This window comes from Acomys russatus, chromosome 15 (genome assembly GCF_903995435.1).
Source record: "Acomys russatus chromosome 15, mAcoRus1.1, whole genome shotgun sequence".
Lineage (NCBI taxonomy): Eukaryota > Metazoa > Chordata > Mammalia > Rodentia > Muridae > Acomys > Acomys russatus.
Window position 1 is genome coordinate 34379371 of NC_067151.1, and position 72089 is coordinate 34451459.

At 42.6% G+C, this 72089-nt stretch overlaps 2 protein-coding genes across 2 annotated transcripts; both read right to left on the bottom strand.

Annotated features, from left to right (window-relative positions):
• Positions 1-26862: 26862 nt before the first annotated feature.
• On the bottom strand, positions 26863-33317 carry Commd2 (COMM domain containing 2). Its single transcript, XM_051157185.1, has 5 exons — positions 33194-33317; positions 33030-33107; positions 32202-32284; positions 31399-31572; positions 26863-27414 (listed from the first exon to the last, which is right to left on the bottom strand). The coding sequence occupies exons 1-5, from the start codon at positions 33258-33260 to the stop codon at positions 27217-27219; spliced, it is 600 nt and encodes a 199-aa protein (XP_051013142.1). The 5' UTR covers positions 33261-33317; the 3' UTR covers positions 26863-27216.
• A 5509-nt stretch (positions 33318-38826) lies between these two features.
• On the bottom strand, positions 38827-58083 carry Ankub1 (ankyrin repeat and ubiquitin domain containing 1). The gene is made up of 6 exons (XM_051157186.1): positions 57822-58083; positions 56752-56895; positions 50329-50545; positions 46301-46415; positions 42011-42937; positions 38827-38937 (listed from the first exon to the last, which is right to left on the bottom strand). The coding sequence occupies exons 1-6, from the start codon at positions 57909-57911 to the stop codon at positions 38835-38837; spliced, it is 1596 nt and encodes a 531-aa protein (XP_051013143.1). The 5' UTR covers positions 57912-58083; the 3' UTR covers positions 38827-38834.
• Between the last annotated feature and the right edge of the window lie 14006 nt (positions 58084-72089).

Here is a 72089-nt window from a genome sequence, read left to right on the forward strand (position 1 = left end):
AGCTCACAACTGTCTGTAATTCCAAGACCTGACACCCTCATACAGACATACATACATGCAAAACACCAATGCATATAATATGGGGTCCCAAAGGGTCCCTTATTTGAGACCCCTGAGGACTCCTGAAGCCCCAAAAAGGCTTTATCTAGGGGCCAAGTCAACTCTACGATAGGCTTCAGTTTCTTGTTAGCTTAGAAGAGTTCTAAGTCTCCATTTCTCAAATGAGCTCAGCAGTTACTAGAAAATACTGCAGAAAATGGGCAGCCAATCAGAGACAGCCTGGCCACCTGGCCAGAGGAAGATAAGATTGCTTAAGGTTGATTATCTGCTGGTCTGATTGCTTAGAGATGATTTACTGCCAGTCTGGAAATCTCTTATTTTATGATTAACTACTAAGTGCTGACTAAGGCTGCCTAAGCCTTTTCAGTTTGCCCGCACTTTTTTCAGTTTGAATACTCCAATCATGTTAAAGATTACTTAATCCTCCTTGGAATTCCCCTAAATGTCTTTAAAAAGGGCCTGCAAGTTTACCTCAGGGTAGCATTTTGTCTAAGTGGTGACTCCAGCATGCTGGATTTCTTCAGAATAAATGTTCTTTGCAGCTTGCATACTGTTTGAGTCTGGGGTCTTCCCTTCAGTGTGTTTTAGACCCTAACAGTAAAAAAAAAAAAAAGATCAGGCCTCCAAGGGATATCAACTGAACATGGTATAAGAAGTTACAACAAATTTAGGCACAAATCCTCATGTCAAGACTGGATGGACAAAGCAACCTAGTAGGAAGAAAGGGTCCCACGAGTCAGACACAAGAGTCAGGCACAAAAAAGAGTCAGATACCCCACTCCCACTGTTAGGAGTCCCACAAGGTCAACAAGCTGCACAACTATCATGTATCTGCAGAGGATCTAGTTCAGACCCATACAGGCTCTGCTGCTTTGTTGATTCTGTGGGCTCTGTTCCCATGGTGTCCTCAAGCCCTCTGATTCCTGCAATTCTTCTTTTCCCTCTTCAGTGAGATTCTCGGAGCTCCATCTAATGTTTGACTGCTCTGCAGCTGCTTCCATGGTGTCTGGATGAAGCTTCTTGGGATAGGCACTATCCGTAAGTACAGTAGAGTATCCTTAGGAATTATTTCATTAACAACTGCGCGCGCGCACACACACACACACACACACACACACACACACACACACACACACAGTCATGTCTGGTTCTATTCGAGGTCTCTAGGCTATTCATCCTCTGGTTCTTGGCCATCCAGGCAATGCCAAGTGGGCCTCAAGTTGGACCAACTGGTTGGTTGTCCACTCCCTCAAGTTCTGTGCCACTGTCATCTTTCAGGCAGGACAAATTGTAGGTTGAAGGTTCTTCGGCTGGGCTGATGTCCTTGGGAAGGATAAATAAAATACATTTTGTAGGTGGATTGCAGGTGTACAGGAATGGGAACAGGGAGGATCAGGCAAGGGTGACGATGAAGGGAGGGAGTACTGGGAGAGAACTAGAATTGGGGTCCATCTGAGGGAAGATGTGGAAGCCTAGTGCAGTGGAGACTTCTTGGAATCTCTGAGGGTGACCCTAGGAAAATTTAGTAATGCCGGTTATGGAGCCTGAATCAACCATAATCTTGCAACGTTTTGTTGAACCTGGGTTAACATCTATTGCAGGAGAAGAGTGCCACATAGCCTGAGTGAAAGTTGGCCTGGACCAATCAAATTCTCCTTCTTCTGAGAAAGTGTTCTGACAGTTGCAGGCTTAAGCTTCCATTAAACTGTGAACTAGGATTGAAAGATCAAATAGAGTCAGGGTATTACTCACCTGGGGTCATATCCACAAAGGGAAGAAGATGTGTGTGTGTGTGTGTGTGTGTGTGTGTGTGTGTGTGTGTGTGTGTGTGTGTGTTAAGATTTATTTATTTATTTATTATGTATACAATGTTTTCCCTGCATATATGCCTGCACTCCAGACAAGGGCACCAGATCTCATTAAAGATGGTTGTGAGCCACCATGTGGCTGCTGGGAATTGAACTCAGGACCTATGAAAGAGCAGCCAGTGCTCTTAACCTCTGAGCCATCTCTCCAGCCTGAGTGATGTGTTGTTTTTAAAGAAGAAAATGCAAATTGTTCAATTTTACTAATAAAGTCTCAGGAGCCAGATGCTAGGGTGCAAACCTACTAGCTCAGAGACACAGAGAAAGCACCCAGATGATCTTCCTACTCAACCAAAGTCCCAGAAGGAAAAAGGCAAATGCCCTCTTTTCTCCTCCCCATTGTCTTAAATATACTTCAACTCTAAGTCCCTCCTTTCTGTTTAATCCCTGTCAGCTGGTTACTCGCTTTGCCTCTTCACCTAGGGTTAACTTCATTTAATCTTGTTTACAGAAAGCTTTTGGATTAAAGGTGTGTGCTAGGGCTGAGCCACTCCACAACTAGAAATAGGGTTTTGTTTTTGTTTTCTGTTTTTTGAGACAAGGTTTTTTTGTGTAGCCTTGGCTTTCCTGAACTGGCTTTGTAGACCAGGCTGGCCTCGAACTCATGGAGATATGCCTGCCTCTGCCTCCTGAGTGCAGAGAGTACATGCATGCCTGGCTAGAAACAGGTTTTTGTAGTTCACAATCTCAGGGTTCACAATGGGATCAAATATCCTGCAGCAGAGATAGCTCAGTAGGCAAAGACATTTGCTATTAATCCTAACAATCAGAATTTGACCCTTGAGACCCACAAGTTTGGGAGAACTGACTCCCTCTGACTTCCACAGGCACACTTTGGTGCATGAGTGACCACATGTGCACATGTGCACACATATAAATAAAATATAATTAGAAGAAAATCCTGAAGATCCCCTGCTTCCCCAGAGGCCACTTCAGGTGCAAAAACCCCAGGTAGACCACCTGCCCACAGACTGTCCCCACTCTCTGAGTGCCTAGAATTCAATCAAAATGAATGTCCAAGACACTCAAACTTTGCTAAGAGGAAATTTCATAGCACTAAGTGCCTTCATTAAAAAAAAAAAAAACAGAGAGATCTCATATTAGCCACTTCACAGCAAAACTGAAAGCACTAGAACAAAAAGAAGCAAGCACACCCAAATAGAAGAGACAGCTGGAAATAATCAAACTGAGAGCAGAAATCAATAAAATAGAAACAAAGAGAATAATACAGCTGGGCATGGTGGCGCACGCCTTTAATCCAAGCACTCGGGAGGCAGAGGCAAGCAGATCACTGTGAGTTCAAGGTCAGCCTGGTCTATAAAGGGAGTCCAGGATAGCCAAGGCTAAACAGAGAAACCCTGTCTCGAAAAAAGAAAAAAGAAGAAGAAGAAAGAAAGAAAGAAAAGAAAAAAATACAAAGAATTAATGACATAGAGTTGGTTCTTTGAGAATATATTTATATAGACAAACCTTTATACAAAGTAACTCAAAGACCAGGAGAGAATATCTAAATTACCAAAATCAAAAAAGGGGTGTTGTAGGATATTTGATCCCAATGTGAACCCCAAGGTTGTGAACTATAAAAGTCTGTTTCTTGTTTGGTGTGGCTCAGTCCTAAAACACATCTTTAATCCAAGGGCTTTCTGTACACAGGATTAAATAATGTTAACCATAGGTCAAGAGACGGAACAAGTAACCATCTGACCGGGAGTAAAGAGAAAGGAGGGGCATTGAGTTGAAGAGTACTTAAGACAGTGTGTAGAAGCAGAGGGGGTTTTTGGCTTTTTTCTTCTGGGACATTGGCTGAGTAGGAAGGGCAGCTGGGTGTTTTCTCTGTGCCTTTAACCTAGCATGCTTTCACTGCAGCATCTGCCTCCTGTTGATAAAATCAACTGATTGGTATAACAACAGACACCAAGGAAATCCAAAGAATCATCTGGTCATACTTTAAAAATCTATACTCCACAAAATTGGAAAATCTGAAAGAAATAGATAAATTTCTTGAGAGGTACCACTTACCAAAATTAAATCAAGATCAGATAAGCAATCTAAATAAATCTGTAACCCCCTAAGGAAATTGAAGCAGCCATTAAAAGTTCCTCAACCAAAAACCAAAAAACAAACCAAGGCCAGATAGTTTTAGCTCAGAATTCTACCAGACTTTCAAAGAAGAAGTAATGCCAATACTCCTCAAAGTATTCCACAAAATAGAAACAGAAGCAGAAGAAACATTGCCAAGTTTATTTTATGAGATCATAGTCACCCCAAACCACTCAAAGATTCAGTAAGCAACGAGAATTACAGATCAGCTTCCTTTATGAACATAGATGAAAAAAATACTCAACAATATACTTGCAAATTGAATCCAAGAATACATAAAATATATCACCCATCATGATCAAATAGGCTTTATCCCAGAGATGCAGGAATGGTTCAACATATGAAAATCTGTTAATGTAATTCACCATATAAACTAACTGAATTAAAAAAAAAAAACCCACATGATCATCTCATTAGATGTTTAAAAAGCCTTGTAGAGGAATATTAATTCAGAACATGGCTTCTCTGACAAGAGATCACATTAAAAGACCTTCTAGGTCTGTGTGATCTGGCTGGAATACAGACATGCCTTTAATTCCAGGAGGCAGAGGCAAGCAGATCTCTGAGTTCAAGGCCAATCTGGTATAGAGCAAGTATCAGGTAAACAAAAGTTTAGGTTCAGGAATGGTGGTACATGCTGTGTTCTTTCAGATCCTCAGGTCCCAGGTCCAGCAAACAAGATACACATACATAGGTTGCCCAAAAGTCAGCAAAGGAGTGGGTCTGGGGAAGAGAGGAGGTGTGAGTGTGTGTGCAGAGGTGGCATTGGTGACGGTAGAAATGGAAGGAGAGAGGGCATATATTGTGTAAGAGAAGATTACAATTTCAAAAATGCCAAAGTTCCCAGCACTCAGGGAGGCAGAGACAGGTGGATCGTTGTGCGTTCCAGGCCAGCCTGGTCTACAAAGTGAGTCCAGGACAGCCAAGGCTACACAGAGAAACCTTGTCTCAGAAAAACAAAAAATAAAAAAGGAAGGAAGGAAGGAAAGAAAGAAGGAAGGACGAAGAGAAAAAAAGGCTAAAGTTATTCCAACGTGGGGTTTGAATAGTACAGAGCATGATTGTTTACGACAAGCGAGGGCACACCACTGCCGTGCCAAGCACTGGATCATGATTATGATCCAAGTTGCTTAAGTTTTGATTAAACTGTAGTGTCTGATAGTTTAGGAAGGAAATGAGGAGGCAGATCACAGGGTTTTCAATACATGAAAAAATAAGAGAATATACATAATCTGGGTATATTATCCCGGAGGGTATGAAGCCAGTCAAGCGCCTAAGGAACAGTTCTGTGATTCTCACTGGATGGCTTGTCAGAAGTGGTATGAGACAGACCCAGCTCTTAGATCTGTTTTGAGTTGCCTAGTGTCAGCATGTATGTGTCTCCATACAAGGGTGGTGGTAATTTGTACATGTGTTTATATGACAGGAAACAAGGTAAGGAGGCAACTGTGTCCCAATTTCACTTGCCATGTATTACAGTGAATTTATTGGGCACATAGTCTGAAGTTACTTCTTCCTTCTTTCTTCTTGTGGCCTCACACAAAAGGCATTTCTACAAGAAACAAAGGCCTGAAATTAAGAAATAAGGGCGTCCTACCAACTACCAAATATTTTACATCCAAATTATAGCTTTACATACAACAGTTTCTTAGAGTAATGCTCCCCCAAACTGTGGAAATAACTAATGAGTTTCTCCTGCAATTCAGTTTATCACTTGGAGACACTACACAAAAGGACTGAGTCATCCACAGAGATGCAATGATAGGCTGTCAGCTTTCCCATAGAGGAACTAATTGGATAAATGTAGTGCTGTGGGCATTCTGATGACAGTGGCAAGGCTCAAACTAAATTTTTTTGTTTCAAACATTTATGTTTCACAATTGCCTCAATTTGCTGCTGAATTTTTCTTCCATGATCTTGACTTTTTCACCCATATTGCTATTACTACTTCTTCTTCTTCTTCTTCTTCTTCTTCTTCTTCTTCTTCTTCTTCTTCTTCTTCTTCTTCCTCTTCCTCTTCCTCCTCTTCCTCTTCCTCTTCTTCTTCTTCTTCTTCTTCTTGTTTTTCGAGACAGGCTTTCTCTGTGTAGCCTAGACTTGCTTTGTAGACCAGGCTGGCCTCAAACTCACAGAGATCTGCCTGCCTCTGCCTCTCAAGTGCTGGGATTAAAGGCATGCGCCACCACCGCCTGGTGCTATTACTGACTTCTTAAAAAATAAATTTGTATTAATTTATTGTATGTGTATTGGATTCACACGAGGGTGCATATCATGCCACACATGTGCAGGTTTGAGGACAAATTACAGGAGTCATTTCTGTATATCATGTAGGTTTCAGGGACTGGATTCCAGTTGTCAAGTTTGGCAACAAGGACCTGTTTGTTGTTGACTTTCATTTCCAGATTCTGAATTTAATTTGTGTGTTAGCTTTCTGGGTTCTGTTGGGTTTTGTTTATTGTTGTCATGAACCCGACACAAGCCAGGGTTATCTGGGGACAAAAAAACGTAAACTGAAGCCAGGCATGGTGGAGCATGGCTTTAGTCCCAGCGCTCTGGAGGCAGAGGCAAGTGATCACTGTGAGTTCGAGACCAGCCTGGTCTACAGAATGAGGCTAGAACAGCCATAGCTATTACACAGAGAAACCCTGTCTTTAAAAAACAAACAACAAACAAACAAACAAAACCCCAACAAACATAAAGAAACTTCATTTGAGAAAACATCTCCATCAGATTGGCCCGTAGGTCTTTGTGACCTTCCCTTAATAAGTGGTTGTCATGGGAGGGTCTGCCCGCCGTGAGCGGTGCCACTCCAGGTCATGGGTTGTATTAGAAAGAAGGGATAGTGTTTTTTTCCATGATCTCTGTTTCTGTTCCTGCCTCCTGGTTCCTGCCCCACCTTTCCTTCAGTATGGTCTGTAAGTTAAGCCCTTTCCTTCCCTAGGTTGCTTTTTGTCATGGTGCGTATCAGAGCAATAGAAAGAAACTAAATCAATCTGCTTTGAGTTCACTGACCATTTTCTTTCTTTTTTTCTTTTTCTTTTTCTTTTCTTTCTTTCTTTTTATTTATTTTTTTATTATTATTATTTTTTTTTTTTTTTTGGTTTTTCGAGACAGGGTTTCTCTGTGTAGCCTTGGCTGTCCTGGACTCGCTTTGTAGACCAGGCTGGCCTCGAACTCACAGCGATCCGCCTGCCTCTGCCTCCCAAGTGCTGGGATTAAAGGCATGTGCCACCACGCCCGGCCCATTTTCACTAGTAAGATTTGGAAAGCTTTCTTTCAGGGCCCTCACATCCGGGGCTTGAAGTGGTACGCCCTTTGGAAGAGTTGCACAGCGTCATTTTGCGTGCTTTTGTGTTTCTGTGCTGTGATTTGTATACTCTGCTGGAAAGATGCAGCTGTGGGTAGGTATCAAATCTCCTGCAGATGGTCTTGAATGATAGGTGGGTGTGTGAGTGTGTGTGTGAGTCCCTCCCCTCCCCGAAAGTGTATGTGACAATGGCCTAGTCGGGACTGCAACGAGATCTCAGGGCCCATAATTCAGCATTTGAATAAACAGAGCACTAGGCCGACCCCCAACACTCTCTATCATCTGAGAAGTGGCGACACTAAGCTGCCCAGGATGCTAATCAAAACCTGGGAGGTGTTTGTGATTCTTTCCTTTCTTCATGCTCTGTTTCTAACTTCTCATCACGTCACCTGAGCACTTTTTCTACAATCTACCAAAACACCTATTTTCTCCCCCTCTGTGCTGCTACCACTGTGCTCGAGCCATTATTGTCTCTTACCTGGAGTGTTGACACAACTCCCTAAATAGTGCACATGCTTCTGGCTATTCTACCACTACTTGTGTCTCTCCATGTGGCCCGAGGAATTCCTTAAAGCATCAGGCAGGCAGGTAAGCATGTAGATTCCTTTTAAAATTCCAGTAGAAAATTAGGAACTTAACCATGGTCTGTGAGTTGTTAGGCAGGAAGTTGGCTATGGGAAGGGACAGCCAAATAGATCCTCCAAGAGGAGAGCATAAAGCAGTAGCAGCAGCAGCAGCAGCAGCAGCAGCAACAACAACAACAACAACAACAACAACAACAAAACCCGAAACAAAGAAACAAAACAAAAATATATACTTTGGATCAGGTGAGTCTAGCTGGGTTATTTTAAACTGGTTTCAGCTCTTACCTGAAAGTGCCAGATTCCCTTTCCCCTAGAGAAAATTTCAAAATCAGAGATGCTTAAGCCTCTTATTAATATGTGGCTTAAACATATTCATTCTTAGCCGGGCATGGTGGCGCACACCTTTAATCCCAGCACTCTGGAGGCAGAGGCAGGTGGATCATTGTGAGTTCATGGCCAGCCTGGTCTACAAAACAAGTCCAGGACAGCCAAGGCTAACACAGAGAGACCCTGTCTTAAACCAAACCAAACCAAACCATAACAAAACAAAACAAAACACAAAAAACAAACAAACAAACAAAAAACAAACCAAAACCCAACCCAAACCAAAGCCCAACGTATTCATTCTTACACTTTCTATGCATACTTTAACTAAATTCTGGGTAAATGGGCTTCCAAGAACATACCCCTTCCTGGAAGTGGCCACCTTGAGGCAAGACAAAGAGTGCAGTATAAGCGGCTCTTGTTCTAAAGAGTGTGTTCCTGCTTCCTTGTTTGTTAAATTGAAACTCCGGCCGTGTGCTCTATTACTTTATCCTGTTGCACTCTTCTCCTTCAGGGGTACCAGAATATAAGACTGAGGAAACTGGAGACCCACCTGCAACACTTTCTCAAAGTGGCCCTCAACCACTTCTCGATCCTCATCTACCACTGTCCCTGTCACCATATTCCAGCTCTCTTTCGTCCAACAAGATGTGGGCATCTTTACCCTGCTCAGATATTTAAATGGCTCATCACCCAGCGATCAGGCCTTTCTCGGGTAGACATTCTTTGCCTGTCTAATCTCAACTTACTCCCCAGTGTTTCTATGCTGTATTTGTTTTATCTTTCATATAATATTGAGCACTCTCTGAAGTCACCTTAGTTATTGTTGATTATTAGTTCCATGCCAGTGTTAACTTGGAACTCTAAATCCTTATGACAAAATAATTTATTGCAAATGCATCCAGTTCTCTGCTAGAGAGGAAACAAGAACTTGAGTATGATACAGATGACACCTCATTTAGGTCTCAAAATAATTCCCAAAGGTAAATATAGCTATGAGAGTTACAAAGACACGCAGGCAAGCTGGAAATTTTGCTGGGGGCTCAAGACCATGCTGAAAAGAAGCAAGAAGAAAGAAAGATGTCTGGTCCCAAAGCTTGATTATTTCTTCCATACACAAGGCCTCTCAAACAGATCTCACGTACTCGGCTGTCCTTGGCTGTCAACTTGACACACCTGGGAAAAGGGAACTTCAACTGAAGAGCTGCCTTCATTCAGATTGGGTGCTAGGTTTGTCTTGTGGGGCCTTTTCTTTCTTGTTAATTGATGCAGGAGGGCCAGGCCATTGTGGATGGTATTATTAAAGGCAGGTGGGCCTGTGCCACCTAAGAAAGTTACTTGCACAGAAGCCTGTAAGCAAGGCTGTAAGCAATGGTTCTCCTTGGCTTCTGCTTCAGGTTCCTGCCTTAAGCTCTGACCCTGACTTTCCCCAATGATGAGTTGTGATATGAAATCATAAGCCAAATAAACTTTTTCTTCTCCAACTGGCTTATGATCATGGTGTTTATCACAGCAAAAGAAAGCAAATTAGAAAAAGTAGGTATTCTAATTATGTAGTTGGCTAGAGATATTATACCGAGAGATGGGTAGGATTTCCAGGTGGAGTGTAGTTGCAGAGCTGAAGTTCAGCATATAACATGCATCCCATACTCTTTAATATTTTTTAAAAATAAATTCACACATACACTAAAAAGCTAGGGTTGCCTATGCCAATTCCAAACAAAACAAATCACAGACTCTGCATTGTCTCCTAAACTGGTGCATATCTTGTATTTTTAAATCTGTGAAACAAAGTTCTGTGGCAGTTGCACCTTTAATAAAATAAGGAACATGTTACCTCATGTTCCTAACACAGAAACATGAGAAGTGCAAGGTGGTACATATGAGGAACATATTGTACACATGTTAATTTATCTTTCTGTTATTCCAGTAACAGAACCAGCCAAAACAATAACAGAGTGATAGAGATCCCAGAGGCGACTGCAACACTTTTATTTTTTATTTTTTTATTTTTATTTTTGAGACAGGGTCCCTCTGTGTTAGCCTTGGCTGTCCTAGACTTGCTTTGTAGACCAGGCTGTCCTCGAACTCACAGCGATCCGCCTGCCTCCGCCTCCCGAGTGCTGGGATTAAAGGCATGTGCCACCACGCCCGGCTTGACTGCAACACTTTTAATGAGATGTAATTTTGCTTCATTTTGTGTCTGTCCAGCCTGCTCAGTTGTCATGCTTCTATCTCCCAGTGCTGAGGTTACAGGCACGGGCCACCATACCTAGTTCTGATGTAATGCTTCGTTGTGTTTAAATAACTGCGGCATACCATTGTCTTCTATATCCCTGTCCTCCCAGGAAAATCGCTCCCAAGTTTGGTTGTGGAGACACAGTTGACCAAATTCTGAACATAAAAACTCTAAATGTTGAAGATTATTTGTGTCAAATGCAGAAGTTGTCATTCCAATCTTTTGAGGCCTAGTTACTCCCTCAACTAAATTTAGTCACAGTTCTCAAAGAAACAAAAAATAGCACTTACACCAAGCAACTATAGGACAGTGAATTTCAAGACAGCCAGGACTATGTTGAAAGACCCTACCTCAAAAACAAAACCAAACAAACAAACAAAGCCACTCATGTAGAACTCTGTGAGTGAAAGGTCAGTCTGGTCTACATAGCAAGTTCCAGGAGAGCCAAAGTTACAATAGTGAGACCTGTCTCAAAAACACAAAATTAAAACAAAATAAAATATAAGTAGACAGCTCTTGGGAGGCAGAGGCAGGTGGGTCTCTGTGAGTTCGAGGCCAGCAGGTCTACAGAGTGAGTTCTAGGACAGCCAAGGCAACATAGAGAAACCCTGTGTAAAAAAAGCAAACCAAACCAACCTAACAAAAACATTTGTGTCTAGGATGATTGCCAAGGACCCATGAGGCTCTGGGTTTGCCCTTCTGCACTTACTTGGTCATGCGGGTAGAGAATCCTACAAAGTTTGAATCAAAGGAAAATAACAAATGTTGTTGTTGTTGTTGTTATGGATTAGAGAACACACACACACACACACACACACACACACACACACACACTTGATTTTCAAGACAGAGTTTCTCTGTGCAATCGCCCTGGCTGTCCTGGAACCTGCTTTTTATACCAGGCTGGCTTTCAATTTATAGAGATCCACCAGCCTCTGCCTCCTGAGAGCTGGGATTAAAAATGTGTGCCAATAACATCTGCCCCCCCCCCTTTTAACATTGAGTCTCACTATGTAGCTCTGGCTGTCCTGGAACTCATTATGTAGACCAGACTGGCCTTGAACTCACAGAGATCTGCCTCTGCCTCTTAAGTGCTAGGAGTAAAGGCATGTGTGATGCCTGGCTATTTACTTAAAAAAAAAAAATTACATGTGCAGGTACATAGGTATACATGTAGAGACACTGCACATGTAGAGGAAACCAAAGGACAATTTTTTGAGTCATTTTTCTTCTTTTACTATATAGGTTTCTGGATGAACTCAGGTTTTAAGCATTGAAAGCAAGCACCCTCATGGCCGAGCCGCTTGGCCAGCCCTTGATCTATTTTTTAGTTCAATATCTGTATAAGGGAATAATGGCTGCTAAGTTTTTTTTTTTTTTTCCTTCCTGAGACAGGGTTTCTCTGTGTTTCCTTGACTGTCCTGGTCTCACTTTATAGACCAGGCTGTCCTCAAATGCACAATGATCCATCTGCCTGCCTCTGCCTCCCTGAGTGCTGGGATTAAAAGTGTGCCCCATTGTGCCCGGCTCTGCTAAGTGTTTTGAGCATATATTTTAGGATTAGTCCATAAATATTAACAGGTTTAGACAGTAAATGTTTTTATTAGGTATGATCAACATAAAAATATAAGAATAAATGTGAGAGCTTATTCATAATAATAAAACATTAGGGCTGGTGAAATGGCTCAGGGAATAAAGAAGGCATTTGCTAGCAATTCTTAAGTTCCAGTTTGATCCCTGGGACACATATGGTAGAAGGAGAGAACCAACTCCTGCCTGCCAGGTACTCTGTGACCTCTACACACACACACACACACACACACACTGCACACACAAACATATACACACGCATACACAACACACACATGCACACATAAACATATACACATGCACACACATACATACACACAAGCACACACATACACATAATGAACCAATTTTTTTCAGAATAAAAAAGTGCTCTTAGAAACATCCTTTACAGACTACGTCTTCGCTCATTTGGCAAAGGTGTGGGTGTGCTAACATCCCTCACCCCAACCACTTTGTAATCACGTGGCACTCTGCTTCTTGCCTTTCGTAAGCAGCTTCATTTCAGTTCGCCTTGTTAGCTCTGAAGACACTCTTGTCTTTCGCTAAACACAATGAAAATGCAGCAAGAACAGAGGAGGGCCTGATTGCTTACAGTAACTGTTAAGGACAATGCTGTTTAAGTTGATTGATAAGAAGCTGCTTTCTCCTAAGTTACCTTAACTTTCTGTCCCTGGTGTCCCTGAGGTAAGTCTTGGCAGCCACCAGGACCGGCTTTGATTGTTAGCAACGCTCCTAGTCAGTGTTTCTTCAAACTTGGTGCTGGAATAAAACCAGAAGACAAACCCTGGAGTCAAAAGTCAAAAGGATTTGTCTCCCACACAAAGTGACACGTAAAGACGTGCGCCCTCTGGTGCTTAAGAAGTGAAGGACAAGGGTGACAATTTAAAGGCAACACACAGGTGAGTGAGAAAAATATGCTATGAGGCTGTAATTGCGGCCTTAGTATGCAGAAGGGGCAATGAAAATATCCTCAGCTAAGTCACATCTGGCACATCTGGGAAGGCCGCAAAAGGGTCTTAAAGTCAGGTCTGCAACAGCGTGTGAAGTCAGACATTTTCTAAGTCATGTCTGTACGCTCTTCTTTCTGGGTCTTCAAACCACCACGGAGCAAACGTCTTCATTTTTGAAATAAAAGTTGCCAGGCAATTAGGGCCATGCTTACACTGTAGAGTAATTGGGGAGGAGGATTCACATAAAATTATGCTCCCAAACTACCTATAAAGGAAAAATGGTTTTAACAACTGAAATTTCACCCCAACTCTATGAGAAAACAGACCATTCTCATTGCCCTGGTGTGGACACAATAAGGTTAGCAGGCCCTAGGGATGGAAAGATCCGCAGGATACTCAAAATTGAAGAGGCTATGGCAGTGCCCTTTTCGTGGCTGACTAGTGACTTTTTTCTTTTCTCCCTTTTTTGTTCTGTTTTTGTTTTTGGTTTGAGATAGGGCTTCTCTGTGTAGCCTTGGCTGTCCTAGACTCACTTTATAGACTAGGATGGTCTTGAACTCACAGAGATCCTCCTGACTCTGCCTCCGGAGTGCTGGGATTACAGGTGTGAGCTATCACTGCCCAAAAAATACCAATTATTAACGTGTAATAAGAAACATAACCAGCTAGGCGTGGTGGTGCATGCCTTTAATCCCAGCACACGGAAGGCAGAGACGGGTGGATCTCTGTGAGTTCAAGGCCAGCCTGTCTACAAAGAGAGTTCTAGGACAGACAAAGCTACACAGAGAAACCCTGTCTTGAAAAAACAAAACAAACATAACTACAAGCAGGCTTGAGTCCATGATGGCTGGCTAGTACATTTTCTGTTTATGGGAAACTTTTCATGAAAATTATAACGAGGAAGGTATTTGTGGAGAAAAAGGTCTAAAATAGTGAGTCCTTGATGACGGAGCATTGGTGCTCTCTGAAGAAAAGCAACAGAAGGGGAGGTTAGAATTTTTGTGTAAGTTCTAAAATTGTAATTACATTCATTTATGTATGTAGTGTGTGTGGTGCATATGTGCCTGTGTGATGTGTGTGTGTATGTGTGTGCTCGTATGTATGTGTGTGGTGTGTGTGGTATGTGTATGAGTGTGTGTGTGTGTGTGTGTGTGTGTGTGTGTGTGTCGGGGTCAGAGGATGACTTACAGGAGTTGGCATTCTCCTTTCACCATATGGATCCTAGGTGTTTGAATTCAGGTTGCTAAGTTTAAAGGGAAATACCTTTATCCACAAATTATGTGCATGCAAATAGGGAAGGCATGGTCAGTATTATAATTCAATAATTTTTTTGAAAGTCTAAATACTCTTGATTGTATAATTGACATTTTTGAGAAGTAGAGGGCAATACTTTTCTTACAGTTGCTGACAGAGCTCGAAGGATAGGAATCCACAAATCACTCTCCATAGAACTGAAGATTTTTTTTTTCCTGGTTTTAATATTCCTTAATTTATTTTATGTGTATGAGAGTTTTGCTTGCATGTATGTCTGTGCATCATGTGTGTCCTGAACTGGAATTAAGGATGACTGTAAGCTATCATGTGGGTGCTGAAAATTGAACCAGGGTCTTCCTAAAGGAAAACAGTGCTCCTAATAGCTGAGCCATCTCTCTAGCTCTCCTTTTATTTGTGTTTATTATTCTCAACTGTCTTGAATGTCAGTCAGTAAAGAAGTAACAGAAAAGAGGATGTAGAAAAATTGCGTGCTATTTTACTGTGTATCAGTCAGAATCATATGGAGAGATTTTATGGATTTCAGTACAATCAAATCAAAATATATCAAATCAAGAATCCGCTTGCTTATTTTTAATTATTTTTTTGCAACCACTACATAGTTCCAGTAGGTGGATTGGGTTAAAAACCACTTGTCCAAGGGAGAATCTTGCTTTTGCCATTCAATGTCTTTTTACTAAGGGAAAAGAAGGCTGACGTGAGCTTTGAGAGGTTACTACAAGGCACAGCACCCGGCAAACGAGCCAACATGCAGGTTTTGTTCTCCATATTTTATTTTCTTTTTCCTCTCCCATCTTTTTTTTTTTTTTTTTTCAGTAGGAACTAAGCATGTTCAGGGGCCAGTGAGATGACTTGTCCGTGCCCAAGAGCCCTTGCCCCAAGCCTAGTGACTGCAGTTCAATCGCGGGAACCCATGTGGCGGAAACAGACAACGGAGTTCTCCTATGAGTTGTTCTGTAACCTCCATATGTGTACCGTGTGGCATTTCTAGCCACCTTTCTTGTTAAAAGGAAACACAATCCCAATTGCCCCATTTTACCAGTGAAGACTCAGGAGCCAGATGCCGGGTGAAAGCCTGCTAGCGCAGAGAGACGGAGAAAGCGCTCAGCTCACTTTCCTACTCAGCCAGTGTTCTAGGAGGAAAAAAAAGTTTTTTCTATTCACCTCACGTCCCAGAAGAAAAACAGCTTTTCCTCCTTCTCCATGGTGTCTTAAATACCCTTCAACCCAGTGTCCCTCCTTTCTACTTCCTGTGCATCTCTCTATTGGTCCTCCGGACTTCCTCCCACTCTATGGTTCTTTTGCTTGTTCACTTCCTGTCAACCTGGTTGCTTGCTCCACCTAGGGTTAACTTTATTTAATCCTGTTTACAGAAAGCTCTTGGATTAAAGGTGTGTGCTAGGGCTGTGCCACACCACAAGTACTTGTTCACAGTAAACAGAAAGCTCTAGGATCAAAGACTGCACCATACCACAATTAGAAACAGGTTTTTAACAGTTCACAATCTCGGGCTTCACAATGGGAACCGATATCCTGCAACACAGCTTGTTTTGTGCATGTACGCACATTACAGGAAAACTTGAATCTTTTACAAGGCCAGCATGAGGCACTATGGGCATAGTGAAGGGGTTCTGTTTACTTGATAAACAATGAAGGAAGGACCAGAGAGTGTAACGTCATGGTCAAAGTCACAAAATTTAGGAGACTAAAGGATCATAGCAGAGGAAAAAAGAGGTAACATGCATCCTAGTGAGACGAGGTATATTGAGGTCGAAGCCAGATTATAAGACTTTACATGTTAAGAAGTTTAGACTTTATTCCAAAAAGCAATGTGCATTAAATAAAGAGGAAGGATTCCTGTTTTTAAAATTTTATTTATTTATGATGTATACAGTGTTCTGCCTGTACACATGCATATCAGAAAAAAAGACACCAGATCTCATTATAGGTGGTTGGGAGCCACCATGTGGGTTTCTGGGAATTGAACTCAGCACCTTTGGAAGAGCAGCCAGTGCTCTTAACCTCTGAGGCATCTCTCCAGCCCCTGGATTCCTTTGTTTTTGTTTTGTTTGTTTGTTTTTGGTTTTTCGAGACAGGGTTTCTCTGTGTAGCCTTAGCTGTCCTGGACTCACTTTGTAGACCAGGCTGGCCTCGAACTCACAGCAATCTATCTGCCTCTGCCTCCCAAGTGCTGGGATTAAAGGCATGTACCACCACATCCAGCTTGGATTCTTATTTTTGATTGTGCTAAAAATCCCCTAAAAGTAAGATCTACCCTTTCTCCTAAGGTTCCATTGACAAACTGAGACATGATCCCACGAAGGGTCATGCTGGGGGAACCAGTGAGGTTATTAGGGTTGTGTAAAGACCATAGGTGAGAGGTTACTTACGGGGTGAGCATACTTCCTCTCCAAACAGTTTGTACCTTGGAACACCTTTACTCACCAGGGATGAGGGTTTCCTCAGAGTGACCCTCACCCTGCCTATATGCACTCTAACCCCTCCCCCAGGCCACATGCAATTAAGGCCCAGTTGCTTATACCAGGTGGTAGGGGACAACTGGATTCTAAGATGGGAATCTCATGTTCCTCTCTGTCCCTCTGTACAAAGCCCAGCTGGCGTGATCTTTTTCAAGGGGGCACAGCTGATTGCCCCAAGATGGCAGTTGCTTGGCTCAGAGGACTATCATCACCACAAAGATAATTCTGGCTGCTGCGTGAGAAACGCATCTTGAGAAGGGGCATGGAATAAACTTGACACGAGGGAGTCAGATACTAGGGAAAACCCGAATCTGGTCCAGACAAAGGAGCCCAGGCAAGAAACCCAGCAAGAGATGATGCTGCATCAATGGGCCCAGGGTGGTGGGAATAGAGAAAAATGGCATCACCCGAGACAGGCTCAGGAAAAGTACTATCAATACGGCTTGAGTCATGCTATCCAGTGTCAATCTGTGGAGACATGGCTGAGGACAAGGTCCCAGAGAACACTTAAAGAAAGAGGAACAACCAGGAGAGGCTCACGTGGAAGAATAAGAAACAGCACTACAGGATGAAAAATGGAACGACCAATCACACAGAAGGGCGGGAAGAACTGTTTTTTGTGTCATTAGCCACATCCAGTGCTGATGAGAGACAAGAGACGGGAAAGACAGAGAAGTCAGAGGTGCATTTAGCAACCCGGCAAGTCCTGACACTGCTGCCTTGAGTGGCTGGGGAGGGAGACAGACAATGGAAAAGAGTGTGTGGTACCTGGAGAGGGGATGTAGGCCAAAAGATGTGAAGATGAGATAAAGGAAAATCTTCCTTTTCCCTTTAAAATAAATGATGAAAGGCACTAAACAGAAGTTTAGAAAGTGTCAGGACACTGGAAGAGGGACTTGGACACATGAGCAGCAGTTCTGGTGTCAGGGAGGGCGGCAGCCTTGACACCAGCAGTAACTTATAAACCCCAATGACTGGCTACCAGAGTCATCCAAAAACCCATGTCATGGGGGAACCTCTCAGTTTGGCTCCTTAAATCAGTTTAGAAATATGAAATGCCATTCAAGAATGGGACATAGAATGAGGCGATGGTTGCGGCAGCTCCAGCTTCCCATATATGCGTATGTAGGTTACAGACTGTGACCCAGGGAGTCCGACAGTGGTAGAATACTAACAAAAAGTCCAAGAATCTAGTAGCTGTTCACTTCATGAGATTGGATGTCTCAGATGGTCATCGGTAGACACTGGAATCCTGAAGAAGTAGGCTCTAATGCCAGTGAGAGTGAGGGCAAGCATGCAAAGAGAAAGCAAACATCCTTCTTCCATTTTTAAAAAAAAGATTTTAAAAACTTATTATGTACACAGTGTTTTGCCTGCATTACGCCTGCAGGCCAGAAGAGGGCACTAGATCTCATTATAGATGGTTGTGAGCCACCATGTGGTTGCTGGGAATTGAACTCAGGACCTTTGGAAGAGCAGCTAGTGCTCTTTACCTTTGAGCTGTCTCTCCAGGCCCCCGTGTTCTTTATATGGGCTGTCACCAGAAGGTGTGGCCCAGATTAAAGGTAGACCTTCCAACCTCGAGAGATCTGGATTAAAGGTATATCTCCTCACTTCAAAGTATCCTGAGTAAAAGTTGGTCTTTTCACTTCAAACGATTTAATCAAGGGGAAAAAAATGTCTCTCACAGGATTTTAGTTAATTCCAGACAACCAAGAACACCCATCACCCTGAGTTCCAGGCCAGCCTAGACAATAGAGTGAGACCCTATCTTAAAAACTAACAAACAAGCTAAATGCAGTGGTGCACATCTTCCTTCAGTATCAACACTCGGGAGGAAGAGGCAGGAGGATATCTGTGAGTTCAACGCCAGCCTGGTCTACATAAGTAGTTCTATGCTAGCCAGAGCTACATAGTGGGGCCCTGTCTCATTAAAAAAAAAAAAAAAAAAAAAAGACAAAAACTAACAGTTAAGAGCACACTGCTAATCTCAGCACTTAGAAATGCAGAAGCAGGCGCTTCTCTATGAGTGTGAGGATAGCCTGGGCTATGGGCCAGCCAGGAGTACATAATGAGCCCCAGTGTCAACAAACAAAAATGTAACAAATGAAACAAAGCAGAACCTTTCTTTCTTTCTTTTTTTTTTTTCTTTTCTTCTCTTCTTCTCTTCTCTTTCTTTCTTTCTTTTTTTTTTTTTTAAAGATTTATTTATTATGTATTTGGTGTTCTGTCTGCTTGTACACCTGCAGGCCAGAAGAGGGCATCAGATCACATTATAGATGGATGTGAGCCACCGTGTGGCTGCTGGGAATTGAACTCAGGACCTCTGAAAGAGCACTCAGTGCTCTTAACCACTGAGCCATCTCTCCAGCCCAAGCAGAATCTTTTTTTTTCCTCTCCTTTTCTTTCTTTTTGTTTTGTTTTTTCGAGACAGAGTTTCTCTGTGTAGTCTTAGCTGTACTGGACTCGCTTTGGAGACCAGCTGGCCTCGAACTCACAGAGATCCCTCTGCATCTGCCTCCCGAGTGCTGGAATTAAAAGCGTGCACCACCATGCTCGGCTCCAAGCAGAACCTTTCTTGAGCTCTTGTTCGATAGCATATTTATTATGTTAAAGTCCTTCAACTCACTTGACCTTTGAAGGATTTGTTTTTCTTAAATTTGGAGTAAGACCATAGCATTTTCAGAACATGCCCCCAAGCCCATCTTCTAAGCATCTTTACTTGCCTTAGTGAAATTCTGTTACCCTGGATTTTCTTTTCCTCATTCTCTGAATTTTAATCTCTGGGTTTAGTCTTTGAGTTAACTGAGAAACCCTTTTATTCTGTGAACTAAGCCCATTCCTTTATAACCACAGGCATGCCCTTCTCCTTGGATTCATGACAGTCACAACATTGGCATGCAGGTAAAAAAAAACTCCATTTGCTTTTCCCGTCACACCTCTAGTCACCTCAGGGAGCCCCACTTCAGTGGGAAAGGAATAGGACAGTTTCTGCCATGCTATCCCTGACCACATCTTCCCCAGCCTTTTGCAGAGTTCTGTGTTCCTCTGAATACTCCGAGGCTCTGGCCACTGGAGTGCACTACAGCTCTGCTCTGGCTTCTCGGCTGTGGCACAGCTGCAGGGAAACGCTGTCAGCAGATAGGGCTGAGGCATTCCTTTTGTCCAGAACACCCACTCAGGGAGTCTGTTCTCTAGCCAAGGAGCTTTAGGTGAACCAGCTCTGCAGGATAAAATGAGCCAAACATGCCCAACTGGAAAACCCACACGTTATCCTTTATTCCACATGCAAGGACCACTCCAAGCATGTAATAAATTGAATCTGTCTGTACTATGTCTAAAAAGGAGCTGGAAAGGTTTCAAATTGTTCTGCTTTTTCTCCATGCATACATACCACAAATAAGGGTATATACCTTTAAGAAAATAAAGAGAGGGGGAAAAAGAGATATAAACCTCATATGGTTGGTTCTGTTGTTTCTCTTTTTAGCTAGTTGCTGGACAAACTACTCTATGACACACGAAAATGAAAAGAAAAGGGCTGGAGAGATGGCTCAGAGGTTAAGAGCACTGTCTGTTCTTCCAAAGGTCCTGAGTTCAATTCCCAGCAACGACGTGGTGGCTCACAACCATCTATAATGAGATCTGGTGTCCTCTTCTGGCTCTGGTGTGCAGGCAAGACACTGTACACATAATGAATAAATCTTTTTTTTTTTTTTTTTAAGAAAATGAAAAGAACAGTCTAGTCTACTTTGTCCCTACATGGCTTGGGGTTTAGAACCCTGACTAGGCCCGATGAAGGAATTCAGACACTAAAGAAATGACAGATACACGGACACAGAGAAGCTGGAATGAGGTGACCTGGGTTCCTAAAGGGAAGCACTACAGTACCCCAGAAGGGCAGCATGTTTATTGTGCTACAGTTGAACAGGGAGATGGAGTTTCCACATACAGCTGAACAAGGAAGGAAAGGCAGGGTCCATACACACAGCAGAACATGAGGCAGGTTAGCTAACCTCAGCAGGAGCAGTCTCTCTATGAGGGAGCAGTCTCTAGGACATAAATAGCCGAGGGAAGAAAACTCTGGTGGGCATTTTCTGCCTGCGTTTTCATCATCTTCACACAGGCCACAGGAAGGCTTTTCCATCTCTTTGACTTACCCAAGAAGGCTTTGTCATTTCCATAGGCTGAGGCATTGGAGTTCTTGACATTGCCATGGCCGTGTCAACAAGACACATCCCCTCAGGATGTCATTCACTCCCTACACTAGTCCTTTGCCACTAAAATACAGTGACCTAAAACCAAGTTCAAGCAAAGACCCACTAGGTAATTTTTAAACACACACACACACACACACACACACACACACACACACACACACACACACATACATTTTCAAGACAGGGTTTCTCTGTGTAGTCTTGGCTGTCCTGAAACTCACTTTGTAGACCAGGCTGGCCTCTGCCTCCTGACTGTTGTGATTAAAGGCATATGCCACCATCACCTGGCTAAAATAAATAAATCTTAAAAAAAAAAAAAAAAAGGCCTGGTATAATGCTAAATATTATACATACATGGTTCCATTTAATTCATACACTGGAATTTGGTTGTTGGTCCTAAATTTTTAATTACTGTTTTTGTGTGGGTTGCTCATGTAGATGGGGGTGTCCATCTATGCATGTATGTATGGATACATGCTGGTGTCGTGTCTTTCCTTAGTTGCACTTGACCTTCACTCTTTCAGACAGCGTCTCTCACTGACAATGAAGCTCACTGATTCAGCGAGGCTGGCTGAACAAGCTTTTGGCATCTACCTGTCTTTGCCTCCCCTGACCAAAGGCTAGGGTGACAGTCATGTGATGCAATGCCAGCTTTTCATGTGGGCACTGGGAATTCAAACTTCTGTGGTCTTGCTTATATGGAAGGGCCTTTACCAACTGAGCCATCTCCCCAACCTCCCTAATGTGTTATTGCCATATAGTAACAGTATTTATGATGATAACAATCTGAAGTTTAAAATGCATTGGAGAGGAAGCTCAGTGGTTAAGAGTATCTTGCTGTCCCTCCAGAAAACCCATGCCTGAGTCTCGGCACATATGTCTTGGCTCACAGCTGTAATGCCAGTCCCAGGGGATGGTCTCTTCTGGTCTACAAGGATACTATTCACATATGGTACACAGACATGCATGCAGGTGAAACATCCATACACATAAAAATAATAAGTATAATGTTCAAAAGGCATTGAAATAAAACATTAATGGGGCTAGGGAAGATGGCTCAGCCAGCAAAATTCTTGACACATAAGCATGAGGATTGGAGTTAGGTCTCCAGAGCCCAAATGAAAATGGGGTGTGGCCAGGCGGTGGTGGCGCGCACCTTTAATCCCAGCACCTGGGAGGCAGAGGCAGGTGGATCGCTGTGAGTTCGAGGCCAGCCTGGTTTACAAAGTGAGTCCAGGACAGCCAAGGCTACACAGAGAAACCTTGTCTCGAAAACCAAAACCAAAACTGAGTGTGGCAGCATGCTTCTATAGCCCTCCAGTTCAGAGAAGGCAGCATGTTTCTATAGCCCTCCAGTTGAAAGAGGCAGGTAAGTTGCCGCTGGAGCTCACTGGCTAAGGAGAGATCATTTCTCAGGACAAAAAAAAAAAAGGTAGAGGGTAGCTGAGGAAAGCACTCAGTATCAACCTCTGGCCACCACTTGTTATATGTATAAGACCATGCTTGTGTGCATGGGTGTAGCGTGTGCATGTGCGCGCGCGCGCACACACACACACACACACACACACACACACACACACACACACACACACACCAACAACAACACATATACATGTTAAGATAATCCTACACAATTTTCAGGTTGGATTCATTCCAGGGATGCAAGGAAGTTTCAAACATATGTAATCAATCAATGTAATACATCTAAACAGGCTTAACATGTTCACATCAATAGATGAAGAAAAAGTCACCAGCCAAATTAACATCCCTTCGTGATGAAAGCCCTGAAGAAACTAGGACTAGATGGAACCTATATCCCCACAATAAAGGCTATGCATAAATCTATAATACATTATACTAAATAGGGGATTGAAATAATTTCTTCTTAAAGTCAGGAAAGACTCGAAGGTGCCCATCCTTTTTGTTCTTATTCAACATAGTGCCTATATCCTCACCAATACAATAAGAGAAATAGAAAGGATACAAATAGAAAGAAGTCAAAGTATCCCCTATTTGTAGATGGCATGATTATACTTGAAATTCTAAGGAGCCCACCAGAAAACTCAGACCTGATACAAAATTTTAATGAAGTAGTAAGACACAAAAACCAATATATATAAATTGACAGTGTGAGTGTGCATGTGCGTGCGGATGCGTAATGAACTTGTTGAGAAGGACATCAGAAAAATCACATTCACAATAGCTTCGAAAAGTAAATATCTAGTAAGAAATCTAGCCAAGAAGGTTGTAGTGATTTGAAAGAAACTGTCCCCCATAGACACGTGTGTTTGAACACCTGGTCCCAAGTTGGCACTGTTCAGAGAAGTTATGAACTTTGGTGGAGGAAGTGTTTCACTGGGGCAGGTTTTCCCTCACTTCTTGTTCATTCTTTCTGCTTCCTATGTGTGGTCTCCCGGCTTCATGGCCTGCCCCAAGCTGCCATGCTTTTCAACCATGGCTGGCCTCCAACCCTTGGGAACCATAAGCCAGAATAAACCTCCTTCCTCAAGTTGTTGTCAGTCATGATCATTCATCACAAGAGACAAGTAACTAATGCAGAGGTGAAAGACAATTAAAACTAAGAAGAAAGTAAAGATTCTAGAAGATGGAAAAGCCTTCCATGGTCACAGATCAGTAGAAGTGATATTGTGAAAATGGCTGTATTCCCAAAAGTTATCTGTAGATTCAACTCAATGTGCATCAAAGTTTCAATAACATTCTTTAAAGAACTAGAAAACAAAACAAACAGCTGGCATTCATATGGAAGCACAAACAATGCAGAATAGCCATAGCAACTGTTGTTTGTTTGTTTGTTTGAGATGAGTCTCACTATGTAGCTGTGGCAGGACTGTAGCTCACTATGTAGATCAGGCTGCCCTCTGCCTCCTGAGCACTAGGGTTAAAGGTGTACAACACCACACAATATCCAAAGCAATCTTAAGCAGAAAGAACAATACTAGAAATATTACAAAATTTGATCTCAAATTAATACTATATAGCCATAGTAACAAAGCCAGAAAGACACTGACATGAAAATAGACATCCAGATCAATGGGTTAGAACAGAGGAGTCAGAAATAAGGCCACAGAGCTGCAGCCACACAATTTTGCACAAGGCAGTCAAAAACATACCTTAGAAAAGAGATGCCACCCAAGCCGGGCCTAGTGGTGCACGCCTGTAATCCCAGCACTTGGAAGAGTCAAGCAGATCAATGTGAGTTTAAAGCCAACCTGGTCTACAAAGAGAGTCCAGGGCAGCCAAGGCTACACAGAGAAACCTTGTCTTTAAAAAAAAAAAAGAAAGAAAGAAAGAAAGAAAGAAAGAAAGAAAAAGAAAAAAAGATGCCCCCTTCAGCATATAGTAAGGAAAACTGAAGATCTAACTATAAAAGGAATTTAGACATATGTCTCTCACTCTGCACAAAAATAGTTCAGATGGACTAAAGATGTGACATGGTGACACTTCATCTATGTCAAGGATTTCCCTTCCCTACTCATTTATTTATTTATTTATTTATTTATTTATTTATTTATTTATTTATTTAATGTATATGGCTACTTCATCTCCATGTACATCTGCACACCAGAAAATAGCATCAGACAGTTGTGAGCTGCCATGTGGGTGCTGGGAATTGAATTGAGGACCGTGGGAAGAGCAGTGAGTGCTCTTAAATACTGAGACATCTCTCTAGCCCCATGCCAAGGATTTTAAAAAACAAAATTCCAACAGTGTAGGAAAAGAAGCAAGAATTGACTAATGAGATTACATGGCATTAAAACAACAAAGGAAAAAAATAAGTAATGGAGAGATTGAATGAAAATAAAATCCTTGCCAAATACATTCAGATAGGGAACTAATAGCAGGTATAAAGAACTATAAACAAACAAACAAACAAACATGAAAAGGATGGGAGGAGCCGGGTGGTGGCGCTTGCCTTTTATCCCAACACTTGGGAGGCAGAGGCAGGTGGATTTCTGAATTCAAGGCCAACCTGGTCTACAGAACTGTCAGGAGCCATAGGACCTTGCCTGACCTGCCCCAGTGACTGAGAGGCCCTGCTGGCTGAAAGCCACAGCTGTCTGCATACTTGAGATAATTATTCTGCCTGGCTACCACAAAGATCCAGCCTGACCTTGAGAAAGAGAACATTCGGTGTATCGAGACTTCTGTATAGTCGCCCCACTCCACATCTGCTGTCCTTGGGCCTGGCCCAGAAGATTTTGTAACTTTCCACTGCATTCCTTCTCACCCCCGCCCTTTCAGAAGCTTATTATAAATTTGGATACCCCCTTACAATAAACGGCCCTCGATAAGCAAAGTTTTTCCTGGGCTCGTGTCTCTCTTTCGCCTAATTCTTTATTCACAGGTCGCGACCCTCCTTGCCACTCCACGAATAACTGAACCCGCAGGTCGGGAATACAGAACAAGCTTCAGAATGGTCAAAACTCTGTCTCAAAGAAACAAGACAAAAATACTTTTAAAAGAAAGGGATGGGATGTAGTTCAGTTGTCAGAATGCTTGCCTAGCATGCATAAATCATGTTAAAGCTGAATGTGGTGGCACTGTAATACCAGCACTTGGAAGAATAGGATAAGAAATTCAAGGTAGCAAGTTCAAGGCTAGCTCATGCTGTATGAGACTGTCTCAACGACAATAACAACAACGACCAAACAAACCACATCATCAAAACACCCAAATCATAATTCAATAAGCAGGCTAAAGAATTGAACACACAGAAAACAATACAAATATCCAAGAATATAGTTTAAAAAGTGTTAAACATTTTTAGTCATTAAAAAAAAAAAACCCTCAAATTAAAACTGCCTTAAGATTGTGTCACCCCAGTCAGAATGGTTATCATCAAGAATATGAATTAAACTGACAAATTCAAGGACATCCTGATCTGTATATCCAACTTCAGGCCAGCCAAGGCAACACAGTAAGGAACCTATCTAACAGAGACAGAAAACAAATGACAACAAAAGCTGAGACTGTCAGAAAAAAGCACGCTACACTGCTGGTGAAAATATAAACTGGTGTGGTTGCTATGGAAGCTGGTGTGGAGGTCACTCAGAAAACCACAGAGAACTACTCCATAGCCTGCCATGCTATTTGAGTATACCCAAAGGATGCTGACCACACACTACAGAAGGACATGCTTACAACAGCACTGTGAATGAAAAAAAAAAAATGCAGTATATAAACACAGTGGAATTTTAAGAGAATTTTTATGCACTTATGTGTTTTGCTTGCATGTATGTTTGCATGCACATGGAAGCTAGCAGAGGGTGTCAGATGCCTGGAACTGAAGTTTAATAGATAGTTGTGAGCTGCCACATAGGTGCTGGGAACTGAACTAAGTCCTCTGCAAGAGAAGCCAGTGCTCATAACCACTGAGCCATCTCCTCAGCCACTATACAATGGAATTGTATTTAGTTATACAGAAAAATGAAATTGTAACATTTGCAGGAAAATGGATACAACTGTAAATTATTATGTTAAGCAGGAAAATGTAGGCAAATACCATATTTTCATTATTAAGAATCTAGATTTAAATTTGCGCGCGCATGCGTGTGCATGTGTGTGTGTGTGTGTGTGTGTGTGTGTGAGAGAGAGAGAGAGAGAGAGAGAGAGAGAGAGAGAGAGAGAGAGAGAGAGAGAGCGCACACGTCATAAGAGAGCTTATTAGCTGGGCATGGTGGCACACACCTTTAATCCCAGCACTTGGGAGGTGGGACTGCTGTGAGTTCAAGGCTAGGCTAGTCTACAAAGTGAGTCTAGGACAGCCAAGGCTACACAGAGAAACCCTGTCTCAAACAAAACAAAACAAAACAAAACAAAACAATTCTACTTATCTTTTCCTGTGGCTGTAATTGTATAGTACTTTTAGAAGAAAAAAAAAATTGAACTGTCTAATAGTAACAGTGAATTTTATTTTGAATTTTTGATCAAGGACAAAAAATAAAGCAGGCAAAAGTACTCACACTAGAAGAGTCATATATACACAGAAGACATGAAGAGTATTGATTCACTTTAGCTGAGTCCATCCTATTTACACATTTAAAATAGAAAATGTTATTTCAATCTGTCAGGAAGCTGACTGCATTTAGCACCAGAAATGAACTGTACTTTAGCCTCTGATCAGGGTTTCAAAGAAACTTAGAAAAGAAACTCCAGCTGTGCTACTGGAATCCCTGTATTGGAGCTGAGAGGAACTGAACCTCAGGGCTACTTGATGCTGCGGACAACTCTCCTACAGTGGTTGGTTTTCATCTCCTCCAGGGCTTGCTCCAGCTGCTGGGCCAAATGAAGCAGGGTAGCTGGGTCTGTCTGCAAACAATGACTGCTGTGCTCACCGTTCTGATCGAGGTGCAGCTTGATAGTCACTGATGGCTTAATCTGTTGCCGGAGACTTCTGCTTGCAAGCTTGGAGACACAAAAAGAGCACCGTAACTAATAATTATGCTGCGCAGGTAACATTTAAAATTACATTATACCATGTAAAAATCAAATTTGAGAGGAATCACAAACTTCAAAATGAAAAGTAAATGTTAAAACATTTAGAAAGAAAAAATTAGGCTGTAAAAGAAACCTTATGGTATGGAAAGATTCCTTAGATAGGATAAAAGGCACACACACAAGTTCAAGGGCAACCTGATCTACATAGCAACTTCCAGGTCATCCTACATAGTGAGACCCTGTCTCAAAGAGCCAAAATATAAATTGGGCTGGAGACATAGCTTAGAGGTTAACAGCACTGTCTATTCTTCCAAAGGTCCTGAGTTCAATTCCCAGAAACCACACAGTGGCTCACAACCATCTATAATGAGACCTGATGCCCTCTTCTGTCTTGCAGGCAAAACACTGTATATGTAATAAAATAAATAAGTAAATTCATCCATTCACTAAATTAAATAAAAAATAAAGCAGAGGTTGGTAATTTTTTCCCTGTAAGTAGCCATGTAACTAGTATTTTAGGCTGTGCACACCATACAGTTTCTGGCACACTGACTCATTTCTGCTTTTGTATTTTAAGAGCACCCACTACCTGTAAGCAACATGGCTACACTAAAATTTTATAGAAATAAGTAGCAAGTTAGATGTGGCCAGTTTGCTGAGTCCTAATTCAAACATAATTTAAGGCAGACAATGGTGGCACATGCCTTTAATTTAAACCCAGAACTTGGGAGGCAGAGGCAGAGGAAGACTGATCTTTTGAGTTCAAGGCTAGCCTGCTCTACAGAGCAAGTTCCATGATCGTTAGAACTATACAGAGAAACCCTGACTGAGCATAAAACCAAAATGAATGAATGAATGAACAAATGAACTGCAATTTAAAAAGGAAACAAAATAGCCAGGAGGTGGTAGCACATATCTTAAATCCAAGCTCTTGGGAGTTTGAGGCAGGCTGGCAGCTTCTGTGAGTTTGAGGCCAGCCTGATCTATAGAGAGAGTTCTAGACAGCTAGGGCTACACGGAGAAATCCTCTCTAAAAAAACTGGAAACACAAAAAACAAACAAACATCCCCCCTCCAAAATCAAAAAGCAAAGCAAAACAAACAACCCCTCCTGCAAAAGGTAAGAAAATAAAGAGATAATAGTAAGACAAAAAAGATCTATCAAATAGAAAGGAGGATAAAGATTGTAAAGACTTACATTCTTTTTTTTTTTTTTTTAAAGATTTATTTATTATTATGTATACAGTGCTCTGCCTGCATTAGGCCTGCAGGCCAGAAGAGGGCATGAGATCACATTATATAGATGGCTGTGAGCTACCATGTGGTTGCTGGGAACTGAACTCAGGACCTCTGGAAGAGCAGTCAGTGCTCTTAACCTCTGAGCCATCTCTCCAGCCCGAGGTTTACCTTTCTTTTACTTCTAAATTCTGATTCATTCAAGGATGCCAAATTAATTTTTAAAAATTAATTGCTTCAATATTACATGTTTAGCAAAGAATCTGAAAGGGCTTCTTCCTATTGCCTGCTGTATGACATCTAAAGTCTTTATCATATTTCTGCAGCCATTCTGACTACCTTACTTCAGGTCACAAAGACTCCTCTGTGATAATGGTTCACAGACTTTCGGTTCCTGTTAGCAATCCCTGGGTTAAAGCGGAGATTTTTAAATTTCTGCTGTCCAGGCCAAATCAAGTGGGGCACTGATAACAGGTCATTTAAGTTAGAGAACTAGTACACTTTTACACATTCTATCCTCAGTATCAGTCCCCAGATTCCTGTAAGCCTTTACAACCGAGGTTGTGTCTTCTGTCAAAAATACAGACCCCTGTTGTCTATTTCAATTCTTCTTCAAAAATGTCTTTTTTAAAAAAAAGATTTTATTTATTATGTATACAGTGTTTCACTTCATGCGTGCCTGCAGGCCCGAAGAGGGCACCAAATCTCAGTATTAATGGTTGTGAGCCACCATGTGGTTGCTGAGAATTGAACTCAGGACCTCTGGAAGAGACAGTGCTCTTAACCTCTGAGCCATCTCTCCAGACCCAGAAATGTCTGTCTTGTTAAAACAATTACTTGGGTTTATGTGGGCACACATAGACCTCCAGCTATAAAACTTCTGAAATACTTAGTCAGCATTTTATTAATGCAATCGTATTTTTTTTTCACCTTTAGAAGTTTCACAGTAATCCTAAAATACTAGCTTTTTTAATAATGCTAACCAAGTGATAGATAACATCTTTATAGTTGAAAAAGTACCTCACATTGGTTACCCAGATGACTCTCGAACACCTGGGCCCGTGACCCTTCCACTTTTGCCTCTCATGTACCTGAGACCTGGGGTGTGCACTATGTGTAGATCCTGGATCTATGAGTCTTTCCAAAAAGCTAAATGACAAATCTTTCAAAAATAATGGTTTGCAGCTACGCGTGGTGGCACACGCCTTTAATCCCAGCACTGGGAGGCAGAGGCAGGCAGATCTCTGTGAGTTCAAGGACAGCCTGGTCTACCAAGTGAATCTAGGACAACAAGGACTGTTACACAGAGAAACATCTTGAAAAACCAAACCAAACCAAACCAACAAACCAACCATACAAAAAATGGTTTGCAAAAGAAGCCAGACACAAAAGCCAGGCATGGTGGCGCACTTGGGAGGCAGAGGCAGGTGGATTGATGTGAGTTTGAGGCCAGCCTCGTCTACAAAGGGAGTCCAGGACAGCCAAGGCTACACAGTGAAACTGTCTTGAAAAAGAAAGAAAGAAAGAAAAAAAGAAAGAAAGAAGCCAGACACAAGAGATACTGGTTAGTTTTTGTTAGGCTTGGGCCTCCCAGACACTGGGAGAGTGTTCTACCTCTGCACTAGACGCCAGCCTGACAGATGCATTTTGTTTCAATCACTGCATGGACGCACAACTAGAAATTGGTTTAAAAAAAAAAAAAAATCAGTGCTACAGCTTATAGTGATGGCTACCTTTGGAAAGGGGGAAGGAGCAATTGCTGGTGAGAGGTAAGAAAGATTCCTGGCCACGGTCACATCTACTTTATGAGAAGTGACTGTGAGATCCTTACTGAGCACAGGGCCCTGTACACTTTCCTCTGTGTGTGTTGTTCTTAAAGAGAATTAGACAACAACAAACTAAGCATTGCCAAAAAACAAAATAGAAACAAGCAAATAAATCTGTTTTTTTATCATATTTTTTTTCTAAAATAATTTCTTAAAAACTTTGCAGATTAGGGCCTTTGAAATGGCTCAAGAGGTTAAAGCGCTTGTTGCTGTGCCTGACTACCTGAGTTCTAGTCCTCGGGACAAACTTCTGAAAGTTGTCCTCTGGCCTCTACACCAGTGTCATGGGCATACACATACACTAAATACATACATGTAATTAAAAACCTTTGAAAATTAACTCAGGAAATCATTAGAAACAAAAGGAAATGAGCTATTTGTGAAAAGACCCAAAAATGAGCATTAAAATATACATTTCTTTTTCAAACCAGAACTTGGCTAAGCTAGTAACAGAGCTCATAGTCTATGTTAGATTTAAAAAAAAAAAAAAAAAAAAAAAAAGAAAATGGCTCTTGGGGATATGTAGGAGGGATTGTCTTGATTAGCTTAACTGCGGTGGGTGCTCTTGGTGGGATCCTGGAGTGCAGACTGGAGAGAGGGAGCTAAGGACACGTTTACCCCTCTCTTCTTCCCTTCCTGATATGGCTTCAATGTGACCAGTGGCTTCAAGTTCTTGCTACCTTATGTCCCTGGCATGATCCACTGGACCTTTGACCCTTTAGTCAGAACAAAGCCTTGGTTTCTAAAGTCGCTTTTCTCAAATTCTTTTATTGTATCAGTGGCAAATGTAACTAAGACCAGTACCAGGATTGGAGTTATTCTATGATAAAAATGAATGAATGAATGAATAAATAAATAAATAAGAAAGCCAGGCAGCCAGCCAGCCATACCTGTACATCTAGCCGCCATTCAAGACTGTGGTAACTGGGAAGACGTGGTGCCAGCTCATTCAGAATAGTTCTGATCTCCTTTCTGTTGTCCAGGTAAAGCTGAAGCAATAGTTTGTTCAGTTCTTCAGAGAATCCCAGGACAAAAACAGAGTCTTGGAAATCCAGTTCAGAAATCTAAAAATAAATTGAGTTCAACAGAACACTGGCATTTATCTTTGTCTAGTAAATGCTAAAACATTTCTAAACACAAAAGTATGGTCTATCCGCTAATTCATTTTTTGACAAAAATTAAATATTGCCAACAAAACAAAACAAACAAATATGTTTTTTACATCACATTTTTTTTCTACACTGATTTCTTAAAAACTATGCAAATTAGGGCCTCTGGGATGGTTAAGGCACTTGGTGCTATGCCTGAGTTCTGGCCCTTGGGACAAACTTCTTTACAGTTAAAGACAATCACTGCCCACCATTCCAAAATCCAAGTTACTAATATATAAAATAGCCATATTAAAATAAAAAGAGAATTAAGATGCCCAATTTTATTTATTATTTTTCTATCAAGCCAGTTATTGACTGCTGATACATTTAAAAAGCAATATTTCATTCTCCCTTCTCCTAAGATACACATATGATAAAGACAATTATAATTTATACCAGGGAGAGGTATTTATATTAGATAATGCCATTAACACTTACCATTTAGGTATACTGTAAAAATTCGATTATGAGTTACTAATTTTTATAACAGGTGTTTATTTGAAAGGATCTGGGTAATACAGTACAGTTCTCAGAAGCCTTACCATGAGCTTGGAGCTCTCGGTGAGGAGATAGATTAATCCTTCCACACCATGCTGGATAGTGTCACTACTCACATTGAGTTTCCCTAAGGAGAAGAAAAAAGAAAACAGAACAGATTATCCATTTGTTGTTTTCAAACAGTACAATGAAAATGAGTTAAGGGGAGAGTCCTGTTCCTTCTCAACCCACCCCACGAACAGAGGCCTTCGGTATTTCCTTCCAAGCAAGCTTTATGAAAGAGTGGTCTGTGATTTAATCCCAGCACTCAGGAGGCAGGGGCAGGCGGATCACAGTGAGTTCAAGGCCAGCCTGGTTTACAAAGCAAGTCCAGGGCAGCCAGGGATACACAGAGAAACCCTGTCTCAAAAACAAACAAACAAACAAAAGTGGTCTGTGAACAGAGACACAAAGCCCCGTCAAGCCAGGCAGAAGAATTCAACAGGGGCATTGTTGATCTCGCCACCACCCTCCTCCAGCTTTAGCAAAAGCAGTTTCTGGGCAGCGAATGTTAACCAAACACTTGATTGATGCTCTCATCTAATCTAACAGTTCCACTTCTTCAGGATGCAGGATTTTATTAAGCACCGTAGTATTACAGAAAGGCAGGTGGTGCTGTGTTCATTTCAAATGCGATGATACTTTTCTCATACTAGCTTATTCACACAGCTACTCGCAAGAGTTTGCACCCTGACTGACAGTTCGGCAGGTTTTTAAAGGGCTACAATGGGAAGAGGACCCTGGGACTTGCAAACGCCCCTGCCGGACTGAGCGAAGAGACAGTAGAGCACTTTGCAGCTCAACAGGCAGAGCCTGTCCCTTCCCTTTCTTACTGGCGGCGCCTTCGTAGATCTTCGGGTTAGATCCCCGTCTGAGGAACTCCAAGGCGATCCTCCCGAACTCGGCCACCACTGCAACGGAAGTCAGGAGATATGAGTGCCGGTCAGTTCCCCGCACCCCGGACTGTCCCCGTCGCAAGCACCCCGCACTCCCTTACCTGCACTGTCCACTTGAGGCAAGAAAGCCAGATGCTCCTTGTGCTCCTCGGACAAATCTAGCAGCATCTTAGCAAGTCGGCTGACTGTGCTCCTCAGCGCTGGCCCCGCCCTCGCCACTTCCGATCTCTGTGCAGGCAAAAAGAAGTTCCGGCGTGGCTGTCCTGCCCATGCTTTGGGTTCCGGTCTCTCTCAGTCCTACGCGCTCTTATATCTCAGGGCTCTCTTTAGAGAAGACTCAGGTAAGAGGAGTCAGTCGAAGGCACAAGTCTTCCATTCATAAATCATCCTACAAAAGTGTAATATGTCTTGCAGAGGACCCAGGTTCAGTTCCAGCACTCACATGGTGTCTCACAGCCGTCACTAACTCTGGTTGTAGGTGATGAAACATCCTCTTCTGACCTCCGTAGGCACAAGACACTAACATGGCATACATACATGAGGATAAGGCGCATACATGGCTTATGTACATGGGTACCAGGCACATACATGGCGTACTTACATGCAAGCAAGAAAGTTACACACTTAATTCTTTTAAAAGTGTAATATGTGCTTGCTAGGTGCACAGCTCTAGGATCTATGGCATCTGCCTACTTGGGGAGCATAGATTAATAATATAAATAACTAACATTTATAATCAGTGTCAGGAATGTTTTTATGTTGAGCTCACACTGTGCAAGTCCATCACCACTCTCATTAAATATAAGGTGAAGTGAAGCAACAGAAACTTTGATTATTGGTCTGCACACAACCTTTGTATGTTATTTCATTTAGTAGTTTCAATAGCAATGGCTTCCTTTTTAAAAATAAAGAAGCCGAGTCAGAAGATTATATGTCAAAACTTGAAGGAGAGTGTTAGAGGCCTCACCTACTGTCTCTGAGTCACACTCTTCTGCATACCAAACTGGATGGAACTGGAAATTTATAATTTATAACAGTTAACATATATGCTACTATAATGTTTATTATTATTATTATTATTATTATTAATCATTATCATTATCATTATTATATGTGTATATGATGTTTGTGAGTCCATGTGTGTGAGGTGAGAGGTCAACCTTCAGCAACAGTGTCTCTTTGTCCACTGTGGTATCACAGGACAGAACAGGGCATCAAGCTTGCCATATCGCTGGCATTTCTGATTGTTTAGCTTGGGTTTTTTTTGGGGGGGGGTGTAGCTTGGTTTTTTTGGGGGGTGTTGCTGTGGACCAAACCCAGGATTTCATTCATGATAAACATGTACTATCCTACTAATTATATCCTCAGCCCTGTGCAAAGTTTCATGTCTGGTTCTAAATTATGAGGATAACGACAATAATGGTGATAGTAACAGATGCTTTTACAATTCAGAGCAATATCTTTATCTTTTGTCGATACGTGAGAATTTGGTCACCTCCTTTGCTTTGGCTCATATATAAGCCGCTGTAGAATGATAATTGGTAGCGACTCTCCAAACCTTTCTGCTGTGGGAGGGAGAAAAAGGAGAGGAAATGGAAGGGAAGGAGGGGAAGGGAAGAAGGGGAGAATTCACTGCTGTCTTTTTATTTGGGTGTGGCTAGGGATTTAACCCAGGACCTTTTTTTTTTTTTAAGATTTATTTATTTATGTTCTGTCTTCCTGTACAGAACATGTAATTCCTTCTGAATTATAGAAGAGGGCATCAGGTTCTATTATAGATGGTTGTGAGCCACCATGTGGTTGCTGGCAATTGAACTCAGGACCTCTGGAAGAGCAACCAGTGCTCTTAACCACTGAGCCATCTCTTCAGCCCCCAGGACCTTTTAAGTGCTAGTCAGGTGCTATTCTTCATCTTCAGCTCTAGACACCCTTTTCTAGAGCCTGCCACCTAGACGGAAGTGAAAATTAGTTTTTATACCTTTTCCGTTTCTACCGAAAACCTTTACGGCTAGCTATAAGTGTTTGCTCCACTGATGTCTCTGAGAGGCAACTGAGGGGTACCCACTGCTCACTGGTGATCAAGTGTTAAGAATTGTTAAGGTGCTATTGAAACCATTACTAACATTAGTGATGAAAATGATTGAGTTCTTGTAAGAGTGTCTTCTGCTGTTCATTGTTCAGTAATAAGCAGAAACCCTGGGGGAGTGGAGGCTTGACTGCCTAGCTGGTGGCTGTTAGTCTATCCTTTTCTGTTCTGTATGCCTTGAGCAAAAGGACTGCCAGTCCCACAGCCAGGCTGGACTACTCATTTACATAAGTTGTGACCGTTTTGTACACTCCACAAACACGTTGAGGCGACTACGCAGCAAGCACAGGTGTTTGCATTGGTTTCTGAAGGTCCAGCCCCTACCTAGGGTGGTTTTAACATGAACCTAAATGAGCATGTAGCCATTTCTACTTAACGCCAGAAAGGGAGCACTTCCCCCTGGTGGCCCAGCCAAGGGACTGCTATGTTTGGCACAAAAAGGAAGATGCTGACCAAAGGTACCTTCACTCACATTTGAGGTTTGCTGCAAATGGTGCAAACACCATTTCTTTGGACTTAGAAGCTGGCTGTTCAGTTGGTGAGCTGGAATAGACACCCCGCCAACCCTTTATACTGCATCCCTTGCTGCCGCAACTTTGGACCCAATGGTCTTTTCTTGCTCACTGCTAGAGGCAGCTACGGTCCAGCAGCTGCAGCTACAGTAATGAGAAAAGCAACTAAGTGGTAACAACTGCAGCAGCTAAGCATCCTGAACATCAAGGCATAGGAGTGACAAAGCAGCCTGATGCTTGACAGCAGAAGAGGAGAGCTGAGAGGCAAGAATGGTGGAATAGCCAGTTTCTTAACAACTGGAGAGGGATAGAAGATGGCAAATAACCAAACAGACTGGCTGGGTAAGATGGCTCAGTGGGTGAAAAATGTTTGCTCCAAAGCCTGAAGACCTGAGTTCAATTCCTGGAACCTACATGGCAGAAGAGAAAACTGACTCTTATAAGTTGTTCTCTGACTTGCTAAAACACACTGTGGCACATGTGTTCACATGAATATGTGCTCTCAGTCTCTCCCTAATGTAATAAAAATTATTTAAAAAATAATCAAAGGCCAGGTGTGGTGGCATATGCCTTTAATCCCAGTTCTTGGGAGGCAGAGGCAGAGGCAGGTGGACCACTGTGAGTTTGAGGCCATCCTGGTCTGCAAAGTGAGTCCATGTATTTGGCACCAAGTTGGAAATACAGTTTATGCCTGTATTTCCTAGCACAGGAGGATTGCCACAAGTATCTCCTATCTAGAAACTGTGGTCAGCACTGTCCACTGTTGCTGGACGTGGTGGCATGCACCTGTAATCCCAGCATTCATGTAGGCAGACACAGGAGGATCTCTGTGAATTTGAGGCCAGGCTGTTCTACAAATTGAGTACAGGACAGCCAAGTCTACACAGAGAAACCATGTGTCAAAAAACAAAACCAAACCTGCAAACCAAAAAAAAAAAAGAGTTGTTTTACTGTTTTGTTTTTTTCTGAAACAAGGTTTCTCTCCGTAGCCTTGGCTGCCCTAGACTCCCTTTGCAGGCTAACTGGCCTTGAGCACTCAGTGATCTGCCTGCCTCTGCCTCTCTGGGGTTAAAGGTGTTTGTCTCCCAGCTTTAAGGTTGAGATTTATTGAACAGCTTGAACAAACTTCCTAGGGGATAACTAAGTTTTTCTACATGTTGACAGGGGTGCTCTTTACACAGACACATCCTTGTTAAATCTGCTGCATGTTACATGTAACATCCATGTGGTTCATTGTATGTTTTATTTCAGTTTGAAGAAATAATAGCAAGAAATGCTCTGGCATAAGTTAGAACCTAGCTAGGAGCTTTTGCTAACTCTCTCAAGGACCTTATAATGCAGAATTTTATGTAAAATTTATCTTACTATTTTTTTTTCATTTATATGACTTTTAAACTCCATAGCATTAAAACAAACCCAGAAAAACAAAGGTTAAAAAATAGGATAAAAATTCTAAACTCGGGCTGGAGAGATGGCTCAGAGGTTAAGCACACTGCCTGCTCTTCCGAAGATCCTGAGTTCAATTCCCAGCAACCACATGGTGGCTCACAGCCATCTGTAATGTGATCTGATGCCCTCTTCTGGCCTGCAGGTGTACATGAGACAGAGCACTGTATACATAATAGTAAATAAATCTTTAAAAAAAAAAATTTAAACTCCCGTTTTTATATCCTCCTTAGTTTCCTAACCCCACAGGAAATTTCCGGTGTCAGCCTTTGTTTGTCTCTTTGTCTTACTATTAGTCCTTTCTGAGTCTCTGATGGGGGTGGTTCTTAAGTTTTGTCATCAGAACAGCACTGTCCTTTAAGGGTTTAAGTCATTCAGATGCCTATATCCTTAATGGTTAACCTAGGACGCACACTGGGCTGGGCCTAAAATTGACTAAGAGATAAGCTTCCAAATCACACTGTGAAGAGTGATCTAGGTAAAGGCTAGCCCATAAAATTTGTGTGAATGGTTACCTGGATAAAGGCTAGCCCCAAGAATGTGTGTGGATGGTTATTTGGATACAGGCTAGCCTCAAGAATTAGTGTGGATGGTTATCTGGGTAAAGGCTAGCCCCAATAATGTGTGTGAGGGCTTTTCTTGATTGAGTTATTTAAAAGTTTGTAGATCCATCATAAATGGCATCTTAAAAAAAAAAAAAAGATTATTATGTATACAGTGATTTTCGTGCATGTACAACTGCATGCCAGAAGAGGGCACCAGATCTCATTGGCAACTCTTAGTTGTAATTTGTAGTTTTATTGTTGTGAACAGAGACCACAACCAAGGCAGCTCTTATGAAAGAGAGCATTTAGTTGGGAGCTGATTTACAGTTTCAGAGGTTTAGTCCATTATCATCATAGTGGGGAGTATGGCAGGTCTTGGGGCAGTAGCGGAAAGCTACATTCTGACCTGTAGGCAGAGAAAAGGGGGAGGGAAGGAGGATCAGAGGGAGGGAGAGAGACAGGGAGACAGAGAGACAGAGAGACAGAGAGAGATTGGGCCTGGCATGGACTTTTGAAATCTCAAAGCCCATCCCCAGTGACACACTTCGTCAAAACCAAAAACCAAACAAACACCAAAACCCTAAGTTCTTAAATATATGAGCCTATGGTGGTGGTGGTGGTGGTGGGAGCATCCTTTTTCAAACCACTACAACAGCCGTATGTCAGGACGTCCCAGAGAAAGGCTTTGCTTCTTGTCTGATTGCCTTTGTGCCTCAGTTTCTCCATTGTTGCTGCTGCTGCTGCATTCCTTTACATCTATCTTCTTCTGGCTACTGATGTGGAGGGAAGACCTGGAATCCTTCATGTATTTGGCACCAGGTTGGAATTGTGGGACCATCCAGCCTCCTGTGTTGAGTAGGTACCAGGTCCTCCAGTGTGAAAGCCGCTGTTGTTGGACTCTCCAAACCTCATGTACGCCTATCCCATGAACCCTTTAAAACACATTCTTTCTATGGGTCTGCCCCTCTAGAGGACATGGAGTAATATGGTGTCCAAGAAAGCTTGCTGTTAAACATTCAACATCTTGTTGAAGTGGCATAGCATTAGAACTGTTGTTAGCTATGTTGACATTAGACTTGGAGATTCTATTGGGCCATGTCTGTTCAAACCAGGGCTACTGGGACTCTTCAAAGCATAATTTCTTGAGGATTTCTCATTTTGCTGAACCTCCTTGGACAGTCAAGTTAGAAATGCTCCTTTTGGCTAGGACTCTTGCTATTTCTAGCTGCCGAAGCCATGGCTTCTCCTTAAAGGCACTACAAAAACAAAAGAAGACAGTACAAACCAGAAACACAAAGACATAATGGACAAGGAAGCTCAGTCTCTTCCCTGTACATTCCTGAATGGAAATATTGGGGGTGATTTCATTCCTGCTTAGTTTACTTGTCACATAGGTCAGAGGGGAAACTAAACAGCAGTCCTTCTAAAGCTAATCCCTTACGATGAGGCAGGAGGATAGTCTTCCAAGTTAGTGCTAGAGGGTTAGAGCTGACCACTAGAAACTGAAAACCACACAAGTCATGCAGAATCTTCTGGGTTGTAACATCTTCTATCTGCCCTTCCTAGGCCCCTCCAAGCAGCACACCATCTCTCACTACGTTTCCTTCCTGACCTCAGTGGGATTTTTAAATTGAAAAAACAAGTTTGTTTTCACAGTCTTTAACTGAAATGTTAGGGAAATAATTCTTTACTACACTTGTTCTGTGTCTCCACTAAGAAATACAACTGTTCCTACTTTGTACAGTTAAAATGTGATTTGTTAAAGAAGGTGCTTACATGAGCCGGGTGTGGTGGCGCATACCTTTAATCCCAGCATTTGGGGAGGCAGAGGCAGTCGGATTGCTATGAGTTCAAGGACAGTCTGGTCTACAAAAGCAAGTACAGGATATCCAAGGCTACACAGAAAGATCCTGTCTCAAAATAAATAAATAAATAAATAAATAAAAATAAAAAGGATGTTACAGACTGGAGAGATAGCTTAGTGGTTAAAAGCACTGGCTACTCTTGCAGAGGACCCTGACTCAGTTCCCAGCCCCACGTGGGAGCTCATAGCCATCTATAACTCCAATTCCAGAGGATCAGATGCCCTCTACTGGCCTCCACAGAAACTGCATGTGTATTGCACACAGCTGTACAGGCAGGCAAAACACCTATACACACAGAATAAAAACAAGAAATTAAGAAAAAGAATTTTACACCCTATTAATGTTAATATCATCCAGTGTTCTATCCACAGAGGTCTTTTGTTTGTTTGTTTGTTTTTCCAGACAGGGTTTCTCTGTATAGCCTTGGCTGTCCTGGACTCACTTTGTAGACCAGGCTGGACTTGAACTCACAGAGAGTAGCCTGCCTCTGCCTTCCCTAGTACTGGGATTAAAGGTGTGCACCACCATTGCCATGACTTAAAAAAAAAATGTTTGTGAGTATTTTGCCTGCACAGCCAAGAGGAGGAGACAGGATGAAATAATCAAACTGAGGGCTGAGGGACTCACAGAGGTCAGGGAGCCTGTAGGGGCCTGACCTAGGACTTCGGCATATATGTTATGGCTGAGGAGCTTGGTGTTCCTATGGGATTCCTTTTTTCCCCCTGTGGGATTCTTAGCAGTGGGAGGAGGGGCTGCCCCTGACTCTTTTGCCTATTTGTGGGACCCTTTTCCTCCTGATTAGTTACCTTGCCTAGCCTTGATGTGATGGTATGTGCCTAGCTTATTATAGCTGGCTTATTGTTATGTTGTTTTTGGTTGCTGTACCTACTCTTCTCTGAGGGGAGGAGGGGGATGAGTCTGGGGGAGATAGGAGGTGAGTGGGTGTAGGGGCTCGGGGGGCAGGCTTTCGGGAGGGTCAGGAAGAAAAACTGTGGTCAGGATATAATATCTGAGATAAGAATTAAAAATTATCATGAAAAATCATGTACTTTAATTCAAAACGTTAATTCTAAGTTAATGACAACCCAGATTCCTCCCCTTAAAATAGATAAGTACACTAGGATATGCAATATTACAATAGAGTTGAAATCGGTAGCAATAAGAGAAATCAGTACCCACAAAATACAAATTAGTTTCATAGGTGATATGCTGAACAAAACAGCCAGACAGAGAAAGTAAAGAACAGGGTAAAGCTTGAGTAATGCTGTCTCTGGAGGGATTTTCTGCTATTTTTTTTTTCAAAATATATTTTACACAAGAAGAAACAGAATCTACCTTGATGTCAGTTGGATTGGTCAACATAATGTCTCTCCACTGAACTAGTGACTCTACACTAGAGCTTGGTTTAGTAAATGCAGATGAAATATAGACAGTGTAATAGCCCTTTAATCGGATTCTGTTAAAAACAGGCTTGGATCATAGACATGAGCCACTATACTGAGGTATGTTGGAGTTTTAAAAAAATTCTTAATTTTTAAAAACCCTGTAGCACAGAATTTTAAAAAATATTTTTAGTTTTTAAAAAATTGACGTGTAAAGCTGGATTTTGAATTTTAAGGCCTAAATTACTCTTACCACTAGGTGGCAAGGAGTTAGGAGGGAAAACCAAACCAAAGCAAACCAGTACAGAGAGGAAAGCTAAGCAAGGTAGCCTTGTTGTAACTTTCTTTCTCCTGATACCAAGCAAGGGAAGAGGCCAATCAAACATCTGTGATTCCCTAACCTAGGTACCCAGATATGCCTCACATGTAAAGCAGAACATACATGACTTAATAGGAAAGTTTTGTTTTTAGTTATGGTAGCGAATGCTCCTGAAAGCCCACTTGCTGGACTCATGTCTCCTCCGTCACCTTAAACACCAATGCCAGCCCTCTATCCTGTACATCTTGCCTTGTGATCCTCCTTAAGTCTTTATGGTTCAATTTATTAATTGGTTCTTTTCTCCTCCTTCTACTTTCATGGCTGTTCAGTCTTTGGGGGCAGTTTTGACGAGACCCTCCCGTATTTCAAGTTTCTTTGTCCTGTATCCCTTCCTGAGAACTTGAGGAGCAAAGGGTGACACATGGACTAGCTAACAGCAGTCTTTAGATCTAAGATCTAAGGCTGAGATAAGATCCGTTGATTGCTATCTTGTTTTCTGAGGCAGGGTCTTACTATGAATCCCAGGCTCCACATAACCCTGTCCCTGACTCCCAAGGCCTGGGAGTAGAGGCAAGTGTCCCTAGGCTCAGTGAGACCAAGTCTTTGATGCTAATTAGGTGTTGAAAATTTAAAACAATTTGCATTGTTTTACCATAGTAAAACATAGTACCATAGTACCATAGTAGGGCCTCTCCGACATTTCTCTGTCCTAGACCTGCCCTATTAACAGCTTCCCTTTGTGTATTTAAGGAGAAAGCATTACCTTGCCACAGCGAGGCAGTAGATGGCGTTCTCTCTTGGGGTCCTCCCACTGTGCTCTGAGAAGGATGTGAAGGCGGACCTTAGCAAGCAGTCAGCCCTGGGCGGCATGCAGTAGAACAGGGGGTGTGAATAATCCACTCTCGAAACTGGAGGGAGGGGAACCTGGGGGAGGTAGGTGTTTTTCACGTGCTTTTCTTTCATGCCAGCTGGGGCCGAGTTTTTCCCCTGGTTTTCTCGATGGTGATTTTGAAGTTCTGAGACCTTCTTTGCGTCTACCAGGGATGGGAATGTGAGGGCTTGTCCTCTGCTGCCCCGTTGTGACATTGGTAAAGGTTTCCTGCTTGGCTGCGGTTTGCAAGGTGGTAGTTTGCTCTGGGAGCTTGGCTGGCTCTTGTCTCCAGCCTTGTACCAGCTCTTCGAGGTCATTTTTGGCTGAGTGAAACCATCCACCACGACAGTGTCTCCAACTCTGGCCCCAGGGATGCTTGCTCTGCCAAGCTGGCCTTTAGGGAACCTACGACTCTGAGCTCTAAGGAGCCACTGCTTTATTTTGATATAAATCCTCATTGGAACTGAAAGCTTTAGAAAAGAAACCGTGGACCACATTTTACTCAGTAAATATAACACACAGTCTTTATGCTGGTGTTTCGCTGCAATGGCCAGAGGCGTTTGTCCTGCTGCGTTCTTACATTCCAGGCACAGGACAGTGCAGTTGACAAAGGCCTTCAGAGTTAACAGCTGGCCTGCTTCTGCAGCTGCATGGACAGGGCAGTTAGAGACGTCTGTGTGAAGGGCTTCGTGGCACCATGCTCGATAAGGATGAACGCCAACCGCTTCGTGGGGCTGCACACCCTGCTGCAGAGCCCATTCAGTGAGCTCAGTGTGTCCATGAAAAGCAGCGATGTACAGGGCTACCCTCCGCTGGTACCTGAATGAGTGGAATAAGGTTGGCAGGAGGGGTTAGTAAGTCAGCAAACCGACAGAAGTAGTTATAATATAAACATATTCCTTTACAATGCTCAGTCCTTACTGTAACTGTGAACATGGGTTAGCGGGATTGGCTGTTGGTGCAGTAGGTAAAAGTACTGCAGGTGAGCCTGTAGCCCAGCCCTGTCAGGAGAGACACAAGTGCTAGGACTTGCTGGCCACTGGCCTGGCCAGAGTTTCAGAGAGACCTTGTCTGAAGAGAGTAAGGTTCAGAGCGCTAGAGCAGGACACTTGCCATCCTCCTCTGGCCTCCATGAATGAGCTTAGACACACACACACACACACACACACACACACACACACACACACACACACACACACATATCCACCACACACTAGTTTTGAACTCACTATGTAGCTGAGTCTGGCCTTGAACCCTTGACCCTGCTATACCTTGTTGAGTGCTAGCATTGTAGGCATGAGCTATTGTACCCAGCATGAGCTATATATTTTTAGTAGATTAGTCTTGGCCCTTCCTACCCCCACTACCTCCAGTTTCTTCTTTGTCTTCTTGTCTTTGAAAGACAAGTCAAATTTCCTTCCTATTTCCCTATGCAGAGGCCTTCGTGAAGAGACCTCAGCTACCTCTGCCTAACGGCCTCAGTCCTCACTGGTCTTCCAGGTCCTCAAAGCTACTGTCTTGTCTCGGGGCCTTTGCATATTGTTCGGGAATATCTACTTCAACGCACTGACTGTTTTTGTTTTCTTTCCCCTTATCACCCACCTGAGTGCCAATTCTTTAGTTCTCAACTCATCTTTACCTCTCCTGGGTTCTCTTCACATTGCTTCCATGGTGTGCACTGTCATGCGACCTGCACTGTGCCCAGTCACAGTTCCTTCATACTGAATAGCAATAGCAACACAGCTTGGCTCTATATCCTGTTTGCTGCATGCCAAATATACAATTATTGACTCATTTAACCCCTAGAAAGTTCTATGAGATAGATGCCCAGGTATGTCTGGCTAACTGTGAGGGCACAGAGCTTCAAACTGTGATAAAAAGGCCTCAGAGTTCAGAGCCCCAGATATTTTGCAGTTCTGCTTCTCCAGGAATTGGTCATTTGCATTTCCCCCTTCTCTGTACCTTAAGCTTACACAATACAGCAACTATCTTTTTTTTTTTTTTAACTGCTGAATTTCTTAGATCTTTACAGTACATAGTAAGTGCCCAATACGTGCAGTAAACTTAGAACCCCTACCCAGATGGACAGGACATTCTCCACAGTTGAGTGGAGAGTGGGGTCTGACTTTCACATGAGCACTGGTCCCCCATATTTGACCATGTCCCCTGGAGGGGGAGACCTGGTGGCACTCAGAAGAAGGCTAGCAGGATACCAAGAAGAGACTTGATACCCTATGAGCATATACAGGGGGAAGAGGTCCCCCTCAGTCACAGTCATAGGGGAGGGGAGTAAGGGGAAAATGGGAGGGAGGGAGGAATGGGAGGATGCAAGGGATGAGATAACAATTGAGATGTAATATGAATAAATTAATAAAATGTATTTTTAAAAGGTGCTGATTAGGTGGAGAGGACTAAAAGGAGCATCTCAGTCTGACCATGTACATCTTTGAAATCTCTGTTTCCTTACCTGTAAAACAAAATAAAGAGTAACCACTGCATAAAAGTATTATACATATGAAGGCAATACACACAGTCCAGCGTTTGATCTTGGGCAGCATGCTCTATACTACCAAGTGAAGATAACACTATTTGTTCAGATTTAGAATATGAATCAGGATTACAACTATTGCTAAACAGAAACTGATGGACATTGTAAGAACTTTGCCTTTAGTCTTTCTACTTGGAGCACGTGGTGGTGTCTGCACTTTGGCAAATCGTGGTTAAATTACCCACAAGAGGGCACTGTTCTAAAACATCCTACCACTAACAATTTATTAAACCCAGGCCCTTTGGTAGCAGCTGGCTGTAGTAGCACAGTAAAATGTCCACCAGCTTCTCCAAGCTAACACGGTCCACAGCCCCAGACGCACATTGCCCTGCATGTATGGCAAAAGAGTGAACTGGGGCTCCAGTAAGAGGGAGCTGTTTATCTGGTTCTCAGCAAACACATTCATTCACGCAGAGTGAGATTCATGGCAGAGCGACACAGACAGAGTGCAGCTTGGAATCCTGTTTGGGATGTTCTGATGGTCACTATATGTGAATGGGCTGAGTGGAGATAATGGCAGGTGGCCATGCCAGTTCTTCTTTTTTCCCCTAATAGTAGAATTATTAAAATATTTTTAGTATCTCACAAAATGTCCGTATTGGCTGTGATAATTTACATGCTTACTAGCAGCATTTAAATAATTTCTTTTATCCACATCTTCACCAACATTTTATTTCATTTCATATTTGATAATAGCTATTCTTTTTTGTTTGTTTTTGCTTTTATTTTTTGTATTTTTTATTAATTAATTTATTCCGATTACAACTAAATTGTTCTCCCATCACTTGTATCCACTCGTTCCTCCCTCCCTCCCTTCCCCACCCTATTACCCTCCCCTAGGTCCATGATCAAGGGGGATCTTCTCCCCCATATTATGGTCACAGGCTATCAAGTCTCATCTTGGTAGCCTGCCTATTCTTTCTGTGAGTGCCACCAGGGCTCCCCACCAAGGGGAGGTTGTAAGGCCTCTACAGAGAAGCCTGACTCACTGTCATTTCTAAGCTCTGATACAACCAAATGTTTAAAATTGAATAACAGCTTACGGTCATAACTCAATGCAAATTCAACAATTGTATTTGGAGTTAAATTATTTTAACAATTAAATTTAGCTAATAAATTTGGCTGTAGGAAGAAGTGGTCACTGTTTTCATCTTATCACCTGGCAGACTGAAAAAAAAAATTTTACTGCTTAATAGAATAATTAAATGTGAGTGGCAAGATATCTATTCTGAAGATAAGGATATTGAATCTTATCACCCTGGAGGCAGAGGCAGGTGGAGTTTAAGGCCAGCCTGCTCTACAGACAAATTCCAGGATGGCCAAGGATACACAGAGAAACTCTGTCTTGAAAAACAAACAAACAAAGTATGATGTGCAAATTAAACATCATAGATTTAGTTAGTGTTCCAGAGGAAAATCTGCCTGGATTGTAGCTCAGGATGCATACCAATCCTGGTGACACTTCTGCTATCCTGATTCCTCAAATATTTCAATAATACTAATGATAATAAAAACATCTTATTGAATTGTGTAAGGCGAAGTTGGTTTGCAGCAGGCCATGGCTATAGAGAAAACTCAGGAGGCTTAGAACAAAGTGACTTAAATCCGTCTAACATCTGCGTTAGCACCCGTACTTGAGTACTGGTCCTTCCTTTGATAAGTAGCGTTGGACTTTAGGTTTTTGCCCAAGAAGACATCCCATGAGAAATTCTTTCCATCCATCCCAGACATCCAAACGAAGTGTTGTGCCTGTGGATCAAGAGAGGCAGTTTATGGTCCAGTCTGTCACTGTGGCTCAGCAGTACATTAAGTTTTAATGCTAGCTTTCTCCACACGTAGTGAGATGCATAGGGGGACGAAACCTTGGAATCAGGTGCAGGGAAGGGATGCTATTTTTCTTTTAGGCCTTTGTTGGCTGGGAAAAGCCCTTTAACATCACAAACTTCTGCTTTTCCCTCTGCTCAGTGTGTGCATGTAATGCCTAAATGACAGGGATTTTCATGAAAAAAAAAAAAATCCCACACTTAAGAGCAGTTTTCATTCTTCTTATTTTGTTATGCCCACATCCAAACTGGGTCTTCTCACACTCTTTGCCCAACAAATTTTATGCAGTTTTGGGTGAATAGGTATATCAGATAAGTATACAGCACTTGCTACTCTTGCAAAGGACCCGAATCTGGTGGTCACCACCCACATGGTGGCTCACAGGGGCCTGCAACTCAAGCTCCAAGGGATCTGATACTTTCTTCTGGCATCTGTGGGCACATACACATCCAGAAACACACACACACACACACAAACACTGTTTTGTTTGAGATAGGGTTTCTCCCCTGGCTGCCCCAGAACTCAGAGATCCGCCTGCCTCTGCCTCCCAAGTGCTGAGATTAAAGACCTGACAGATAAATATTTTTAAAAAGAATTAAATCTTGGTTGAATATTTGATACATATGTATATCATTTTCAATGGTTTTCAGAGTTAACTCATGTTTTAACTTTACGATTGTCACTGCTGGGAGTGTTGCCTCACATAGCTGTCTATGTACCATAAATGCTGAAGGATGCTTAGTGCCATTTCAGAATCATTGAACATTCTGTCCTTAATCTCAAGCCAAGATTCACTTAATAGTATCTGTGTACAGGTACATGTGTTTAGAAGCTAGAAATCATTGTTGAGTGTCTTTTTTAATCCACCTTTTACTTTTTTCTTTTTCTTTTTAAAAAAGATTTTTATTAATTTTTTGCATATGAGTGCTCTATCTGCATGTGCACCTCCACATCAGAGGAGGGCATCAGATTCCAGTATAAATGGTTGTGAGCCACCATGTGATTGCTGGGAATTGAACTTAGGACCTCTGAAAGAGCAGACAGTGCTCTTTTCTATTGAGGCATCTCTCCAGCCCTTACTTTATTATTTTTTTTTCAGACAAGATCTCTTATTTGATCAAAACCCCAGCAATTTAACCAGACAAGTTAGTCAGAAGGCTCCATGAAGCCCCTTGTCTGTGTCCCCTAGAGCACAGTCTATAGGCATGTGTCATTGCACCTGGATTTTATGTGGGCAGTGGGGACCAAACCTGGGTCCTCCTGTTTGTGTGGCAAGCACTTTGTCAACACAGCCATCTCCTCAGCTCTCCATTTGAATATTTTCTTTTGGAGATGGGGGCAGTCAATGTCTCCCTAGGTAGCCAGCTAGGAACTTGCCATATAGACCGACATGACTTTATATTCATGGTGATCTGCTTGTGCATGCCTCCTAAGCGCTAGCATTCTAGACATGTGCCACCATGGTTGGCTTATTGAACTGTGCTTCCCTGTGTTGTTGGGGAAATCCTTTCAGTTTAGTCTCTGATTTTCACCCTCCCCTTAGGATTGCTATATGTTCACAATCCTATAGCAAGAAGTTTTCTACTGGAAGCCCAGGATGCTTTCATTTGTCTTCTCTGACCATCCATAGTTCTGCATCTTCTGTGTTCCAGCCCACATTCTCCTCATTGCTTCCTTGTGATCCCATTAACTTACACCAACTTGGTTTGTCGGATTATAACAGAGGAACTGTCCATGGCTCATCTTTTCCCACTTTGCTGTAAATGCCCAGTGTGCAGAGGCATCTCTGGGCATTTCTGCATGAGCTAGTATGTATGATAGCTCACTCACTGAGAATCTTAGGTCTTCAGTTTTCCAACCTGGACTTCATGACACATCCCACATTTGATTTTCCACTGCTTTGGGAGAGTGATTCAGAGGTTCCTTTTAGGTAGCCGAAAGAATGGCTCATTGAGTGGAGAGGGTCTCCAATGAGAACGCCGGCCAAGATTCCTCTAGTTAAAGCAAGTGGGCTGGCCACCCAGGGAATGCTGGGTCTGCCTTAGGAATGGCGAGAAGCATGCGGAAGTCTCACCACTGCCACCCCATCCTTCTCTTTGAGCCTCCCTTCCAATGTTCTGTGTTCTCCAACTCGCCAGGAGATCTTCCTAAACGGTCCTGGGCTCTGGATTCCTCAACATATCTAGAGTAAAACATTCAGAAACTTTTTCTTTTTAAATTTTGAAAATGCTGATTTAGACCAAGTAATTTCTAAATTCTTTCCAGCTTTAAGATGCCATATTCCAAGAAGCAAGTGAAAGAACGTCATCCAGAAATTATCCTAGTTTTGATTTATCATTTGATTTTTACTTGAAGAAATAGATTACTCGTTGCCTGGGCACTAATGACAGTGCGAGCCCTACGTTCCAGGACATGGGAGCCTCCATCAGGTACTGAGAACTGAAGTATCAGTCTGGGGACAAAGCCTACAACTTCACTTTCTCTGATCAAAAGAGGAGGCAAATGTTGAAACCAAAGTTCTTAGATCCCCAGTTCCAAACAACATGAAAATAGGTTGCTCAGCAAATAAATGCCAGGAGAAATAGCAATACATGTCGATTTAGCAGTTACACAAAGCAAAACTTTGCAGCATAGGTTAGACAGAGCAAGCACTTTTCCTTCTTGATGTTTCGCCTCAGAAGCCGTGACCTGAAAGTATGGTATTGAAAGAGAAGTTGTTGGGTAGAATTCTGTTGAGTAAATTCCAGTCAGATAAGGCAGATTCTCATCCTACATAGCATTGCTGATTTAAAAGAAAAAAGTTGTTTTAGAGCTGGAGAGATGACTCAGAGGTTAAGGGCACTGACTGCTCCTCCAGAGGTCCTGAGTTCAATTCCCAGCAACCACATGGTGGCTCACAACCATCTATAATGTGACCTGATGCCCTCTTCTGGCCTGCAGGTGTATGTTCAGCCAGAGCACTGTATACATAATAATAAATAAATAAACCTTTTAAAAAAAAGTTGTTTTCATATAACTGGCAACATTCAAAAGTGAGATTATACAAAGCAAGTGTCAGAACATTGTATCATAATGCTGCCACCTGCATTAAGAAAGAAGAAAACCTAAACTCCCATATGTGCTTGAAATATACTTTAAAAGACAAAGATGCTGTTCCTTGAGTTTCGTACTTCCACCCTGAGGACATTAGCAAAACGTTGCTTTAAGAATGAGTGGAGATGAGCCAGAGAGATGGCTCGGCTGTTAAGAACATGAGGCCTGCTCTTGCAGAGGACCTGGAGGTCAGATCTCAGCACTCGTATTAAGGGGCTCATAACCACTTATAACCCCAGCTCTAAGGAACCTGACTCCCTCTTCTGGCCTCGAAAGGACATGTGCACATATACATATGCATACACACAATTAAAACTTTTAGATTAAATATAGGTATAAGTGAAGCTATGAGGCTTTTATTTCCTATTATACAAAACCAGATAAAGGCAAAAATGTTGGTAATTTACACCCTTGGTGTGCCTTCTGAGGTTTCAATTTTGCAACCGCTCCATTTGTTTTGCCTCAGTTTGTGGTTTTAAATCGTGATAGCAATCATGGTTTCCTGTAGGGAGGGGTCTGAGTGCTCAGGGGGCCAGGAGGCCTGGGAGAGTTATCACCGTACATCCATTTATACTTCTGATAGTTAAATCACACAACATATTCGCTATTTTAGGGCCAACAAGGAAGCTTAACAGTCTGCATATAAAAATCTAGGTTTCCATTTTTCTCTAGAAAAGTTGCAAAATCTGGTATAGAGGAGCTCCGGCTCTGGGTGGCAGCTGACATGAACTGTGAAGGGCAGTACCGGCATCAGTCTGGTAGTCCCTGAGGGCGTTGCAGTCATACATCTCCAGGCCCTTTGGCGTCCGGAGACAGTAGACGCTCACGGGGAAGCCACATCTTCGAGTGACCAGCTTTCTCAGGTCAGACACCTTCTTCTCCAGGATCGACATGTTCTCCATCATTGGCATCCTCTCTTGGGTCACAGCATTGAACACATAGAGAGTAGGCTTGTCTTCTTTCTGCAGGAGAGAAGAGGGGACACTCACTGTCTGAAGGCTGTCTTAGGGACACCCGACTCGGAGCACCTCTATCTCCCATGACATCTGTGCGAAGGGGGAAGAACAAAGCCAGTTGCTTTGACTGAAAGGATGAAGGCTACGGGACTCAGCATTCCACAGATAGAGATACAGAAGCACAGTGGCACTGCCAGTTTGTACCACGTGCTTATAGAGAGGACACTGCAGAGGACACTCCTCCACTATGCTGTGCTTAACACAGAGAGAATGTAGGCTCTTAACCTTTGGCCAAGTTTTAAAATAAGTCCCTTTTCTGACATTCACTCTGGAGGTACGATCCAAGTGAATGCATAAGGGACAATTTCCCTACTATTGTGTGTTCTTCCTTGTCTGTGTGGTTTGCCTTTTTTTATTTTTAATTTTATGAAACACACTAACCACTTATATTTCTTTTTTGCTGTTTGAATATGGAAATACAAAATATAAGTTTTTAAAAAAGTTTCTTTTATTCCTTTTATTTTAGAGTCCAAATAGGAAAGCAAGTAGAATTGAGACATCTGAAGTAAAGATAGAAAGTTTGGGGGAATGTTCACGCTCTCGGTGGCAGTTTAGCTAAGCAAAGCCAGGAAGGAGGTGGGGAGATGAATACCTGTCCTCCAGTCTACGGAAGTGAGACTCGCCTTACTTCCCCTTTAGCGGCTGCAGGACTGTAACATTCTTTCCAGTGCCCCGTTATTGGTTGGGCGTGTGCAAATGCATGGTACTACCCCAGAATGTTCCCCTCAAGGCAGCTTTCTCAGAAGTGAATACTGGCTTTCAGGTCCTTTGTGCACCCTTCAGCCAACCCAGCCACTCACCACATCTCACCTGTAGAGATTTGGGAGGTTAGGAGATAAAGGCAGGGGGATCAGGAGTTCAAGATCAGCCTCGTCTACATAGAAAGTTTTCTATATAACTGTCTCAAAAGACAAAAGGTAAGTTCTTCTCTGATTTCTCCTGGAGCCTGTTCCTGCTAGAAACTTAGAGCATGTTAAATCCATTCCCTATTTCTCAGGTGCCACTGTCATAATATCAATATATACATCTCAAAAATTCTTGGAGGAAGAATGTTTCTGATGAAATGTGAGGCACTGGTGTTTTGATTGAGGGCCCATTTCATTTACCACAACCAGTTGAACATGTTCAGGGGTTCTTTACACTGAGAGCCAGCCCAACAAGCTGAGATGCTGTCTGTGCCAGTGGGCTAAGTGTTCTGAGTATAAGTTGTAATAATTTCACTTAGTAAGATTGCTCATGTTCCCCTTTGGCTCCCTCCAGTAAGTAGCTGCCAAATTTATCCCTGAAATATTTATAGTCAGTCAGAAATACTATCACCGTATAATTAAAAGTAAGCAGAGAGGGACTGGAAAGGTGGTTCAGTGGTTAAAAGCACCTGTTTTTCCAGAAGACTCAAGTTCAGTTCCCTGCACACATATAAACATATCAGGCAGCTCACAACTACTTGTAAATCCAGTTCAGGTGCTCTGATGTCATCTCCTGGTCTCTGTTTCTCCCCTCAGGGTATCCAGGCTCTTTTCCCAGGGGGCTGGGCTGGAGGAAGTGAAACTTAGCCAGGGCAGGTGGGTGCAATGCAGAATCTTGGTCAGCAAGTGAGTGCTCAAGAGCCAGCTTCAGTAAGACAGCTCATTTAATTGGGAGGAACAAAGGATATTTAAATCTTTGTGGATTGGGTGGGGCTATCAAGGTGAATGCACATCATTGGCCAGGGCCAAAGTGAGGGGAATGCCTTATTTGCATGAAGATGAGTTCCAGGGGCTTGCTGGGCATAACCTTATAAGGAGAGAGGAAATTTAACATGTAACTTGGCTGGCCACCACATTAAATGACCACCTCAAGGATGGCAGAGATGGGGCTGTAAGGCTACATGCACCAGAACATGCAGGCCCAGGGCCAGGAGGGCACAATCCTACTCCTGCTGGTCTCAAGACAAGACTTTGGGGGTTTGAACACTTCCCAACTTCATTCTTGCACCAGGCCAGCTCCCATGGTCGCATGACTCCCAGCCCCACATGTGGACACCTGCACATGTGTGGTGTATATGTATGTGTGTGTACAGACACATATACAATTTTTAAAGTAGTGGCAGAGAAAGACAATTCATAATTTATACAACAGCAGGTTCTTATTTCTTTAGAATCCCCTGATTTCTCTTTATCTCTCTCATTAATATTTATCAATGCAGGCGTGGTGGCGCAGGCCTTTAATCCCAGCACTCGGGAGGTGGAGGCAGGTGGATCACTGTGAATTCGAGGCCAGTCTGGTCTACAAAAGTGAGTCCAGGATAGCCAGGACTGTTACACAGAGAAACCCTGCCTTGAAAATCAAAACAAAAACAAAATATGTTTATCAATAAATGCAAAACATTGTAAATGAAATGATAACAACATGCAATCAAAACTGTAGAGGCTTAAGTTGATCTTAATAGCAAATATATATATGTATACATATATATACAGGCCAGAATATTAACTACCTTATCATTATAAAAGGTCTCTACTCTGTGCATGTGTGTGTGTGTGTGTGTGTGTGTGTGTGTGTGTGTGTGTGTGTGTGTGTGTGTGTATGCATTACTTTGGAGCAAGTATTAACAATGAGGGATTGCAAAATAGCTGGCAGCTTTAGATGAAAATGAGAAGTGACTGGAAAGAAATACTGTGACTCCTAAGTCTCCAGAAACACCTTCAAGTCTGTTGCTTTTTTTTTTAAACACTAGAACTTTTTATCAATGAACACAGATGACATCCCATTTTATTTGCAATGTGGAGAAAATAGTTTGCCTTGTGCTATTGTAACCACATGTCCACTATAACCACTTGCCCACTATTTTATAAAATTTGTTTTCATTTAGTAGTTTGAATTGTCATGATGTATAGCACCAGAAGACAGGTCTGCCCTTGATTGTATGGAAAAAGGAGCATATAGCTGCCTTTGGGAGACACAGAGGCCCTTGTGCCTACAGATAAGCAGAGGAGAACCAGGAACGTTAAATACACAGGGTTGCCCCTTCAGAGGAGAGATGCAGGATCTGTTTTCCACCCAAAAGGCTACGAGCAGATGTGCTTATTAGCCTGGTGCTTTCTGTGCTGTCTGTGTGGCTGAGATCACACTGGATCTTCCTCCACCCTCTGTCACCTATGTTTATGGAGTGTGTCACATACAGTCAATCTAGAGAGCCCATCTTTAAGGACGATATCACATGTATTTGTACAAAGAATTTTGATGTAATTATGTCTTCTTTATTGTGTGCATGGGTCTGAGTTATTTATCATCAGAAATATTTTTATTAAATTATGCTGTGCTTAAATATACCTAAAATAAACTTCTCATAGTCAGACTCTCGAAGTTTGAACCAGCACCAGCTATGTAGTCATGTTGAATTGAACTGCCTTTTTGTCTCCTACAGTGGGACAGATTGCACCCATCCCTGTGGATGCCAATTAATATTAACTGTTAACTTAATGATACAATAGAAAGCATTGTTAAATAAAGCATCTCTCTGTAAGATAAGATATCGATGGGCCAACAGGATGGGTCCATTGGTAAACACTTACCACTAATTCTGATGACCCGAGTTCAATACCTGGAGCACTCATCGTGGAAAGAGAAAACCAGTTCCCTCAAGTTATCTCTCACCTCCCCATGTACACTATAGCATGTGTGCATGTGTGCACTCACATGTGCACACACAATCAAATACATACATAATTTTTTTAAACAGTGGGTGTCTGTAAGAAAGGGGATCTCCATACATAATATTCTTTCCCAATTAAATTAAAACAGGCTGTTTTAATTAATTCTGAATGAAAACAGGTGGTTCAATTATATACAAGTATATCAGATGCTATTAGATAAACAACACCATAAGTAAATCATGGTTGGGCACATATAAGATTAGATTAGAGAGGCCCACCTGCCACCACATGATGGGCATGGGCAGGCAGAAGAGACCCACCCCTGTGCAGCCTGCTGGCTATGGGCACCACCACGATGTGCAAGTATGTGGTGGAGATATGGTAGAAAAAGAGAAGCAGAATGGTTTGAACACTATGAAGAGAGGTGGGACTGGAGGGGTGAGAGTGCTGAGGAACAGCCTGTGATACCACTTGAGGCCATGGTCAAGTCTGGCCTGTGTTGCTGCCGGGAGTCCACAGCCCTGCAGCAGCAGGGGTTTGTGTTGATGTCTATGGGCCATGTTACCACCAAAAGCCATACAGATGACCCTGATCTAGGGTGCTACCTGGGGCCAAGTCAATGCCCAAAGGCTGTGCAGAGCTGGCCCTGCCCCTCATTGGCTGAGGCACTCAGGAGAGCTGACTTCACTTCACACTGGCTTCAGGAGTCATGGGAACAGGGGATAGGAGTGATGTCCTCCTCTGCCCTTGCCCTTCACCACCTGCACCAGAGAGTGGGAGAGCTGGCCCTGCCCCTTGCTGGTTGTAGCACTTGGGTAAATTAGCTGGGGCAGTGCTGGAGAGCTTGCCCTGGTGGTGTAGGTGCGGGAGTGCTGGAGGGCTGATTAACTCAGCTACCATCCAGGCCAAGATCCAGGGCTTTGAGTTGGCTCACCCCAACATCACACCCAGCATCTATAAACTTCTGGTGTGCATGAAGGGGCAAGTCCGGAAGACCCAAAACTGCAGGATCTCCATGACATAGGACGACAACAGGATATCCCAGAGGAGTCCCAGTGAGGATCCTGTATTGATAGTCTAGCAGAACCCACAGCCTCAAACCAAACTAATGATTTAAAGTTGCAATTAACACTTCCAAGTAAAGATGTGTGGTCAGGAGCTGATGCAGAGACAATGGAAGAATGTTGCTTGCTGGTTTGCTCCCCTTGGCTTTCTCAGCCTACTTTCTTATAGAACCCAGTTCTTACAGAACCAGCCCACGTGTGGTACCACCTCCTGTGCAATGGGTCCTCCTACATCAATTAGCAATCAAAAGCATGCCCCATAGGCTAATCTGGTAGGGAGGTTTTTCTCAATTGAAGTTCCCTCTTCTTAGATAACTGTAGCTTGTGCCAAGTTGACAAAAAATTGTCCAGTGCAGACGCTTCCTCATCATTCTTATTACTACCGAGAAGCTCCGCTTCATCATGTGACTCCCCTGAATCCTTATGACCAGGGAGGTGACCTCCTCTGCTCCTTTCTGTACAGATATTTCAGAGCCATCCTTTAGAGTTTCTGGTCTATGGTGAGTCCTGAGATGATGCGATGGGGCAGATAGCAAGCGATGAAGGAAAAAGGAGCAAAAGAACAAACAGGGGACAAGGGGAATGGTGTATCTGTGTCTTACTGCTCTTTCTAAGCATGAAACCCGCATTTGACCTTGTGTATACTGTAGAGGGGAATACAAGGCAAGAATGGCTGGAGAGATAGTTCAATAGTTGAGGGTGCACTACTCCTATAGATGACTTAGGTTTGGTTCTCGCATACACAATTATGTGTACACACATACACATAATTAAAAATAAATCTTTAAGGGACTTGAAAGATAGCTCAGAGGTTAGAAGAATGTACTGCTTACAGATGATCTGAGTCTGATTCCCAGAACGCACATCAAGTGTCTCACCATCACCTGTAGCTCTAGCACCAACTTTTTTTTTTTTTTTTTTTTTTGGCCTCCTTAGACACCAGGCATGCACTTATACACATAGAAAAATACGTTTAAAAATTAAAAATATATATACTTTAAAAAAGTAAAGAAAAGGGGCTGGAGAGATGGTTCAGAGGTTAAGAGCACTGACTGCTATCCCAGAGGCCCTGAGTTTAATTCCCAGCAGCCACATGGTGGCTCACAACCATCTGTAATGGAATCTGACACCCTCTTCTGGTCTGCAAGTGTACATGCAGGCAGAGCACTGTATACATAATAATAAAGAAATAAATCTTTTTTTAAAAAAAAAAAGTAAAGAAAGGAAATCCCTATTTTTTTTTTTTGATAGGATCTTGCTATATAGCCTATGCTGCCCTCAGACTTATGAGCCTCCTGCCTCTGCCTCACAAGCACTGGGATTACAGATTTGCATCAACCACACCAGCCCATGAAAAGCTTTTATTAAGCTATGACATTACTTAGCTGACTATCCACAACTTACCTTCAAAAGAGAGGCACATCTTGGGCAACCATTATTCTAACGATCATACCTTAAGAAAGCATTTGAGAGTTGAGCAGAATGATATTCCGACATCCGACAGATTCCAGCTGTTCCTTAGGGCAGCTCCAGCATACAGCAGCTCCAGATACCACCTGCCCTGCTTGTCTTCAGAAAGGGGAATGTGGAAATGATCCTTAAAGAGCAATGGCATCTTGTGAAAACAGTCTGTCTCTTTATTAGCAGGACAGAGATACAGTGGTTCCCCTCCCTCTTTTCCTTCTTTCTCTCTGTCTCTCCATCCCTCTCTCTTTCCCTTTTCCTTTCTTCCTCCTTCCTTCCATATCTTCCCATATGGAATTATAATTGTTTTAAAACAAAAGAAAGAATAGGGTTCTTAACTTTGAACCCCATTGTTCTCCATTAGTTTATGTTTAAGTTTTAATTGGAAAAACCCTACACATTAATTTTTAAAAAATTATTATTTTTGGGTGTGTTAGTGCTTTGATCGCATGTACCACAAGGGTGCTTGGAACCTGGGGATGCTACAAGAGGGCATTGGAGCCTCTTGAACTGGACTTAAAGATGGTAGTCAGCTGGCATGTGAGTAGTGGGAATTGAACTCAGGTCCTCTGAAAAAAAAATAGCCATTGCTCTTAACCACTGAACTCTCTCTCTCCCCAGTCCCTACAGATTTATTTTCATTAACTCTAAGTGAAATTGAGTTTTTTCTTCTATAATTATATTTAAGTCATTATCTGTACAGACTACTGTACCTGTCAGACAACTAGCACATTCTTTGCATATGCTAAAGTTAGTGCCATATTTTTGTCCTTTTATGAATAATTGCAGTAAGCTATCTGGCCCAGGCACAACCCATGAATTAACTAAAGAAAAGTGAAACTTGACAGCTGCCCCTCGCCCCCTCTCAGTTTGTTTTCTTATCTAAGATTCCCATATATACCATATTCTTATCAATCTAGTATGTAAACAAAATATTTTCCAAAGCCTTTGTTCCTTGTGTTAAAAATGTACCTAATAGTATTTTTATCCTATGCATATTTTAAACTGTAAGGCTTAATTAAACTGACACACATCGTATGACCTTAACTAAGCACATACCTTTACCATCTGCTTGATGGCTTCCACAGACTCATGTGGTGAAACATCAAATGCCTCAAAAGATCCTTCAAAAGCTATGAAGATTCTCATCGTTCAGTTACCTTCTCGAAAACAAGATGCACAAAACAAAAAGCCAGTTTTTAAAAATTAGCTGGAAAAATTCCCAATTCCCAATTAAAGACAGAATTGATGACCAGAGGCAGCTGTCATTGTCTATTCTCCATGGCAACTTGAAAGAGTATAGACACATTCACAGTATCCCAGTGTGCCCAGGAGCTCTGCTGGAGGACATGTCTCTTGCACAAGATATTTACAACAGCCACCTGGTTCTCAGATTACAGAAACCAGTGCCCCTGACAATGTCGGAGACGAGTGTGAGCAGGCTTCTGGCATGCAATGCAAAGATCCTACACATAAGTTACACTTTGGTGATGCAGTTGCCATCCTGTGACTCCTGAGTATATATTGACTCAAGGACAGCTGATCTTAGAACCCATAAGAAAACTGGCACACAGCTAAGCAAATGGAGCTGATTTTGCTGAGTGAGATGGTCCTGAAAATTCTCTGTAAATATCTGTGTGCAAGCATTCTAGTTTCCATAACAACTTTGTGTACTTGTTCCCTGGCAGTGTGTCCAGTCCTGCCATGGGTTCACAGAACAATACCCATTTGCACCAGGGAAACGCATGTGGCTTATACAAATACAAAATACATTCTGACCACAATTTCCCCTCCCTCCTCCCAGGTTTTCCACCCCTTCCCTCTCATCTAGGGCCACTCCCCCTCCATTTCCCTTCAGAAAAAAAGCAGGTCTTGTAGCAGGACTAGCCACCAGTGTCCCTACAGGACATAACAGCTAAACAGGAAAAAACAAAATACAATAAGACAAGGCAAAGGCTGTCATATCAACACTGGACAAGGCAATCCAACAGGAGGAAAAGAGTCCCCAAAACAGGCAAAAGAGTCAGAGATATACCTGTTCCCACTGTTAGGGGTCCCTCAAAAACACCACCACAATTTGATAAATAATGCCACCAAAACAGCCAGCTCCTCCATAAGGAGGTAAGTTTTCTTTTGATTTGGTCTTGGTATGGTTGAGAACCTTGGTGATGGGGGGGTTAGGAGGGCAGGGGGAAGCTGGACATGGTTCAGATTCTGAACTGACTGCCTCCCTCCCTGTGCTCAGAAAATAAAGCTTTCATTTTAAGGTTCTACACTTGAAGTGGGTTTTCTCAGCTTCCACTCCGAACCCAGAGAGTGCTCAAACCTGTACCTTGTAACCTGTTTTGAGAATCCCTATTATGTGCGTTGGAAATCTATTTTGTCATATCAATCTGAGACCCAAAAAGGTCGATCTGGATGTAGCAAAACTCCTAGGGTCTGAGGAGGTGGAAAGATGTTCTGGCCCCTCTCTGGTTCCTTTTGGGGAACAGCTGGTTCTGGTTCTGGTTTTGGGCATGCCAGTCTGTCCATGTCGGCCAGTCTATGTCTGTAGTTTTGTTTAACCGTCTGATTGTTGCTCTATGTGTCATATTCCGGGAAAAAGGTCAAACCTCATCTGCACTGCTTATACCTCAACTTAGTTTTAACTCACTTAAAGGTTTTTTTTTTTTTTTTTTTGAAAAGCTGCTGAGTTGAGACAACAAAAACTGATAAGCTGACTCTGCCCTTGGAGCCCTACACCTGCAGCTGGCAGCAAGCCCAGAGCTGCCTGATCTCTACAAGAGGCACCTGCTCTTAAAAGGGCCTCAGCGCCGTCTCAGCCTCTCCAGTAGGGACACTGATGGTTAGTCCTGCTACAAGACCTCTGTGCCCATGAGAATTGGAGTCAGCAGGTAGCAAGGTGCTTCTCCCTTGATATTCCAACTGGAGAAAGTAATTAAAATGTGTCTGATTTAAACATATAAATAAATATGGCCACTACATGTTGGTTTCTGACTGGTCTTACATATATGAATTTACTATGGTCTCTGTATCTTGGTTATACATTGTTGGCTTATAAATTACTGTATATGGTTAAAAATCTCTAACATCTGTAATAAAAAGTTAACTTAAACTTGTAACTTAGGTTTGGAGCCATTCTGGGAAGCAACAATTTGCATGAGCCAACCAAAGAAACAGGTCTCCAAAGATACTTTTAAATTAGGGTAAGATTTTACATAATTTCTGTCCTATCTTAAAGGGAAAAAAAAAACAGGTTTATAAACATGGTGTTGCATATGCCTTTAATCTCAGAAGTTGGGAGGCAGAGGCAGGTGGATCACTGTGAGTTCGAGGCCAGCCTGGTCTACAAAGTGAGTCCAGGACAGCCAAGGCTACATAAAGAAACCCTGTCTCAGGGAAAAAAAAAAAAAAAAAAAAAAAAAAAAAAAAAGGATTAGGAGGTATATGGCCTTGTGGATGTAACACTGTTGGAGAAAGTGTGCCACTGGGGATGGGCTTTGGGGTTTCAAAAGCCCAGGCTTGTCCCAGTGTCTCTTCTTGCTGCCTGAGGATCCGGATGTAAAGCTCTTAGCTGCTTCTCTAACACCGTGTTTGTCTGCAGGACACCATGCTGAACCTGTGAAACTGTAAGCAAGCCCCAATTAAATGCTTTCTTTTGTGAGAGTTATGTAGTCATGGTGTCTCTTCACAGCAACCACGACTATATATAAATATAAATATATATATATGTATATATATATATTATATCTTCAAGCTTCTAATTTGTATGAATGTGCATTTATGTGGGAATGAGTATAGAAGCCAGAACATAGAAAAGGCACCCAAGGGAGTTGGATAATGGTACCCATATGACATGAAAGTGGGAGGTGTAATCCTGGGACTGGAATTGTTTTTGTTTGTTTGTTTTTGTTTTTCGTTCTTTGGTTTTTCAAGACAGAATTTCTCTTTGTATCCTTGGCTGTCCTGGACTCCCTTTGTAGACCAGGCTGGCCTCGAACTCACATTGATCTGCCTGCCTCTGTCTCTCCAGAGCCGGGATTAAAGGCATGCGCCACCACGCCTTAATGGCCCAGCTTAATGGCCCTTAGTATACAGCTTGAACTTTTACTGCTGTCTTAAAGATTTTTAGTGACTTCCAGGAAAATCACCAGGAGAGAGTGGGCTAAACATCAATTTCTGTCTCTGACTCCTGCAAACTGATGCTTAGCCTGGACCAAAATGGGATTATCTAACATGCCTCCAGATGATGCTAATGTGATCATTCAAGTACCATACGCTGGACAATAATGCCAACCACACCCTCACTTTCCATTCACCTACCATTAAACTATCATATTTGAGCCCTGTAAGTTTCTTTCTTATCCTCATATTTTCAGTTGTGTGCCCCTGTCCAAGCCATGCCATTAGGGCCTTTGAATTTCTCGCTCTCTCTTCCTCTTTCCCTCCCTCCCTCCCTCCCTCTCTCTTTCACTTTCTTTCTTTTTAAAGTTTTTTGAGATGGGGGGGGGGTCTCTCTATGTAGTCCTGGCTGTCTTGAAACTTGTTATGTAGACCAAGCTGGCCTGCATAACAAGGATCTCCAACTCATAGAGTTCCACCCGCCTCTGCCTCCTGGGTGCTGGGATACAGGTGTGCTCTGTCTAGCATGCCATTCACTCTTACAGAATGTACATTCCTCTCTTCGCCCTCCCCCCCGTCATTTGGGGTGATTTGATGGGACAGTTAATGAGAACGCCTCGCCTAAAGGATGGTCATGTGTTATACCAGTGGACATCTCACTGCAATCTGAAGCAGGAGCACAGTGATGAAAATGCCTCGATGTACTGCCAGGTAAAAAACACTGATTAAGTATAGTGATACCCATTTTTAAAATTTTATTTTATTTTATGTATATGAATGCTTTGCCTGCATGTATGAATGTGCATCATAAGGGGGTGCTGGGGGAACTCAAAGGAGAGTGTCTGATCCTGTACAGTTAGGATAGTTTTGAGCCTCTATGTGGGTACTGGAAATCAATCCCAGGTCCTCTGCAAGAGCAACAAATGCTGTTAACTGCTGAGCCATCTTACCAGGCCCAGCATTCTTTTAACCCTGAGTAGTCCATATCTTTCAAACAGATTCCCTGGCTACGCTGATATTTACCAGCACTGGCTTTTGTGACTGGCAACCTAAAAGGCTCCATTTCTCAAGCCTTGGCTTCTGTCAGCTGTCAGAGAGGGTTCTCTGATGGCCTTGTATACCACAGGGCTCTCCCTAAATGTCAAATGCTTTTCTGTATCTGTTGTGCTAATTTTACAGCTTTTTACTTAATGCCTTTTATATTGCTGTCTTACAGTCCTGGAGAAACTGGATCATAGTTTCATGTTTTCACGTTTTGTTTTATTTTTATTATTGTTGTTGGTTTTTCGGCCTTTACTTGGGGCTTTTCTGTGTGTATTCAGTCAAAATGAAGTTGATCTTTAACTTTTCTTACTAGGACTGTCAAATTTTGACATAAATTATATTTTCCTTATGGATTATATGAACTTGATTGTGAAGAGTAGATAATAATTCCTTGGTTGTCTGATGAACTCACCTCTACAATGTTTTAGTTGAGGTTTTAGGAAGAAGGTTTCTGAGTACTGGTTTTGCGGTTTTGGGGGGGTGGGGTTTTGTTTTGTTTGGTTTTGTTTTTTTGCTTTAGCCTTCTAAGTTTTCCTGTATCTTTTCAAATATTCGAGTCTGTTTATTTTTAAAAGAAAAGTGTTTATCTAATTTTTAAAATTATCCCAGGTTAACTATAGTTTTATCTTAACTTTACAAAGTTCAATCTGTAACTTGGGAGATGACGTATGGGCTAAGAGCTCTGGTTGTTTCTTCCAGGGAATCAGAGTTCGATTCCTAGCACTAGTCCCAGGGGACCTGACTTCCTTTGCTGACCTCTGTGGGTTCTGCACATATAACATACATCCAGGCAAACACTTACAAACATAACATAAAATAAATGAAATCTCACATTTAAAATTAATCTATTATTTAAAACTAATACTATATTTTCACCGTAGCATAAGGGCTAAGAGCCTCCAATTTTCAGATACTTAGTCCCATTTGCTTTATGACATAATATGCTGCCATTTGGGGGAAATTTTCACACACACCCAAAAGGAATAGCTTTGAGGGTCTCTGTGTGCTCCTTATATTGCACAAGGATTCTATGTCCCTATTAATATTTTGCCTGTTAGAGTAATTGAAACTGATGAAATTTTGCAGTGGTTGCTGCTCTGCCAACTCTTTGGAGCCCAGAGCCTAACCAATCCTGGAGAATGTCTCGTGTGCACTTTAGAAAAATGTATGTCCTCGTGATTTTTGTGTGACATGTTTCACGTAGATTTACTAGGTCTATATGGTCTCAAGATCTGTGTTCAGCCTATAGCCCATGGGCCATGAATAATTGAACATGGCCTAATAGAACACTGTAAGTTTAATTAAAACTTGTTTTTTTTTTTTCATTTTGGCCAGAGCTAGTGATTAATTAATTACTAATTTATTTAATTTCTTTACATCGCGACCATAGTTTCCCCTCCCTCCTCTCCTCCCAGTCTTCCCACCCCACCTCTCCCCACTCCAATCAAGTTCTCCTCCCTTCAGAAAAGAGGATGCTTGCTGAGGGTATCACACAATCTTGGCATATCAAATTAAAGTAAGACTAGATGCATCTTCTAACAAGGCTAGATGAGGCAGCCCAGTCAGGGGACAAGGTATCAAAAGCAGGCAGCAGAGTCAGAGACAGGCTCTGCTCTCTCTGTTAGGAGTCCCACACAAAGACCAAACTGCGCAACTGTTACAGATATTGAAGAGGGTCTAGGTCAGTCTCATGCATGCTCCCTGGTTGGTGGTTCAGTCTCCATTGGCCCCTATGGTCCCAGGTTAGTTGATTCTGTAGGTTTTCTAGTACAACCCTTGACCTCTCTGGCTCCTACAATCCTTCCTCCCACTTGTGCGAAAGATTCCTCTAGGTCCTCCTAATGTTTGGCTGTGGCTCTCTGTTTCTGTTTCCATTAGTTGCTGGGTGAAACCTCTTTCATGATGGCTATGTTAGGCTCATGCCTGAAAGAATAGCAAAATATCATTAACCGTCTCACGGGTGGGCTCCCTCTCGTGGCACGTGTCTCAAGCTGGACTAGTCATTGGTTGTCCATTCCATCAATTTCTGCTCCATCTTTACCCCTGCACATCTTGTAGGCAGGGAAAATTGTAGGTCAAAGATTTTGTGGTTGGATTAGTGTCCTAATCCCTCTATTGGGAATCTTGCCTGGCTATAGGAGATGGCCAGTTCAGGTTCTGTATGCCCCATTGCTAGGAGTCTTAGCTAGGGTCACTCTTATAGATTCCTGGGAATTTCTATCACCCTGGGTTTCTAGCTCATCCCAGTGATGCCCCCCAAGACTAATTCCAGTTGTCTCTCCCAGTCCTCTTTCCCTCCATCCTCCCCACACCTGATCCCTCTTGTTCCCATGCCCACCCCATCCTTGTTTACCTACTATGTTTATTCTATTTCCTCTTCTTCAATGAGATCCATGGGTCTCTTCCTTGAGCCCTCCTTGCTACTTAGCTTCTATGAGTGTGTGGATTGTTACATGGTTAGCATTTATTTAACAATAATATCCACTTATAAGTGAGTATATGCCATGTGTGTCTTTCTGGCTTTGGGTTACCCCACCTCCACTCAGGATGAGCTTTTCTAGTTCCATCCATTTGCCTGCAGATTTTATGAGTTCCTCATTTTTAATAGCTGATGAATACTCCATTGTGTAAATGTACCACATTTTCTGTATCCATTCTACTGTTAAGGGGTGTCTAGGTTGTTTTCCGTTTCTGGTTATTGAGAATAAAGCTTCTGTGAATATAGTTTAGCAAGTGTCCTTATGGTATGGTGGAGCATCTCCAGGATTCTCTCAGTTTGTATTTTCTTTATTGCTTCTATTTCCATTTGCAGGTCTTGATCAGCTTTATTCATTTCCTCAATTTGTTTGACTTTTTTGTATTTATTTATGAGATTTACTCATTTACCCTTTAATGGCCTCTATCATCTTCATGATTGGATTTAAAGTCATTTTTTGGTGCTTTATCTATATTGAAATATTTAGGGCTAGTTGTAGTAGGATAGCTGAGCCCTGGTGGTGCCATATGGCCCTGGCTGTTGTTAATTGTGTTCTTACACTGACCTCTAGCCATCTGGGTTTGGACGTTATTATAGGTCTATGTTCTGATTTCTGTGTTTATGTTTGTTATATGGGTATTTTTTAAAATTTCCACTCCACAACCACCACACCCCCAGTTTCTGTTTCCTCTCTGATCTTCTGGCCTGATTGGCCTGGGGTTTTGATGAGCATTGAGTCATCAGGTCCAGTAAGGTGTCTCCCCTGGGATTTTTGCAGTCTGAGAGACCTCCAGGGTTCTAGATACCAAAGTTGTCTATGGGGTCCCTAGAACTGGCAAAACTTCCAGGAAAGCAGAGGTCTTCTGCCAAAGTTGTGGGTTGGAATGTGGAGGCCAGGTGATGGGTGCAGTTTGTGGCTATTAGGGGTGCTCTAAGGGGGACTTTTTTTGGCACAGGACATAGGGGTCTTACCTGGGTTTCCTGGTGCTAGTGTGACATCCAGGAAAGTAGGGAGAGCTGTGGGCTGGAAAATGAAGCTGGGGGGGGGAGGGGTGGTAGGCTGCAGTTTATGGCTGTTGGCTGTGTTTTAAGAGGACTTGGTAGGCACAGGGCCTAGAGTGGGGTCTTACTTGGGGTCCTTGGTGCTGAGGGTGACCTCTGGGCTTAAACTAATCTTTTGCATTTTTTTTTGCTATTTTATTGTGTGGTTCTCAAATGTGAACCACAAGTTGTAGAAAACAATACGGTATCACAGTGTCAAAAGGCTATAGATACATGGAAGTGAAGTTCACATCTGTTCTGTCCTTACTGATTTTCTGTCTGACTAATTCATCATTGAAACTGAGTATTGAAGTCACCTCTTTCACCAGTATTTTCTTCCTCCCAGATCAATTAAGCATATCTTTAATACATTGCCATTCTAATGTTGGATGTATATATTTATAGTTATTATTTCATAAACTGATTCCTGTAGAGGAATTTTAATCCAGCAACATGGCTACTCTGGCAAGGGATCATATCCAAAGATCTATGTGTGATATTGATGGAATTCAGACACATTTTACTACACACCTTTAATATCTTTGGATAATATACAGACACACCATCAGTACACACCTTTAATCCCAAACAATGATGTCTAATTGGGAGGCAGACAAAGTGATGAACCAGAGAAAGATATGACAGAATGAGTGATAGATAAGATATGCCCAACAGACAGGAAAGAGAGGCTACTTAAGGGTAGTGCAGAGAGAGAGAGAGAGAGAGAGAGAGAGAGAGAGAGAGAGAGAGAGAGAAGGAGAGAGGGAGGGAGGGAGAGAGAGAGAGAGAGAGAGAGAGACAGAGACAGAGACAGAGAGACAGAGAGAGACAGAGAGAGAGACAGAGAGAGAGACAGAGAGAGAGAGAGAGAGAGAGAACAGATACAAAGAAAAGGGACAAGAAAACAGAGGGGGATAAAAGAGACCACAATTTCTTTTTCTACCTAAATATATTTGGGACTTATAGGGCCTAAAGGCCCAAATTCAAGAAAATGTATCTGAACCCCATACCTTTACTGGGGGCTCATACCTTTATTGAGGGAAGTACCTACTTGTTATTTGTTTCCTGAAGAAAGCTCTCACTGGACTGTAGGTCTCAGATTTGTCTCACCCTGACTCCAAAATGGGAAGAGTTCCTGATCAGGGGACCACAGCTAATCATTTTAGAAAACCAAGGCGACAGTCACACTTCCTAACTTAACTAAAACTCCAAAAGGAAGCAGGGGCCTCAGGAGACTATAGAACTTCCCTGCAGAATGCCCCCTGTTGTCACCTAGCTGGGAAGCCCTGTCTGCTGCCTTTGTGAACAGCCTGTTTTATGTCCCCAGACCCTCTGTTATCTTGTGCCTCTTGGCCAGGCTGCCCCTCGGATCTGAGACTCAGATCTATTCTTTGGGCATTTTCAGCTTTCCCCATTTTTATCAGTATTGGTCACTCTCATCCTTGGGGCAGAAGGGCATGGACAAAGGGACCATAAAAGCCTATTTCCCTGCCACATCTCAAATAAAGAAACATTACACATGATGAGAGATTTGAATATGCCTTTCTCAAACACTAACTGACTGCACACCAGGTTTCTTTTTCCAAACATAAAATAGAGGCTGGGGAGATGGTTCCATGGTTAAGAGCCGTGGCTGCTCTTTCAGAGGACACAGGTTCCATTCCCAGCACCCATAGGGTGGCTCAACCACCTATAACTCCAGTCCCAGGAGGTCTAATGCCTGTCATGTACAGACATCCATGCAAGTAAAACACCCTCTACATTAATTAGTTAATTAACTGTGATATAAAGTAAACTTGTTAAAAAAAACATCATTAGACTCTGGTCTGGGCTAGAAAAATAAATGGCTTAGTAGGTATTGTGCTGACTGTGAAAGCATGAGGACCTGAGTTCAGATCCCGAGTGCCTACTTACAAAGACAGAGCAGCAAGCCAGGGCTCAGAGCTGCAGTGAACTTGCTGGAGCTTGCTGGCTGCAGCCCAGACCCAACAATGAGCTCCAGATGGAGTGGGAAGCAGTGTCTGAAAAAGTCAGAGATGTAGAAAAAGACACTTAGAATTGATGTCTCTCTGCACACGCTCTGCGTGCACACACACACACACACACACACACACACACACACACACACAGAGACATGACTATATTCCACACACACACACACACACACAGAGACATGACTATATTCCAAAGGACACTTCTTTAAAAGCAGCACCTTGTCATCTAGTTAGCATGAGTCTCATCTCATCTTAGATATTTTGGGCAAAATATTTAAAACAGGAAGTCCACATAATGACATTTTAGACAAAATGCATAAATCTATGCTTTCCCAAAAGATTCAGAACTACATGCTGGCCACTGCAGCAAAAATGCACAATATTTGGGGAAAGAATATGATGTGGGAGTCAAAATGCATGGTCTGAACAAAGACTCAGAAGCCAGTTGTGATTTCTTTCTTTTCTTTCTTTCTTTCTTTCTTTCTTTCTTTCTTTCTTTCTTTCTTTCTTTCTTTCTTTCTTTCTTTCTTCCTTTCTTTCTTCCTTTCTTACTTACTTGTATTCTGGTCAGCACCTTTAACTGAGTGCCATCATTTGCTTGAGGAAAGATGGTCCAGTCCATTTTGTTTTCCTTAGTGCTGAGGGCTTGAATGCATGCTGGACCTGGGACTGCACTGAGTTTCCTGCAGTGGTTTGTGCTTGTTTCTTGATACTAGACGCCCTCTAGTGTCCAAAGTGCAGCAAAGGCGATTGTCTTCCATAGTCTTTACACTAGAGAAAAAGGAAGTTACCAGGCTGACTTCTGATGAGAGCTGACTAGCTTCTCAATGCCTCTCTACCCGGAACACTTTAACCTTAGGGCATGTGTGATTTAGTATAGATGTGTTGGCAATACCAATAAACCAAAGAGTCTCAAACACCTTTCTCTGCTATAAATGCATTCTTTGGCAGAAAGGGTCTCTCTATGTGGCCCTTACTGTCCCAGACCATACTATGCAGACCAGGCTGCCCTTGAACTCAAGAGAGCTACCTAACGCTGCCTCAAGAATGCTGAGATTAAAAGTGTGTGCCACCACACAGGGCTTACAAATGCACTCTTACTATTTTTGTTCTTTTCTTTTTTCCAAGGTTGCCAGGCTATTCTTTCAGAAGTGTGATTCTCAACGAGAAAGCACACATACTGTGCTTTCTGATAATTGTTACATTCTTTTGTACCAGCTGCTGTGTTGATTATTTGAACATGGTGTAGCTCAGAAAATAATTACAGCACATTGTGGGGTGGGAGGCTGAATGCCTTGATTTGAAGGTTTAAATCTGGTGACATGAGAGGGACAGAAGGTGGTATCTACAGCTGGAGTGATGCCTTCTAACTTGCATCCTTAAGTGTAAAGAAAAAAGTGGAAGGCACACACATACAAACTCACATACAAGCACACACACACACACACACACACACACAGAGAGAGACAGAGAGACAGAGAGAGGGAAGGAGAGGGAGGGAGAGAGGAAGAGATAGATATCTTTGTGAGATTGAAGCATTGTGAGATGGAAGCATAGTAGAAGGCAGGAAAACACCCAGTTCTGGGCTTGATTTAGCTGTCAAATTGCTGCCTGACCTTGGAAAAATAACACTGTAAAATGAGGAATCTTCAAACACAACGGGATGGCACTCTGGGATTCACTGGAAAGTAATAACAAAATCCAAGAACTCTGGAGATGGCTTACCAAAACAGAAATGTCCTTCTTGTAGTTTTGGTGGGCATGGATTCTTCAGAAGACTCCATCTCTACTGAGACCAGCTTCCTGGTCATAGACACCATCTTACCCTTCTCCAGTTCACCTTATCTGAGGAGAGTTTCTCCCCTCTCTCCCTGCTTTCTGCTTTCTGCTTTTTGCTTTCTGCTTTCTCTCTCTCTCTCTCTCTCTCTCTCTCTCTCTCTCTCTCTCTCTCTCTCTGTGTGTGTGTGTGTGCGTGCGTGGGTGCATGCATGTGTGTGTGTGTGTGTGTGTGTGTGTGTGTGTGTGTGTGTGTGTGTGTGTGTACAAAGGACAGAAAAGGCAAGGGAGCTCTCTGGCCTTTTCTTTCTTTTTAAAAATCCCTAACAATGTCAGGCATGATGTCACACGCCTTTAATCACAGCACTTGGGAGGCAGAGGCAGCTAGATTGCTGTGAATTCCAGGATAGTTTGGTGTACAGAGCGAGTCCAGCTTGGTGAAGCAATGTGTTTGAATTGGGGTACACTATAGGAGAATGAGCAAAGGGTTCCTTACAGAACATGGAAACAGCTTAAGTGTCCCTCAGTAGAAGAATGGACTAAAAAGCTGTGGTACATTTACACTATGGAATACTACTCAGCAATTAAAAACAAGGAATTCCCAAAATTTTGTGGACAAATGGATTGATATAGAAATTATCATAATGAGTGAGTTCACCCAGAAGCAAAAAGAGACAAATGGTATATACTCACTTATATCAAAACACTAGTCCAAGGGATATGTACCATGAAAAACTTTACTTACCAAGAAAGTGGGTCAGAGGAGAGGACATCCTATTGAGACCTTAGGCGAGAGTAGCATGGAAGAATGGGGAAATAGTAGAACCCACAGGGTCCTGGAAACCTACAAGAAGAACTTTATGACAGGCAGATCTGGATCCTGGGGTCCTCCTCAAACTAAGGCACCAGCCAAGGAGAATATAGGCAGTAAACTTCGAACCCCTACCAAGACCTAGCCGACGAACATGATATTCTCCACCGTTGAGTGGAGAGTGAGATCTGACTCTCACATGGACTCTGGTGCCCCTTTTCTGACCACATCCCCTGGATGGGGAGGCCTGGCGGCACTCAGAGGAAGGATAGCAAGTTATCAAGAAGAGACTCGATACTCTAAGAGCATAGATAGGGGGAGGAGGTCTCCCTCAATCACAGACATAGAGGAGGGGAGAAGGGGGGAAGTGGGAGGGAGGGAGGAATAGGACGAAACAAGGGAAGGGCTAACAATCAAGATGTAATATGAATACATTTAAGAAAACAGCTGCATCACTGAAAAGCAGCCCCCAGCACAGGTAGCGAACTGTAAAAGCAGTGACCTAGCAGCAGGAGCAGCACCCAGCACTCTGCGCAGCCTGCAGGAATTAGTCTACAGTTAGCAGAGCAGCATCTCTCCCCCAGCGTTTGTCCTTCTGTAGCTGGACAGGAAGGGCCTTGCAGCTCTTGTAAGCTTTGACCTTCCCAGACACAGGACATTCTGTTGACCTCAGTCCCCACACACCTCACCTCACCCATCCCCAGGGAATATTTCACCTTGGAGGAATATTCTTTAACACAACCTGACACATTGTTTTGCCACGGACTAACTCTTCCTCCATGTCTCATTCCTCCATCACGTAGATAAAAAACAACATGTTTATTTTTAAGGCCATAACAATAAAGGCATTTAGTTAAAGTACTCACCACTCAGGACTAGGAAATAAAACAATCTTTTTTCTCAGTGTTTCTTCAAGTTCTCAATTCAGACCATGAGAATTAATGGTTTTCTGCTAGACAGTTTCTGCTGAATACTTACAGAATGTTAGAGCTTGCGCAGCAAAAAGGCAATCCAGCACATTCAAACCTGCCTTAAAAAGTATGTTGTTGGGGGCTGGAAAAAATGAGCTAGAGGTTAAAAGCAGTTGGTGCTGTTACGAAGGACCCAGGTTCAGTTCCTGGCACCCACATGGTGATTCAAACCCATCTGTAACTCCAGTTTCAGGGTACCCAACACCCTCTTCTGACCTCCCAGGTAACAGGAACACTCATGGTACACACACATGCAGGCAAAACACTCATACACTTAAAATCATATAAACTCGTCTAACAGAATTAGTTTGAATACAATAGACAGAGGTAAAAGCTGTGGAGGGAACAAGGTAGAGGAGGAGTGCAGGGAGAGATGAGGGTGGAGAGCAGACCCGGGGAGAGCAGGAGGTGGGGGGTGGGGATGGGGGAGACAGAGGGCTTGCAGAGAAAAGAGAAAGGGTGGGTGGGGGCATCTCTGTGACAAGCGGGAGACCTTAGTCACCGTAGGCTTTGGGAGGATATGAGGGGCCTCTAGCTGAGACTCCTAGTAGCAGGGGCCATGGAGACTGAAGAGGACACCCTCTAACCTGACAAGACTCCTAGTAGAGGGAGGGGAACACCAACCCACCTATAAAAACTTTGACCCCAAAATTACCCTGCCTACAAGATGTGCAGATACTGAGGAAATGTATTTTATGCATGCACCGCTTTATTGTCTGCCTCTGCTATTTCAAGAGTAGACACAGATCGGAATGTAAATAGGAGGAAGCCAGCTAAAACAACACTAACTTTGAAATTGGCATAGAACCCACACACACCGTTTCTTGTTGATCAGGTTTGAGAAACTGAATATTTTTTTCTTTCTTTCTTTCTTTCTTTCTTTCTTTCTTTCTTTCTTTCTTTCTTTCTTTCTTCTTCCTTCTTCTTCCTCCTCCTCCTCCTCCTTCTCCTTCTTCTTTTTTGGTTTTCCAAGACAAGGTTTTTCTGTTTTAGCCTTGCCTGTCCTGGAGTAGCTTTGTAGATCAGGCTGGCCTCGAACTCACAGTGTTCAGCCTGCCTCTGCCTCACCAGTGCTGGCATTAAAGGCATGCG

Excerpts from the sequence above, each read along its gene's own strand:
- Commd2 (XM_051157185.1), bottom strand. The coding sequence starts at position 33,260 with ATGCTGCTAGATTTGTCCGAGGAGCACAAGGAGCATCTGGCTTTCTTG. Across the intron at positions 32,285-33,029 it reads GATCTACGAAGGCGCCGCCA|GGAAACTCAATGTGAGTAGT; the intron begins GTAAGAAAGGGA and ends TCTTCTCCTTAG. Across the intron at positions 27,415-31,398 it reads AATGGCGGCTAGATGTACAG|CTTGCAAGCAGAAGTCTCCG; the intron begins GTATGGCTGGCT and ends TGTGTCTCCAAG.
- Ankub1 (XM_051157186.1), bottom strand. The coding sequence starts at position 57,911 with ATGAGAATCTTCATAGCTTTTGAAGGATCTTTTGAGGCATTTGATGTT. Across the intron at positions 56,896-57,821 it reads CCATCAAGCAGATGGTAAAG|GATCATTTCCACATTCCCCT; the intron begins GTATGTGCTTAG and ends TTGCTCTTTAAG. Across the intron at positions 46,416-50,328 it reads GGACTACCAGACTGATGCCG|GCACAACACTTCGTTTGGAT; the intron begins GTACTGCCCTTC and ends CTTGATCCACAG.